General features: G+C 43.5%; 6 protein-coding genes and 2 non-coding genes across 12 annotated transcripts; 1 reads left to right on the top strand and 7 right to left on the bottom strand.

The window, feature by feature from the left end:
- Positions 1-15273: 15273 nt before the first annotated feature.
- Positions 15274-23834, bottom strand: asb13a.2 (ankyrin repeat and SOCS box containing 13a, tandem duplicate 2). 3 transcript variants are annotated; one of them, XM_021577274.2, is made up of 6 exons: positions 23666-23834; positions 23192-23379; positions 22823-22979; positions 22619-22753; positions 22260-22451; positions 15274-15360 (listed from the first exon to the last, which is right to left on the bottom strand). In XM_021577274.2, exons 1-6 carry the CDS (start codon positions 23709-23711, stop codon positions 15308-15310), a joined length of 771 nt encoding a protein of 256 aa, XP_021432949.2. In that variant the 5' UTR covers positions 23712-23834; the 3' UTR covers positions 15274-15307. The 3 variants fall into 3 exon arrangements, with proteins under 3 accessions (XP_021432949.2, XP_021432950.2, XP_021432948.2); XM_021577275.2 differs by having other exon boundaries at positions 15330-15389; XM_021577273.2 differs by lacking the exon at positions 15274-15360 and adding an exon at positions 18382-20362.
- An 80-nt stretch (positions 23835-23914) lies between these two features.
- On the bottom strand, positions 23915-28295 carry asb13a.1 (ankyrin repeat and SOCS box containing 13a, tandem duplicate 1). Its single transcript, XM_021577272.2, has 6 exons — positions 27815-28295; positions 27419-27606; positions 25328-25484; positions 24828-24962; positions 24410-24601; positions 23915-24318 (listed from the first exon to the last, which is right to left on the bottom strand). The coding sequence occupies exons 1-6, from the start codon at positions 27873-27875 to the stop codon at positions 24185-24187; spliced, it is 867 nt and encodes a 288-aa protein (XP_021432947.1). The 5' UTR covers positions 27876-28295; the 3' UTR covers positions 23915-24184.
- Positions 28296-28442: 147 nt separating this feature from the next.
- LOC110500103 (rab GDP dissociation inhibitor beta) lies at positions 28443-40141 on the bottom strand. Its single transcript, XM_021577270.2, has 11 exons — positions 39983-40141; positions 33062-33169; positions 32647-32746; positions 32132-32266; positions 31655-31853; positions 31193-31324; positions 30806-30905; positions 30526-30697; positions 29993-30137; positions 29852-29906; positions 28443-29726 (listed from the first exon to the last, which is right to left on the bottom strand). Exons 1-11 carry the CDS (start codon positions 40025-40027, stop codon positions 29571-29573), a joined length of 1347 nt encoding a protein of 448 aa, XP_021432945.1. The 5' UTR covers positions 40028-40141; the 3' UTR covers positions 28443-29570.
- Positions 40142-44671: 4530 nt separating this feature from the next.
- LOC110500102 (ankyrin repeat domain-containing protein 16-like) lies at positions 44672-46012 on the bottom strand. The gene is made up of 5 exons (XM_021577269.2): positions 45803-46012; positions 45600-45642; positions 45309-45417; positions 44952-45113; positions 44672-44850 (listed from the first exon to the last, which is right to left on the bottom strand). The coding sequence occupies exons 1-5, from the start codon at positions 46008-46010 to the stop codon at positions 44785-44787; spliced, it is 588 nt and encodes a 195-aa protein (XP_021432944.2). The 5' UTR covers positions 46011-46012; the 3' UTR covers positions 44672-44784.
- Positions 46013-46217: 205 nt separating this feature from the next.
- trnay-gua lies at positions 46218-46305 on the bottom strand. The gene is given in 2 exon segments: positions 46218-46253; positions 46269-46305. It is a non-coding gene; the product is annotated as a tRNA-Tyr (tRNA).
- A 523-nt stretch (positions 46306-46828) lies between these two features.
- trnay-gua lies at positions 46829-46916 on the bottom strand. The gene is given in 2 exon segments: positions 46829-46864; positions 46880-46916. It is a non-coding gene; the product is annotated as a tRNA-Tyr (tRNA).
- A 1087-nt stretch (positions 46917-48003) lies between these two features.
- On the top strand, positions 48004-54431 carry LOC110500100 (glycosyltransferase 8 domain-containing protein 2). The gene is made up of 10 exons (XM_021577267.2): positions 48004-48154; positions 50584-50626; positions 51611-51709; positions 52159-52360; positions 52550-52667; positions 52756-52840; positions 52939-53051; positions 53293-53459; positions 53661-53773; positions 53938-54431. The coding sequence occupies exons 2-10, from the start codon at positions 50608-50610 to the stop codon at positions 54114-54116; spliced, it is 1095 nt and encodes a 364-aa protein (XP_021432942.1). The 5' UTR covers positions 48004-48154; positions 50584-50607; the 3' UTR covers positions 54117-54431.
- A 58-nt stretch (positions 54432-54489) lies between these two features.
- On the bottom strand, positions 54490-62626 carry LOC110500099 (endoplasmin). 3 transcript variants are annotated; one of them, XM_021577266.2, is made up of 17 exons: positions 62405-62626; positions 60931-61033; positions 60370-60511; positions 59855-59971; positions 59119-59450; positions 58401-58623; positions 58155-58271; positions 57760-57897; positions 57572-57649; positions 57023-57088; positions 56646-56915; positions 56022-56267; positions 55752-55888; positions 55520-55598; positions 55246-55401; positions 54901-54966; positions 54490-54783 (listed from the first exon to the last, which is right to left on the bottom strand). In XM_021577266.2, exons 1-17 carry the CDS (start codon positions 62451-62453, stop codon positions 54757-54759), a joined length of 2346 nt encoding a protein of 781 aa, XP_021432941.2. In that variant the 5' UTR covers positions 62454-62626; the 3' UTR covers positions 54490-54756. The 3 variants fall into 3 exon arrangements, with proteins under 3 accessions (XP_021432941.2, XP_036813284.1, XP_036813282.1); XM_036957389.1 differs by having other exon boundaries at positions 54901-54978; positions 62405-62625; XM_036957387.1 differs by having other exon boundaries at positions 54901-54990; positions 62405-62624.
- Between the last annotated feature and the right edge of the window lie 6374 nt (positions 62627-69000).

Raw genomic sequence — 69000 nt, 5'->3', positions numbered from 1 at the left:
AAGGTGTAGGCTAGATGACTTACCAGATAAGACAGAGCTTCATTTCCCCATAGTCTCTCCTATTCTCTCTCTCTCTCTCCTTCTCATCGTGGGCAGTAAACCAAGCAATCAACTGAACTTTAAATCCTCTCTTTGTGTATATGAACCAGGGCAGCCAAAGACACAATTTGTCTGTCCTCGGTTGGAGAGATAGGAACCTGCCAAAAGTACCTCTGTGCCTCTCTGCAACAATGGCCTTCAGACTGGGACTGAACTGGAGGGAAAAGTCTATAGATTAGACATGGTGTCTCAGTTACAGGGGTATGTACTGTATGAGGGGTGCAGGCCAGGTGGATTGGAGAAAGAAACCCCATGTACCTGCCCTACAGTACACCAGAGTTCCTAGTTCCTACTGCAGCTCCAACTCCCCATCTCCCCTCCTTCCTCCCGTTTCATTCCAAACCCCCCAGCTCACCTGAGGAGTGTAGGTAGAGGTACCCTCTAAATCCCTCTTCTTGGCCATGTGTCCCACCCGAACCCCTCATCTAACCCTGTCCCACATCTTTTCGATCCATCTTAATGCAGGTAGTCCACTCCAACCTCCCTGATCCATTACAAAGCCTTTAGTAGTCCTGCAGTCCTTGCCACACTGCACTGGGCTGCGCTGTTAGTGAGGCCTGGCACTCAGACAGACAGACAGACCTCATGGAAGAAAGAACAATGGCTGGCGTCCGTCCGCCACTCCCTGACTGCTGCCTCGCGTTGATCAGCCGTAATCACTGGATGGAGTGATCCCCAGAGAGGGTTACGCAGAGTGTGTGTGTCTGTGTGTGTGTACTCACTATACACGTGTGTATGCATGTGTATGGTTGTGTGCATGTGTATGGTTATGTGCTATGTGTGCGTTGGCATGTAAAAATGCTTGGGTGTTTGATTACTGTATCCCCTCTGTTGCGTTTGACTGCTGCTGCTCTGGCAGCTTGAGGTCAACGTGTGTCGTGAATGCGAACAACCGCACAAATGACCTCGCTGGCCTGTCTCCCCTGTCCACGAGCTTGTCTAACAGTATTCGTTAATAACAGCAGAAGAGATTGGAGTCTGGGTGTTTGTTTAAGTGCACTCTAGTGTGTTAGAGTGGAAACAGAAAACCCAGGGTTTGGTTATTATACGAGTGGATGCTGAGCGTGCTGAACATGCCATTCAAACAAGAAGACGCCGACCCTCATTACATTAATAATTTGTACCTGTTGGACAGCCAATTTTTATCTCTCCGTCTTTTCCGTCTGCGTCACCCTCTCTCTCATTACTTACCTTCATCTTTTTTGTTGCCTCTCTTACTCTCTCTCTCTCTCTCTCTCTCTCTCACATACACATACAGACACACACACACACACACAAACTCACAAACTCACAAAAAAATCTCACACCTTTTCCATTATCTTTCCTGTTTATCAGCTCATCAGCCCATTCCTCATCTATCAGCTCATCCTGCCTTTACAAATGAAGGATCCACATAGTTTTGATCATTCTTTTGTTGCTGAGAATTTTCCTGCAGATGACCTTCGTGATTTACGTAAATTCACTGAAAACGTACACAAATGTATATTAAATGGATACCTCATGACAGCCTACCGGGGAACAGTGGGTTAACTGCCTTGTTCAGGGGCAGAAGGACGGATTTTTACCTTGTCAGCTCGGGGATTTGATCTAGCAACCTTTTGGTTACTGGCCCAACGCTCTAACCACAAGGCCACCTGCCGCCCCAAATGAAGCTATTTATCTACTTCTCCAGCGTCAGATGAACTTGGGATACCATTTGTATCTCTCTGCGTGCAGTTTGAAGGAAGTTCCTAGATGGGTCATTCCTACGGCCCGGTGCCTTCTGGACCTCATAACAAAGCAACAACAACAAAAAGGACATTGTTGACTTTCAGAACAACATATTGGTCAAACTCAGGCAGCTACAAAAACTATACAATTCACCACTGTTAGGCGCATAATCCTAACAGGGTGGAACCTAATTAGCCATAGCTCTGTGGGTGATTGAGATTGAGCTAGCATAAAGATTGACACTTGAAAAGGATTTTAACTTCTATATAAAACGTATTTTGAAATGTGATTCATTTTCTCTATAATTTAGCCTAACAGGTTGGTTACAAACAGACCAACAGCATGAAACATGGGAAAATAGATACAACCGAGTGTTTACATTTATTCAGATTTGCACCGTTTTCCCACCCCAAAAATTATGACACTTGCTGAATGTGATGTAATTGTGGGAAGGGGCTTTTTTTTTTCTTTTTTTTAAAAAGGAGAATTACAGGGTGGAGAAGTAACAGGGTGGAGAATTACAGGGTGGAGAAGTAACAGGGTGGAGAATTACAGGGTGGAGAATTACAGGGTGGAGAAGTAACAGGGTGGAGAATTACAGGGTGGAGAAGTAACAGGGTGGAGAAGTAACAGGGTGGAGAATTACAGGGTGGAGAAGTAACAGGGTGGAGAATTACAGGGTGGAGAATTAACAGGGTGGAGAAGTAACAGGGTGGAGAATTACAGGGTGGAGAAGTAACAGGGTGGAGAATTACAGGGTGGAGAAGTAACAGGGTGGAGAAGTAACAGGGTGGAGAATTACAGGGTGGAGAAGTAACAGGGTGGAGAATTACAGGGTGGAGAATTAACAGGGTGGAGAAGTAACAGGGTGGAGAAGTAACAGGGTGGAGAAGTAACAGGGTGGAGAAGTAACAGGGTGGAGAATTACAGGGTGGAGAAGTAACAGGGTGGAGAATTACAGGGTGGAGAATTAACAGGGTGGAGAAGTAACAGGGTGGAGAAGTAACAGGGTGGAGAATTACAGGGTGGAGAAGTAACAGGGTGGAGAATTACAGGGTGGAGAAGTAACAGGGTGGAGAAGTAACAGGGTGGAGAATTACAGGGTGGAGAAGTAACAGGGTGGAGAATTACAGGGTGGAGAATTAACAGGGTGGAGAAGTAACAGGGTGGAGAAGTAACAGGGTGGAGAATTACAGGGTGGAGAAGTAACAGGGTGGAGAATTACAGGGTGGAGAAGTAACAGGGTGGAGAATTACAGGGTGGAGAAGTAACAGGGTGGAGAAGTAACAGGGTGGAGAATTACAGGGTGGAGAAGTAACAGGGTGGAGAAGTAACAGGGTGGAGAATTACAGGGTGGAGAAGTAACAGGGTGGAGAATTACAGGGTGGAGAAGTGACAGGGTGGAAACCGAAATCAGGAAACACAGAAAATTATAAACACATTAATAATACAATAATCATGAACAAAACGTTTTGATGAGAGATTTTAACTAGGACTATAAAATAATAAAGAAACATTTTAAATATGTTATTATTTTATGGCATACATTTCTCGGAGAAGTTGATGAATAACACCCATGTCACGGTTTTCCTCCTCTTCTGAGGAGGAGTAGCGTGGTAAGTCTCCATGTTTTAATGAAATATAACTGAAGACAGAATACAAAAGAACAAGAGAAATAAATGAAAACCGAAACAGGTCTGTATGGTAAAACACAGATACAGAAAACAAAACCTAGAATACACAACATAGAATGCCCACCCCAACTCACGCCCTGACCAAACTAAAACAGAGACATAAAAAAGGAACTAAGGTCAGGACGTGACAGTACCCCCCTCCCCAAAGGTGCGGACTCCGGCCGCAAAACCTAAACCCATAGGGGAGGGTCTGGGTGGGCATCTGTCCGCGGTGGCAGCTCTGCCACGGGACGTGGACCCCACTCCACCATAGACTTGGCCCACTTAAGTGGCGCCTTTGGAGCAGCGACCCTCATCGCCGACCTCGGACTGGGGACCCTTGCATTGGGCTCCGAATAGACGGGAGATTCCGGCAGCGCCGGACAGGCGGGAGACTCTGGCAGCTCCGGACAGACGGGAGAACTTGGAGGGAGGAGACGGAGAGACAGCCTAGTGCGTGGGGCTGCCACAGGACCTGGGGAGACCTACAGGAGGCCTGGTGCGTGGAGGAGGCACCGGATGGACCGGGCTGTGGGGGAGCACTGGAGCTATGGTGCGCAGCCTTGGCACCACTCCTCCAGGCTGGACGACCACTTTAGCTCGGACCCTCCAGAGTGCAGGCACAGGTTGAACCGGGCTGTGGGTGAGCACTGGCAATCTGGTGCATACCACTCGCACCTCTCCCTTAGGCTCAATGCCCACATTCGCCCGGCACGGGCGGAGCGCAGGCATAGGGCGCACTGCACCCTCCCAGCGCCCCGGAGACACAGCACGCAGAGCCGGCGCAGGATACCCTGGGTCGAAACGGCGTACCGGAGACCAAACACGCTGAGCCGGCACAATATGCCCTGGCTGGATGCCCACTCTCGCATGGCACTTGCGGGGGGCTGGCCTATAGCGCACCGGGCTATGAGCGCGTACTGGCGACACCGTGCGCTTGACCACATAACATGGTGCCTGACCAGTACTGCGCTTCTTCCGGTAAGCACGGGGATTTGGCTCAGGTCTATCGCCTGACTCGCCAATCTCCCCGTGGGCCCCCCCAAACAAACATTTTGTCTCTCGTGCCTGTTGCACTGCCTTACCTCATATCCCCGCCGCTCAGCTTTAGTTGCCTCCAGTTCTTCCTTGGGGCGGCGATATTCCCCAGCCTGTGCCATGGGTCCCTTGCCTTCCAGTATCTCCTCCAAGTCCAGGAGTCCAGAACCCTCTGCTCCAGGTTACCACGCTGCTTGGTCCTTTTTTGGTGGGTAGTTCTGTATGGTAAAACACAGACACAGAAAACAAAACCTAGAATACACAACATAGAATGCCCACCCCAACTCACGCCCTGACCAAACTAAAACAGAGACATAAAAAAGGAACTAAGGTCAGGATGTGACAAACCGGGGACATGGCAAAATGCCTACATCCACTGAAAAAAAGTGGTCAAAATACATACAATTCCCTTTCAAGACCAATAATTTTGTGTTTTTAAGGTAAATAACACCTGACCTTATGTTTATAGCCTTTTGGAGTCCACATTGGAACCTTTTTTTGTACTAAATAAGAAATTATATTTGCTGGGGACAGAAAAGGTACCGCAGAGTAGGAATGAGCCAACTAGCGTTAGCGTTATTGCTAACTTGAGTTAGAGCAATGACTGGAAGTCTATGGTATCTGCTATGTCCATATTTGATATGTCCAGGTATCTGCTACGTCATACTAGCATGCTAGTAGATACCATAGATTTCCAGGCATTGCGCTAACGCTAGCTAGCATTGGCTCACAAAACAACCACTTGCTTCCATCATACTGGATGATGCAGAGACATAAAAAAGGTATCCAGGAGTTCATCTAACTCTGGGGAAGTAGATAAAGGGCTTCACTGCCAAAATCCTAAAGTATCCCTTTAACAGTATTGCACTTTTCACGTAGCCTACTTGTGGCCAGCTCATAGCCTAACCACCGATCCACCAACATTATGGACTAACCGTTAAAATCCTGTTGCTGCAGGATAATTTTTCTGTGACAATATACAGTACCAGTCAAAAGTTTGGACACACCTACTCATTCAAGTGTTTTTCTTTATTTTTACTATCTTCTACATTGTAGAATAATAGTGAAGACATCAACATGATGAAATAACACATATGGAATCATGTAGTAACCAAAAAAGTGTTAAACAAATCAAAATATGTTTTATATTTGAGATTCTTCATAGTAACCACTCTTTGCCTTGATGACAGATTTGCACTCTTGGCATTCTCTCAACCAGCTTTTCTAACAGTCTTGAAGGAGTTTCAACATATGCTGAGCACTTGTTGGCTGCTTTTCCTTCACTTTGTGGTCATCCCAACTCATCCAAAACCATCTCAATTGGGTTGAGGTCGGAGGGTGGGGGCCACACATGCGGAGATCATCCATTCACCTACTCTCACAAAGACACGGCAGTTGGAACCAAAAATCTCAAATTTGGACTCATCAGACCAAAGGACAGATTTCCACTGTCTTTTGGCCCAAGCAAGTCTCTTCTTATTATTTGTGTCCTTTAGTAGTGGTTTCTTTGCAGCAATTCGACCATGAAGGCCTGATTCACGCAGTCTCCTCTGAACAGTTGTTGTAACGTGTCTGTTACTTCTGTGAAACATTTATTTGGGCTGCAATCTGAAGTGCGGTTAACGCTAATGAACTTGTCCTCTGCAGCACAGATAACTCTGGGTCTTCCTTTCCTGTGGCGGTCCTCATGAGAGCCAGTTTCATCATAGCGCTTGATGGTTTTTGCGACTGCACTTTAAGAAAATGTCAAAGTTCTGACCTTCATTGACTGACATTCATGTCTTTAAGTAATGATGGACTGTCGTTTCTCTTTGCTTATTTGAGCTGTTCTTGCCATAATATGTGTGTGTGTGTGTGTGTGTTGCTGATCAGTGCACTTTTTTCACAGACCTGGCTATTTTTCTTTCTCTCTAGTGCTCCCTATACAAACACAGTTTTTCTAATAAGGCAGACACTGCCCAGTTTAATTGGGCCTCATTTCCTAAAGTGCGCACACACACACACACACACACACACACACACACACACACACACACACACACACACACACACACACACACACACACACACACACACACACACACACACACACACACACACACACACACACACACCCCCCCCCTCTAATAGCGGGTCTAGCAGGAGAGGGGTGGGGTGGCAGAGGGGTTACCTGGCCCAGTTCCAAATGCATACAGCAGACATGTTAAAAAGCTCTGGCTGTTCCACATGGTAAAGGAGTTATGGCAGACATTAAAAGGTTTTCTGGGTGCTCGGTTTCCCTCCCTCCAAACGCTGCATTAGTACAGCTAATGGGCCCAGGGTTCTGGCAGTTCAAACACACCGGCCAGCTCAATCCCTGCCGTCCTAGTTGGTGATGACTTTCCTTTCCCTTTCTTTCCACCCCATGTCCTTTCTGCCCTCTTACTCTCCCCTCCTCCATGTCTTCCTCCCCTGTCCTTTCTGCCCTCTTACTCTCCCCTCCTCCATGTCTTCCTCCCCTGTCCTTTCTGCCCTCTTACTCTCCCCTCCTCCATGTCTTCCTCCCCTGTCCTTTCTGCCCTCTTACTCTCCCCTCCTCCATGTCTTCCTCCCCTGTCCTTTCTGCCCTCTTACTCTCCCCTCCTCCATGTCTTCCTCCCCTGTCCTTTCTGCCCTCTTACTCTCCCCTCCTCCATGTCTTCCTCCCCTGTCCTTTCTGCCCTCTTTCTCTCCCTCCTTCCTTTCTTCCTCCCCCTTTCCTTCATGCCCTCTTTCTCTCCCCTCCTCCCTTCTTCCGCCCCCTGTCAGTTCTGCCCTCTTTCTCTCCCCTCCTCCCTTCTTCCTCCCCCGGTCAGTTCTGCCCTCTTTCTCTCCCCTCCTCCCTCTCTTCATATTCCATCCTTTTCTCTCACCTATTACATTTCTCTCTCTTTGGTTTGTTGGTACTCTTAGAAAAAAAGGTGCTATCTAGAACCTTAAAGGGTTCTTCGGCTGCCCCATAGGAGAACCCTTTGAAGAATCCCTAAATCTCTCGCCCTTTCCCAGAAGCATTTAGCCCAGGACGTCTGACCCCAGCCTGTCTGTCCCTTTGAGCCCCACAGATGTTCTGGCCCACTGAGTCTCACGTGTCCCAGCAATAAGGTGTGTCCACTCCATGAAATCAGTTAAACCGTGCAGGGCATTTTCCTCACGCGATGCCAATCTGTAATGAAAATGTGTTTTACTCAACTGGAATGCTCATTTCGCACTTGATTTGTTTGACGTTGTACTTACCCAATCTATTTCTCATAAGAATATCTAATAAGAGAAGTCATTGTTTTGCATCCAAAAGTCTTTATAAAAGTGAATGTTTGTCTTTATGGCCATTGTAGAAGTACAACAGAACAGTAGCAGTCAGTAGTACTTGTGTTCAGCACTGGTGATGAATAGATGGTCTTGTCACTGGAGAGTCACGGATGGTCACAACTTCTCCAGATCCACTCCTTCAGCAGCAACCTGAACCAGCAGGAACTAAGGAAGGGCTCTCATTAGTTCCTCTGAGAGGGTTTACTGTCATCCTGCTCTGGTGTTCATTTACTTCCCAAGCAGGTGTCAGGTCCCCTTTCAAAGCCAATGTAGTCTAAAGTAGGTGACTCACCTCTTAGAGGGAAGCAACAGTGCAGCTGTTTGAGTGAAGGAGGACTAGTCCCAATATAATAAGAAATGTCTCATGTAAAAAAAACTAAATACATTTTGATCATGTGTTTCATCTTTTGTCCAGATCTCGTGCTTCAATTGTATGTGTGCGTTTTCCCCTGTTTTCAATACTCTCCCCATATACCCTACACGTTAACCAGCAATGAAGTAGAGATGACCTGGCTGGTATTGGGAAGGAGAGGCTGATGTTTTGTATGAAAAGGCTCTTTGTCTGGTAGTGCTGGACCCTGTTGAGCATTCAGTTCTAATGCCTTTGTCTGTATGTGTGTCTGGAGTGCCTGAGTGTACGAGTATGACGTAACAGGGGAAATTACACGTCTAGCCAGCAAAGCAGATGTGAGACAGAGGTTGGAGGGACAGGGAGAGGGTGGTTGGGTGGAGGTGGACGTCTGCCTGGAAGAAGTAAAGGACTGGGAACGTACAATGTCAATGTATGGTGGGTGCTGGGAGGCCTGGGATAGAGTTGGTCCAGGCGTCAGATCAAAAGCTCCAGGAGAACAGTAGTGGGTATATGTGTGTTGGTGGCACTGTTTCCATCAAGACAGTACGGTCCATAAACTAGCAACAGGTGTAGCCACAGACAAGGGAGTCTTCCAAAGGAGATTGGATTGGAAAGACCCATGGGTTGGGCAGATGTTTTCCATTTGAATTCTAAGGAAAGGGTGATGAAGAGAGAGAGAGAGAGAGAGAGAGAGAGAGAGAGAGAGAGAGAGAGAGAGAGAGAGAGAGAGAGAGAGAGAGAGAGAGAGAGAGAGAGAGAGAGAGAGAGAGAGAGAGAGAGAGACATAGGGGTAGACTAGTCCCCTACATCTCTTTTGTTTAACCCTTTTCCAGACAAGAGAAGACCTTGGAGAGTGTGTGTGTCAGAGGAGGCTGATGGGAGGAGCTTGGAGGACTGGCTCATTGTAATGGCTGGAATGGAATATATTGAACGGAGTCAGACATATGGGTTTGATACTGTTCCATTTATTCCTTTCCATCCATTACAACGAGCCAGATCTCCTAGCTCCTCCCACCACAAACTCTCTCTCTCTCTCCAAGGTCTTCTCTTTCGGAAACCATTGGAGAGTTGCTTCATCTGATTGCCTGGAAAAGGGTTATATAACCACAGTAACAAAAGAGATGTTGGAGGGAAAAAGCAACGTGTGTCATTCCAAGATCTGGCATAAACTGATAGCAGCACTTCTAAAAAACATGATGGACTAACTACAGGGAAGGAGACCTCTTACTGTGAATCTTATCTGTGGTCGTTTCCTTTTGTGGTTGTCGTCATATGTAAAACAGTCCAATAACAACCAGAGGTTTTTCCATCATTTATGTCAAATTCATAGTCTCATGAAGTGATATGTTACCTAAAGATAGTTGAAAAAGTCAAGAAATATTGTTGAGAACCAAAAAGCACTTTCAATCAGCACTATATTTTCAGACACATTACCTTCTGAGGGAGTTTTAAGCAGGTAGTGTTGAACAATCCATGTTATTGATAGTCTTGTTTTAAGTCCTTTGGCACAAACCACTCGACTTGCATGATCAATGAAAAAGTACCATGTTTGTAGTTCTTGGACAAAATGTTGAAACTAACTGCCACTGACTCCCTTTTTAAGAATTTAACCTTTGACCTTTCGTTTGTTGGGTTCAAGGTCTGAAAACCCACACCTGCCCTTCTAAGAGCCCTGGCCCCTACACCTCAACATGGCACACCCATACACACTCCAGAACATCTCTCAACAGTTTGTGTTTGTGTGTGTGTGTCTGTCTGTGTGAATTGGTGAATGTGTGCGTGGTCGTGTGTGTGTGTGTGCATGTGTCCGGCGTCAAACTCACTCTGCTATGACCATTGTGATATGTCTGAAGTATTTTAATTAACTGTCTTTTAAAATATTCCTAGTGGGTTTTCCTCCCGAAAACTGAGACTGAGCAATAAAATCACAATAACATTTAGGACTGCCAGCTGGCCGTGCTGAAACGTTAAAATGATCACACACACAAACACACTTACAGCAGTCTCTTATTTCACTTGCCTGGTGTTGGAGCTTTCAGACACCCACAGTAGACATTAGGCAAGTTGCCTTTAACGGAAAACTGTGGACGGTTAAGTTATTATTTAATGTTTTTGGTGGCTAGGATTCCAATATCTCTCATAGCCAAGACTATTGCCTTACCAGACTGAGACAACCTGTGGCTGCATTTTTTTCTAGTCAACCACCATGTAAGGAATCCAGACATTACCCAATACCCTGTATGGTTCCTGGGGACTACATGTTGTAGACTAGCAGACATGTCGATACTCTGTGTGAGTCCGACAGGTCTACGCTCTTAGACAAAAGGGTTCCAAAAGGGTTATTCAGCTGTCTCCATAGGAGAACCCTTTTAGGTTCTAGATAAACCTTTTTTCTCTTAGAGTGTAGGTTGTAGGGGGAGTTCTTATCGATCCTACACGTGTGATGTAGCAGACAGACTTTTGTCAATACTTGTGTGAGGAAGGTATAGTTTCGCTCTGATACTTGTGTGCGTGTGGGGTTGTGGTATAAACGTGATGTCAGCTTCTCATGGTCCAAGGTTGCCTGTAGTGTGTAGGAATGAAGAAGCACAATAAACTAGAGCTGGGAATTGCTAGAGACATTACAATACGATATGATCACAATACTTAGGCGCTGATACAATATTTATTGAGATTCTCACAATGTATTGCATTTCGTGTGTGTGTGTGTGTGTGTGTGTACACACACAGTAGTGGAAAAAGTACCCAATTGTCATACTTGAGTAAAAGTAAAGATGCCTTAATAGAAAAGTGAAAGTCTAAAAGTATTTGGTTTTAAATATACTTATACATCAAGAGTAAAAGTATAAATTATTTAAAATTCCTTATTTTAAGCAAACCAGATGGCACCATTTTCTTGTATTTATAGCCACAGGCATACTCTAACACTCAGACTTCATTTACAAACGAAGCATGTGTGTTTAGTGAGTCCACTAGATCAGAGGCAGTAGGCGTGACCAGGGAGGTTCTCTTGAAGTGCCTGAATTTTACAATGTTGCTGTCCTGCTAAGCATTCAAAATGTAACAAGTACTTTTGGGTGTCAGGGAAATGTAAGGAGTAAAAAGTACATTATTTTCTTCAGGAATGTAGTGAAGTAAAAGTAAGAAATATAAATAGTTAAGTAAAGATACCCCAAAAAACGACTTAGCTAGTATTTTTTACCTAAGTACTTTACACCACTGTGTGTGTGTGTGTGTGTGTGTGTGTATCGGAATGTGAGGCATGCGGCAGATGTCCCATTGGGCCGTCCTGGACCCAACTGATGACTACAGCAGCTGGGTGACCCTCTTCCTCAGTCCGCCTCACACGGCAGGCACCGCCTACTGACCCCTCACAGCTCTTCTGGGGGTCATAAGGATGGTCCTGTGGCATAAATGGGGCTAGGGTCTGGGGGGAGGGGGGGGCAGAGTCAGTTCCAGGAATCAGCCCCTCACCTATTCTCATCAGCACCACTTTTCCAGTTGTAAGAGAGGTTATGAGGTAAACTTTCCGAATGGAAAATGGGAAAACGGGGCATCTTCAACTGATTTTTTCAACTGTCTCTAGTATGGGCAACAAGTGTGAGTCAGAGAGAAAGGGGACACACACACACACAGATGGAGTAGAGATGAGGTAAAGGTTGTCCTGTCTTGGGGGTCATGGTTGAGCAGTGCCAGGGTAGAGGATCTGAGCTGGTCTCTGTGGTCTCCAGGTCAAAGGTCAGGGCTCTGAGGACTCAACACAAGACCCACGCCATAAAACTCATAGTTAGGAGGATGTATGGTGCAGTTAGCCTGTGGGAGGCATCCTGTTAAATCAGACAGTTAACAAGGACACACGCACATATGCCATTTTCCTCCTATCACCCTTGATGTAAGCCACATGCCACTGAACCAGCTAGGGAAAGAGAGCTGAGAGGAGAGATATGTGCCTGAAGAACGTCAGGAATTCCAATCCCTGAGCACTAACCAACACAATCACCTCAAAATAAACAGGCCAGACCCTGAATGAAGTGGCAGCACCAGTCACGGCACTAAGCCCAAAATAGAAGAACTATGTGATACCACTATACTGAGACACAAACTCAGTCACAGGTGTAAATATTTCCCCTCAGCACCTTTCAGACTGTTACTTAGTGGCTAATCTTATCTCCATATAAACAAGCCTTAAAAAGCAACAGCCGTGAATTAAGGCCACTGAAAAATGCTGTGTTGAATCAAACCTTGAATTTGTCTTTAACGTCGTCGCCACGCAATAGACAAAAACAAACCAGACGTGTAATCACTTACTCAACTCAACTTTCTTATGCTTGTCCTTGGTCACTAAGGTCTTTAGTTAGGTCAGTGAAGAAGAGCAGGGTAATATAGTACCTGTCCTGATGCACATACATTGAGCAAGACATTTTCCCCCGAAAACTATTTTTTATCATCTGCATTAATCAGCAGGTAATAAACAAGGCCTTACAAGATAACATAACGGTCTACACAATGTCTGACTGTGCAGTCTCTTCTACAGCCAAAAAGACACATCTCCCTCCTCCCGTTCCCCCCACTAACATACTTATTACACCTGTACCGAGAACAACCTGTCTAGTTGACACTGCTTTCCTAGTCGAAATAAGGTCAAACCGAAATAAGGTCAAACCGGAGCATGCAGTAAAAGGGTTTCATAACGTAAAAAGCTAAAACAGTAAATCCAGGTTGGGCAGCCTGTCACACGTTGTCATTACGGTGGGCGATAAAATGTCAAATTGATGGTTGTGAGAAAGAGAAGAGGCCTATTAGCAACAGGGAAACAAGCTGGAGTACATTCTGTTCTGGATCACATTGTTTCTCTGGCCAGCTCCACCAACCATCGGCGGAGAAGGTAGCTTCAGGACCTTATTCTACAGCCATACAACCAGGCCCATCGTTTCCCTTCTAAAGGCTGATGTAAAAAGGGCTTTATAAATACATTTGATTGATTGATTGATTGATTGATACAGGGATATTTGGGTTATATACAACAATGTGAGCCAGCATTTTTATCCTTCACCCAAATATGTGTTCGACTGCTCACAAAAAAAAACATTGTGCACCACAAGAAAAGGAACAAAGGAAATCAGACCAGTTTAAATACTTTACTTCTGAGAATGTGTGGATATTTAATGTGCTTTTGTGAGAAAGGGGTAGTTGTGGGGTATGTGTGTGTGTTTGCATATATGTCGGGTGTGCACGTGAATTTTGCCACTAAGGTGTCAAATACCCATAACCAATAGCTTTGACAAAAGGCACCATGTGAATGCAACTGCAGATGTAGATGAAGGCCTCTAAGGAGGGAAATAACCGCTTCCACATTTGCCGCTTTGTCTTCTTGAAAAAGCCCACAGCTCTTTCTTAAATGTCTGTTGTACTGTGGTTGCCAAAGGACCCCAAGGTCTCAAACCAATTCAATCAGCATTTAGCTTTTCTTCTTTATCTTTCAATCGAGTGCAGGCTTGAAGCACGAGACGCTGAGACTTGCTTACAAAGAAAAATTGGATATTGGAGAGACGGGACAGACTCATACACAATCAGTCTGTGAAAGACTAACTGTGTATGAAAGTGTGCTTCATGTGTTCATGTATGTGTGCTTTTTTCCCTGCATTTCTAGTCATAGTGCCAGTCTGGGCCCTCCTGTGCTCCCTGGGCTAGCCCATGACAGTCTGTCCGTCTGGGCCCTCATGTGCTCCCTGGGCTAGTCTAGGACAGTCTGTCTGGGCCCTCCTGTGCTCCCTGGGCTAGCCCAGGACAGTCTGTCTGTCTGGGCCCTCCTGTGCTCCCTGGGCTAGCCCAGGACAGTCTGTCCGTCTGGGCCCTCCTGTGCTCCCTGGGCTAGCCCAGGACAGTCTGTCCGTCTGGGCCCTCCTGTGCTAGCCCAGGACAGTCTGTCCGTCTGGGCCCTCCTGTGCTAGCCCAGGACAGTCTGTCCGTCTGGGCCCTCCTGTGCTCCCTGGTGTATGTGTCATTGGAGAGAAAAGGAAAAATACTTTGTCTGGGAAGAAGAAACTGCTGACTTCACCCCCACTGACTGAACTAGAGTAGTACTGTGTATGGTTAGGAAGCAGGGTGGGGTAGAACTGGCCTTGGGACTCCCTATAGAAAATATAACCAGATGGTTGGGTCATCTGGCCGCTCACTGTGCTTCTGGGACGTGTGTGTGTGTCTGTCCGTCGGTGTGGCTGACTCGACAGATGTGCATATTTTCTCCGGCTGGAGGAGACGAGACTGTTTTACAGTAAGTCTGGATGAAGACGCCCAGCCGTAGGCCTTTTAGATAAATTCTCTGGAATACTGACTTGTTGACTTTTAATTTCTGACGTGTTAGGTGGTGTTACGCACGCCTCTATGAAGAGGGAACGCAACACCCTGCTACAACTAAACTCTCTGTGAAGTGAAAAAAGGTATGGACTGTAGGTGTGAGTAAGAATGACAACAGACAGAATGTGGTACCGTTTACAAGGACTTTATTCCTTTACACGGTAATATGGGCAAAAGGGGCTGGACGGAACCAAAGCAAAGAAAGTAAATCTCAAAGCCCCCCCTCTCCTTATCTTACCTGCCTAACCACTTTTACGTAATTTAGCACCAACTGGTGCCCTAACCAAAATACAGGGGGTGGTCCGCCCAGGTCTTACCCAGTGTGCCTAGACAGTGAATATACTACGGGTATATGTATGCCCGCGGGCCTCTTGCCTAAGCACTCCCAAGGTGCCTTCCCCTTTCCCCCTGGGAACAAATGAAACAGAATATTAAACAATTTCACAAACAAACTAAGAAACAAAGTACATCAAATAAGCTCTATCTGAGCAACAAACTCACAAAACATACCAACTTCCCAGCAATGAACTCCCATCAAAATCAACCTCTAGCAAAATCTCTCTGCAATGAACTCCAAGCAAATCTCTCTATCACAAACAATCGCTTTGCAATGACCTCCCAGCAAATCTCTCTCAGTAATCCCTACCTCCAAAATCTCTCTCTCCTGAACAGAACACTGGCTTTTATATAGCTTCAGAATGAATGTAACTGGAGACAGCTGTGTCTTGACGAGGGGGCGGGGTCAGCTCTCCAATTAGCCCTGGAGTCGACCAATCAGCTGCTTGAGGGATTTCAGGAAGCCATTTCCTGAAATAAAACACATGCAAATACACAAACTACAACACATAAACTGGGGAACGTAACAGGTGGACTTGCTAGATGGTGCTTGTACTTCAGGCTAAAAAGGTATTAAAGCTAAAGACTTGATCATTCTAACCATGTTGAGTACCAATCTGTTGTAGCTATACTGCAGTGAACTGCTGAAGAGGTCCCACGTGACTTCTGAGCTGTGGTTTCAGACAAGGCCATAAACAGGTGTGCCTCTGTGTTTGATGATCTTTTCAGTCAAATACACTTTCAGTCAGAATCACTTCAAAGAAGAGCTGCTTTCAAGCCAGTATTCTCCTCCCATTCGCCGTGCTTTATTTACCAGTGCAGTGGAATAACTCAATTCCACCAGTCACCCTTAAAGCAGATTTAGGAGACACACACACCCAAAATGGTGTCTCACAGCCTCTTACTCTAACAAGCAGACAGAGTAGACGGTCTGGGCTATGTGTGCTGTGTGTTGTAGTGCCTGACCAGTTCTGAGTTATGGTGTGGTAGAGATTTTCCTTAATATGAACGTTTAACCCATTGTTATAATTGTATGGGAGTGGAGAAGCAATAATTACACCAAGCATTTAATAACTGGTCCGGGGCCAGTTTTGTTGTTAGTCCCATTATGGTTAAGGTGAAGACTAAGTACAGGACAGGCTGGTCCTAAATCAGTTGCTCATAGCTGAAAGTAACTATCAGAGTCCCAGCTTGACACAAACACTGTCTCACATCTGCTCCTCGTTGAGTGGAGGAAGGATTCCTAACTAGAAGTGAAGAGCTCACCCAGTGAAGCCTAGCAGACCATCACAGCATCAAGTATCTCTCCTCTAAAACACACTGAGCCTCTCAGATTCCCGCCTGATCTATCTACATCCATCCTTAATCCCCCCCCCCCCAAGGAAGTTTACAAACTTGTCTACAAAGAGGTGAAGTCTCTCATTGTTAACAAAGATGTGAGGGTAATACACATTGGCTTATCTACTGAGAGGTTGGAGTTCAAAGGTTGAAAGCTAACTAGACTAACTCCATTCCACTGATAAACCTTGGTATATCTCCGCGATAGAACAGACAGATGTCATCTAGGAAAGCACATCAACGTGGTTTTTGTGTTAGGTGAGCAACAGAGGAAGTACAGGGAAATACAGTAGTCCCATCCATCTCAATCTTTAGCCTTTTGTTCTGTAATCTAAAGAGGGTGGGTGAGTGTATTCTCACCTCACTCACGAATGAGCACGTTTTAAGCCTTTTATTTATTTAGTCTCAAAGTCTCAAATTTAGTCTCAAATTTAGTCTCCTTTTATTTAGTCTCAAATGCTAGTCTATAGATCCATTTCTTCAAATGGATAGTTCCAAGGTTCACTATATCTCCATATCAGCTCAGACAATTCAGGAAAACAGATGTAGACAAGAGGCTGTGAGTACTAGTGTTGGAGCAAATGTTTTCCTTTTCTCATAGACGCAACATGGCCTGATGCTCTGGCAGTGCAGATGCTTTGTAACTTGACGAATGAGCGAGAAGATTGATTGTTGTTAAACAAATTCCTAACCTATGGCACATCCTAGTGGACACTGGACAAAATTATGGCGGGAGATCCATCTTGTTGCTCATTTCAATTTCTGTTCATCATGATATTGGCCTACTCTATAACAGTTGACCCAATTTAGATGAATGAATCAAGCTTATCGTAATAAAATCCAAAAGGCAGTGAGCATATGCAACAATGTCGTTCTTAAACACACAATGTCAGTCTTACAGTATACAGAGCAACACAGTCATTTATACATACATTTCCGGGGAGGATATATTCACACAATACTTCACACAATAGTATTTGACTCTGACAGACTTAAACAGGAACACAAACATGTATCATAATAAATAGATATTTGTAGCATTCTTAATACCCAATAGGGATTCACGAATATACTTTATCAAGTGTGGGCAGCATGCTAGATCCATTCAACTTTGATGTTATATATTGCTTGATTGAAAAATAACCTCTGTTGGCTGCACAGCACCAAATACCTGATGTTTGAAATCCCTGTGCAGATACCTTTGACTGGTTTTGCCTTATCTGAACAGCCAGAGAAAGTGCCTTTGAAACAGGTGTATCATTCCTTTTAATAAAAGGCTGATCCAAAATCCCCAAATTGCACTTTTTATTTGTTCAAATATGTTTTAACTGAACATTCTTCTCATGCCTGTTGTCGTCTCCTCCGTCTGCTTCATCTTAATGTTAAGACGGAGAGAAATGCTTTCAAACCATCTACGTGGTCAGCCTATTTTAAGACTTAGCAGTAGCAGATCCCTTCTGGACCGGGTCCAGTTATTTTAACAAGCTTCTTTTTTTTTTTTAAAAGAGGGTATTTATACTCATTCCTTCATGTGAACAGGGAGGGCTCCAGCTATTTCTGCTCCTGAGCGTATTTATGGATGTGTTCTGGATGGTTGAAACGGTAATGGATGATGCCGCGTTGTTTCCACGGAAAACAGTTCCAAATAGGTTCCTGTCGTGGTAGAAAAAAAAGAAGCTCTCGAATGCCGCAAGCGATGATCTAGCAGCCTTAACACTTGACACACATGTCATTTACTCAATAGACCAGCAGACATGCTGTCCAAGTATACAGATTTGATGATATTCTTGCTGAACAATGGAATATGAATGCGAATGTCTCCTTCACGATTTGCCCAAATGTACCTAGGGACTTCACACTAAAAGTCTTGTTGTTCACCAATTTTTCAAATAATCCATCTGAAACTTTGCACATACACTGCTGCCATCTTGTGGACACCATCAGAATTACAACCAGAGTGATGGCTATAACTACGACCTTTCTCTTGCATTTCAAAGATGGTGGTAGAAAAAGAGAGGTTGTTTTTTTCTTTATATTTTCTTCTACCAGATCTATTGTGTTATATTCCCCTACATTCATTTCACATTTCCACAAACTTCAAAGTGTTTCCTTTCAAATGGTACCAAGAATATGCATATCCTTGCTTCAGGGCCTGAGCTACAGGCAGTTAGATTTGGGTATGTCATTTAGGCGAAAATTGGAAAAAAAAAAAAGGGGGCTATCCCTAAGAAGTTGCTTTTCGAGTGCATATTTTGCTTTTCAAGCGCATTCAAAAACTTGACAGTTCACAAAAGGGGTTAAACAGATGCATTATCTGAGAGGATAGTCACTCCCGCTGGACTTTTAATCATTTTTTTCAACATAATTTGTCAACATTGTGACGTGGAATCTATATGGAAAACACATTTGTTTTTGGTTGAGATGGAGATGTGAATCCAACATAGCAATAATTAATTTGAAGACAAACTGGAATTAAAGCCAGACTAAGTCAGTGGGCCAGATGGAACTATCCAAGCTGAAGATAAATCTCCTTTAAAATGTTGATATTTGGTTGCGTTGTCAACAAAACACAATTCAATATTACTTTTGTAATACAGTAAAACGCCTTAACTTTAGACTATCTTAAAAAAACGAATGTAACATTCAAACTTGAAAAGTGAGTAACACATCCATGACCACATTTTGAGGTTACTGTAACCATATAAAGCGTGTATGTGCAAGAAAGCGTACATAGATCACAGGTCTGTGGAGATCTTCACAACTTCTGTAATAATCTGCACAGAATCTCAAATGGCATCGATCTCTTGCACCTGTGTAGTTTTGATGTCATCTCAACTGAAATCCAGGTTATATGGTCCTGCTATTAGATTAAGCACAGTGATTTATCAATAGCTGACATTGTATTCCCATTTGAGCTTTGTTGTGCTTTAAAAATGTTGGAATTTAATTTGAGTGGGTTAATATAGGTTGTAATCTCATTGATTAACATCTCAACCAAATATTACCCACACTGAAATGAGGTCGTGTGGCCAGTGGGGAAATATTAAATAGGTCATAATATTTTAGAAACACACTTTGTGATTAATGCACGTTGCCTTACATAGACATCATGTTGATAAGACATATTCCTCTGTTCCCATTATTAAGACGGGTTATGTCAAATAATAACAGTATCAATACAGTGACCAGAGACATTGTGCAACTCTGAGGAATCCACACACACTCATTACACACCCCAAAAACAGACACCATATTCAGGCCTGGGCCGTCTCAGCTATAGTGGATGCAACAGATCAGAGGCACCAACAGTAAAAAAGCAGGATCGTTTCCCATGGTGTTTCTCTGCTGCCTGGATTCCACGTCCGCCTCAAACACATCCCGTTGTCAGGTGTGGTTTCCGTTCCGATGTCAGGGAGGAATCTGGGATACACACTGACATCTGGAGAGTGTCAACGGGAACGCCGCTCATCCTCCTGCTGCAACATCGTTTCTCATCCCTGAGGATGTACCGGAGATCTGGGATGTGTTGCTAACGGTTGTGTTGTTGCCGCGTTGTCATGGCGTCTAAGATGCTGGTGTAGTGTCCACAGACGGTGTTGCAGAGTGGACAGGATCAGCTGCCAAAATCACTTCCTCTCCTCCATTTATTTTCTCCTCTCCCCCCTCTCCCTTGTTTTCCCTGAGGGCCTCCATTTGTCTTTTATGTAGGTTTACAAGATATGGGAGTTCAAGGAATAAACTGCATGTAAAAAGTCCCCATTAAAACCTCCTTATGCTCCTGTTCTTTAAATATGTATCTAATGTGATGATATGGCACAAAAGTGCTCCGCTTAAAAATACTGCTTGTTTGGAAACCTGTGCCTTGCTGTATGCATATTATTTTTATGAATCTAATCTAGTGGCATCTAAGGTTCAGACTGTAGCATTTTGATAATTGTGATTATTTTTTTTAAGGTTTCAGTCTCTGAGCTTCCTTCCTTCACCTTAGTAAGATAATGGTATCAGGGTCAGTGGTAACATAGGAAGCGAATGATTTGCTTTGGTATGTCCAGTTGAACTACGACCTCCAGAGCTCTGCTACCCAGCATCGCCCTCAGGGTCACTCTGCTCAGCTGCTGCAGACTCAATGGAGTACCTACAGGCAGACAACCACAAAGGTTTATGGGAGATTTAGTCTATCCACAACACTGGGATAGTATTTAAGAGTCAATACACAGTCAGAGATATATGTCCCATTTAGTATATTTAAAGACTGGAGCTTTTGAGCAGGGATATTATGTTGATGTTTGCTTGCATAACCCAACAATAGGACTCAATAAAACATGAGTTGAGCAAGTTTTTAAAAATGTATGTCACAATGTCCTTGCACTTCATGAAATAAAGTTTTTATTTTTCCTTACAAGAGGTGTCTGTGTCTGATGCCTAGGATACTGTTGCTGTGTGGCTTCTCACACAGACCTGGTCTCACATTCCACGAGTGGCTCTGAGGCAGAGGAATCTGTCTGGGTCTCATCGTCAGTTACTGACCCGTAACTAAACTGAATGTTATAGTACTAATTGATCAGCTTCAGGGAACATGAGTAGGATAGACATTAACTTGAGGGACAGGACAGATGGACTTAGTCTATGTTCAAAATACTGGAGAAATATCTTTCTGACGTAGGACTGAGTATTGTCAGAGGTTAAAGTCAGCTGGTGTGGTTTGGTATTGCATCCTAAAAAAATAAATATGCTTCTGTAAATAGATATTTATCATAACCACATGTCAGCCGCATGAAAAATGGACTTGAAATTGGGAGGCATATTATAGACGCTCCAAAATGCGGCGTAGTTCGAGGAGAACACTGATATTTTTCCAAGGCAAGGATGACTGGCAAAGACTGACGCGCGCGTACATCAATTCAGGCTACAAGTAGACACATCAATTCAGGCTACAAGTAGACACATCAATTCAGGCTACAAGTAGACACATCAATTCAGGCTACAAGTAGACACATCAATTCAGGCTACAAGTAGACACATCAATTCAGGCTACAAGTAGACACATCAATTCAGGCTACAAGTAGACACATCAATTCAGGCTACAAGTAGACACATCAATTCAGGCTACAAGTAGACATCAATTCAGGCTACAAGTAGACACATCAATTCAGGCTACAAGTAGACACATCAATTCAGGCTACAAGTAGACACATCAATTCAGGCTACAAGTAGACACATCAATTCAGGCTACAAGTAGACACATCAATTCAGGCTACAAGTAGACACATCAATTCAGGCTACAAGTAGACATCAATTCAGGCTACAAGTAGACACATCAATTCAGGCTACAAGTAGACACATCAATTCAGGCTACAAGTAGACACATCAATTCAGGCTACAAGTAGACATCAATTCAGGCTACAAGTAGACACACCAATTCAGGCTACAAGTAGACACACCAATTCAGGCTACAAGTGTAGGCAGAATGACAATCGCAGAACGTCATTAGACTTTCTGGTGTTTTAACAGGTGTTTCTTTCCATTCATCAAATGGTTGGGGCAGAGCACTGTTTGGCTGTTGGAATTCATTTGTGAGTGGACAAACATGCAAGTGTAGCCTACATGATGAAAACATCATGACTGGTTGTGTTCATGCCACATTAAGTTAAATGACAAATCGTTATTACTAGAACCACAGAGATCCTATTAAATTAATATGGATTCTACTTTATATGTCATTCTATAATTAGGCCCATAAAAAAAAACAGGAAGAAATTAAATCTACCTTGACCTGAGTATTGTGTACCAATTAAGAAGTGTTCAAACAGCTGTTTTTGATGGGTTCAACATCATCAAGTTCTTATTTTTTTATACATTTATTTTACTTTTCCACTACCTGTAACTTTCTGATCCTGAAAAATTAGCAGTGGGCGCCACCTACTGGTGACACTGTGACATTGCTTAGAAATCCACAAAAACATACCGGTACAGCACATCTATTGCTTATAACTGGTAACTGTAGTATAAAACCCTCTCTCACACTGACTTACTTTCATAAAACTCTAAGCAGAGTGCAGCGGGAGAACCGGGATCGATGTAGTCAATGGGCTTCTTATCGTTTTTGTCTTTGGCGTAGATGTTCGCCCCAAACTCCACCAGCACGTCGATCATGTCAACACTCTTCACTTTAGCAGCACGGTGCAGGGCCGTCTTGTGCAGCCGAGCATAATTCACTTTGGCACCTGAGGAAGCAAATGACACACAAAAGAGGTTATTACTAAAGGTGCACTCCAGAGTTGAGAACTCAAACCCAGGGTTTTATTCTCTATTCAGGTCTTTATTCATTGTGTTGTTCTTCTTCACAATCAGATAATTAGTTGTTAGAGAGTGTTATTCTCAAAATGCTCACCTGCGTTGAGTAGCGCCTTGACACAGGCCGTGTGGTCGTTGGCACACGCCACATGCAATGGGGTCCCATAGTACAGGTCATATGCCTCCAGACTGGCACCTTTAGCGATCATGATCTTCACAACGTCAGCATTACCTGGGACACAAGAACAGACTGTCACAAGTTCTCAAACCATCTTGATGCACGCTCATCCTACACACTTACCCCCCATGCAAGCTTTGTGTAGGGGTGAGGTGGTCCGGGAAGAGAGGGTGGGGTTCACATTGGCCCCATGCTCCAGCAGCATCCTCACACAGTCAAAGCTCCCAACCGAGCAGGCATCACACAGAGGGGTGCTACCGTCCGTGTTACGGGCATCCACCTACAAGACAACACAGCCATCATATGTCCTAATTAACTATAAAGAACACATTACTTTCTCTTGATCTTTAACCTGCGTTGAATCTGGGTCCCACCCTTCTATATCTATGACTAGATATATCCTTTATTATTTTAATTATTCTATGGCGAACCTACCTCATTTATTGCCGATATTTCTCTTATCTCTCTCCCTCAACTTAGTGACAGTCTCACCTGTGCTCCAGCATCCAGTAGCAGCCTGACACATTGGGTCTGCCCCCTTTCACATGCCTCATGGAGGGGGGTGATGGAGTCCACAGCCACTATGTTGACAGAGGCTCCTCTCTGGATGAGTTGCTGCAGCTGGGCAGCATGTCCCTCGGAGGCCGCCTCGTGCACCTCGGTCCTCTCTGACCAGCAGCCTGGGGTAAAGCCACACAGTCATCAGCCAGAGAGCAAACAACAAGAGAATACCTATTGCTACATAATCAACCGGTGCGAAGTGAGTGCATGCTAGATCATCTCTGGTTGACAACACATTTTGCCATCGTAAACCTTTACTTGACAATCTATATGGGCTAAAACACAACATGGCACATATGTAGCTGATTTACGTTGCTGTTATATCATGAACACATGCTTGCTAGCTATGACATAGAGTAACCAAATGGATGCTAGCATACAAAACCGAAATACTTTCATACGCACCTATGTCTCCAAAGAAATACGGTCTGGCAGTTTCAACCTCCATCATTTGGTCAAATCCCGTTTTATGTAGAAAAACGGTAAATTACGTCCCAAGAGAAGTAAACAACCACATTTGAGCTGTGTTTACATGCGGCACTGACACATCACGTGACTGATTTTGACATGACCTTTGATGGATTTGAGCGCATGCTGGGAGTTGTAGTAGAAATGTTTTGTCAAAATGTTCATATTACTGCAAAAGTAGAGGACTGACATTGTTTGGCTTTATTTTCCCTAACCATGCTAAAACAAGCTTTCATCTCTATAGAATAGAACAATTGCAGCAGGCCTTCTTGAAATGTATTTTACAATGTGTTACCGCTTATAACACAGTAATAAATCACATCAATTTGTATGTGTGTCCCACAGTAAACAAACCATATGAAGATGATGAGATGTGTCCTAGCTTAGTATTCAAGCATTCTCCTTTTTCTGATATTCCTTTGGGAATCCATCCACGAGTCAGTTCATAAGGCAGCATCAACACCCCTCACAGAGAATGTAGCTGATGGTACGTTGAGATATGTCCAGTTGACCTACTACCTCCAGAGCTCTGGTACCCAGCAACGTCCTCAGCGTCACTCTGCTAAGTTGCTGCAGACTCAGAGGAGTACCTAGAGATAATCAGACAGTCACAATGACTAACAAAAGTCACATAAGGGATGGAGAATCACAAATGGAAAATATTATTGCCTCTAGACTTACTTTCATAATACTGTAAGCATTGTTCAGTGGGAGAGCCAGGCTTGGTGTAGTCTATGGGCTTTTTGTTGTCGTTGTCTGTGACATACACGTTGCCGCCAAAGTCCACCAGTAACTCAATCATGTCCACCATCTCTACTCTGGCAGCATGGTGGAGAGCCGTCTCATGGAACTTAGCTGCATTCACCTTGGCACCTGAACAGAAAACACATTCTGTGTTTACAGTCGATACTTACATTTTCTCAGGAAAATGTGGCTTTGTGGCAGATTTGTGAATGAAATTCCACAGTGTCCGTCCAGCATAGCAAATACTTGTATGTAAAACATATTCATAAACACTGTATAGTCAGTCATACAGAGCCATTGATATGAATACAGCAGTCGCCTGAGACAATGTTTTCCTCTTTGTCCCCATCCTCACCTGCTTTGAGCAGCACCCTGGCACAGTCCACATGTTCCTTGGCACAGGCAGCATGTAGCGGGGTACCGAACTGGAGATCAAAGGCCTCTAGCAAGGCTCCATGCGCTATCATTAGCCTCGCTATATCTGCATTACCTACAGTATAGACAGATACGAAACGGTTTCATTAGATATGAAGTACTCACACATATCTATACACTTACGGTGCATCCTCCTCACACCCATCCCTTCTCTTGCACTCCTACCTCACTCGCCCTAGTGCTGCCCCTTATCTCCTTACCTCTTCCTCCAGTCCTCTTACCACTCCTTCTGCTTAAAACCTATTCCACCAGTCTCTTACCTCTCCTTGTCCTGCTTACCACCTATTCCACCAGTCGCTTCCCTCCTATCCTGGTCAGTCTTCCGTCACTTGTCCTGTTTTTTCCCTCCTCCAGTCCACCTGACCCTGCCTTATCACCATTTCCCCAGTCATATACCCCCTCATCATTCCCCAGTCTTACCCTTTATGCAGGCCTCATGCAGAGGAGAGGCAGTGAGTGCTGTGAGGGAGGGGTTGACTTTGGCTCCATGTTCCAGCAGCATCTTTGCACACTCCAGGCTCCCCGCAGCACAGGCGTTACAGAGAGGAGTGCTGCCATGGATGGTCCTCACGTCCACCTGGGGAAGAGGGGGTAAAGAGGAAGGGATGGAGAGATAGAGTGAGATGGACCACTACTGCTACACATGCTGTAGGTGTATTGGTGCATCCTGCTACCTAATATGAAATGTGTCATTATCTGTCTACAGCTCTATATACACTGCTCAAAAAAATAAAGGGAACACTTAAACAACACAATGTAACTCCAAGTCAATCACACTTCTGTGAAATCAAACTGTCCACTTAGGAAGCAACACTGATTGACAATAAATTTCACATGCTGTTGTGCAAATGGAATAGACAACAGGTGGAAATTATAGGCAATTAGCAAGACACCCCCAATAAAGGAGTGGTTCTGCAGGTGGTGACCACAGACCACTTCTCAGTTCCTATGCTTCCTGGCTGATGTTTTGGTCACTTTTGAATGCTGGCGGTGCTTTCACTCTAGTGGTAGAATGAGACGGAGTCTACAACCCACACAAGTGGCTCAGGTAGTGCAGCTCATCCAGGATGGCACATCAATGCGAGCTGTGGCAAGAAGGTTTGCTGTGTCTGTCAGCGTAGTGTCCAGAGCATGGAGGCGCTACCAGGAGACAGGCCAGTACATCAGGAGATGTGGAGGAGGCCATAGGAGGGCAACAACCCAGCAGCAGGACCGCTACCTCCGCCTTTGTGCAAGGAGGAGCAGGAGGAGCACTGCCAGAGCCCTGCTAAATTTTTTTTATTTTTTATTTTACCTTTATTTAACCAGGCAAGTCAGTTAAGAACAAATTCTTATTTTCAATGACGGCCTGGGAACAGTGGGTTAACTGCCTGTTCAGGGGCAGAACGACAGATTTGTACCTTGTCAGCTCGGGGGTTTGAACTCGCAACCTTCCGGTTACTAGTCCAACGCTCTAACCACTAGGCTACCCTGCCGCCCCAGCAGGCCACCAGCAGGCCACAAATGTGCATGTGTCTGCTCAAACGGTCAGAAACAGACTCCATGAGGGTGGTATGACGTCCACAGGTGGGGGTTGTGCTTACAGTCCAACACCGTGCAGGACGTTTGGCATTTGCCAGAGAACACCAAGATTGGCAAATTCGCCACTGGCGCCCTGTGCTCTTCACAGATGAAAACAGGTTCACGCTGAGCACGTGTGACAGACGTGACAGTGTCTGGAGACGCCGTGGAGAACGTTCTGCTGCCTGCAACATCCTCCAGTTTGGCGGTGGGTCAGTCATGGTGTGGGGTGGCATTTCTTTGGGGGGCCGCACAGCCCTCCATGTGCTCGCCAGAGGTAGCCTGACTGCCATTAGGTACCGAGATGAGATCCTCAGACCCCTTGTGAGACCATATGCTGGTGCGGTTGGCCCTGAGTTTCTAATGCAAGACAATGCTAGATCTCATGTGGCTGGAGTGTGTCAGCAGTTCCTGCAAGAGGAAGGCATTGATGCTATGGACTGGCCCGCCCGTTCCCCAGACCTGAATCCAATTGAGCACATCTGGGACATCATGTCTTGCTCCATCCACCAACGCCACGTTGCACCATAGACTGTCCAGGAGTTGGCGGATGCTTTAGTCCAGGTCTGGGAGATCCCTCAGGAGACCATCCGCCACCTCATCAGGAGCATGCCCTGGCGTTGTCGGGAGGTCATACAGGCACGTGGAGGCCACACACACTACTGAGCCTCATTTTGACTTGTTTTAAGGACATTACATCAAAGTTGGATCAGCCTGTAGTGTGGTTTTCCACTTTAATTTTGAGTGTGACTCCAAATCCAGACCTCCATGGGTTGATAAATTTGATTTCCATTGATCATTTGTGTGTGATTTTGTTGTCAGCACATTCAACTATGTAAAGAAAAAAGTATTTAATAAGAATATTTCATTCATTCAGATCTAGGATGTGTTATTTTAGTGTTCCCTTTATTTTTTTGAGCAGTGTATTTAGCCCTACTGTAGCTGCCTCACCTGAGCCCCTGCATCTAGTAGCAGTCGAACACAGTTTGGATGTCCCTGGATGCAGGCATCATGGAGCGGGGTGATATTGTCTACTGTCACCATGTTTACAGATGCTCCACCCTCAATCAGCTGTTTCACTTGAAGGGCCCTGCCTAAGGACGCGGCCTCATGCAACGCGGTTCGGTCTGCCCAAAACCCTAGTAGGAAAGGGAGAGGCTCTGGCTCAAACACAACCTGCTGTGTATTTACGCATTGGTCGCGCAATTATGCGTTAATCCAAAAAACATTGTTGGGCAGTGAATAAAAGCAAACATATTTACATTCACCACCTTTCCGTCCATAATTGGAATGTATGTAGTTCAGATTGAAAAGTTGATAGCCAGTTTGCCCAAATCGAACACTCACCAATATCTCCAAAGTTCGAACGCCGTGCCGCTGTCATTTCCATTATTGCAGGATTTTCCATTGGGAAATATTAGCGTGACATATAAACAAAATCAACATGAGTGCACTAGGTTTATTTTTGTTGAAACAGTGTCCATGTGACGATATTTGTTATGAGAGAAGCAGCAGAGACTTCTGGGAGTTGGAGTTCTAAGCGTGAGGATGACTTAGGACTTAAGTACGTATTTGCTCACCATGTTATAAGAGCTTTTTGATTTTGTAGACATGCCATGTTAACAGTGCATTTTACCATTACACTAACGGTTACAAATAGGTTGCCATATTAATACCAACCAGCCAACACAGGAATTCAGCAAATCCAGAGTAATTTTTGCATTTCATTAAAGGATGGTCTTTGTCAAACGAATCAGACTGTTGTCTGTTTTTAGTCTTGCATCAATGAATAACACAAATGGTCCGCTTCAGTGCAAAGTTCATAAATGCTTCAGCAGACAGTTTAGGTTGATGATATCATAAAATAGTATTAAAGAGGAAGTTTCAAAGGCAAAGCTCCCAATACTGAAATGACCACAAAAAAAAGCCCATCAGACAGCAATACTCCGACTCACTACTGAATAAGAACAAATACTTTTTTTTCCACAAGTAAATTTTTACTTTGCAGTACAGAAATCATTTGAGCACCATCTTTTTGTATTATTATATATATATATTTTTTTACATTGACATTTAAACAGGGCCCTTGTCATATCAATACTGCCATAGTAGACATTTGGTCATTTTAAAGCAATTAGTCAACTTCACCACAAATACCCAACCTGCTTCAGTCTGCTCGGGTCTGTTCATTTTCAATAGAATACTATTCTTTCCTTTCCTAAGACATTATGGTTTCTCAAGCTGCAAACAGGTCCAGGTAGTTTGCCTTCTTGCTGGACTATACTTGCTTGTTCAGTGGCTTGGCCTAGGTACAGTAAGATGCCTTGCCCGGGGCTGGCTACTAGAGGCTGGAGATGAGCCACTAGGACAAGAAGGCCGATAAATGAAAACAAAAAAAAACAACAACGCCCCCCAATCACAATCGATGGAGTATTTATATTAGCTGGTCACGGAAACAATTAAAAGCTTCCTCTCTCACACATGGTTATCGGTGGTCAAATGAAGCTTTGCTGGCCAAACCCTTTTTTGGTTATGGCCTATAGGAATAGTGCTTCCTTATAACTGGAACAAGCCACGCCATTCACATACCTTCCTCACAACAAAAACACCTGACAAGAAAAATACAACTGATCTGATCACATTTCATGATTCATTTCCCCAATACACTTATGTTTTTACATGTTTGCATTATTTATTTTTAGTTTTTGGACAAAATAAATTTGATCCTCCCACACCGTGGTACTGTTTTCTTTTGATTGATCAATTGATTTGGCATCTGTGGACTAAACGCCCTCATCCAGGAGAGAAAATGATCAGTTTACATTATGAAAAAGAATGTAGGGCGTATGTATACCAATGTTCAGTGCAACAGCTCTCTGAAAGTGATTATAAAAAGCATAACTCCCACCTGGCCCCCTTTTCCAGCGATGCTATATTATAACTTTATATATAGTATGAACTTCCATAATGGGCAAAACATACACTTGGATCATCAGCCAGCCCATTTATCTATATTTTGTATGGTTTTCCTTATTTTTGAAAGATTTCAGTAGTCGGCAGCAAACATCTGATATTCACGAGTGTTGCAGACTCTCTTGTTTCTCTACTGGTCAGCTGCGTCACCGAAGATGTCGTTCTTCTTGCGCTCCATCTCTGCAAAGTCAAATTCTGTACCCGTCATCCTCTTGTAGATGTCCTTGATGTCGTCGCAAGTGGTCTCGAAGTGGGTGGTAGCATCGTAGGTACGGGACATGAAGATCTACGCCAACAATAAGAAAACAATAGATGGTTAAAACACAGGCAAACAATAATAGTATTTTTGTTAACACAAGGTCACTGGATTTGACTGGGTTAAGAAGAAACAAACAGAAGTAATGGACCCACTTGGCTTTCAGCACCCATGTCAGTTGGTGCGTACTGGTCACTGATGCTCACAAACCTGCAGAGAGAAATGACAACGTCAACATGACCTTAGCAAAGACTAGTGGGAGACATCCAACAACAGTTTAGTGATGAGGCTCGTACTTCTGCTCGACAGGCTCCAGCAGGTCCATGGCTGGTTTGACCTCCATCTCAGGGTTGTCCGTCTCCACTGTGGTGCTGACGATGGCCACATACTTCCCCTGTGCTGCCACATTATGAGTATAGGAGATCATGCACACGTAGATATCTGCAAAAAAAAAATTAAAAAAAAGAGATCAGCAAATTCAATATTTCGCTCCTTGTCCGAGTTGGGTGCAATTTGGGGCAGTGATATGGTTACGTCCATACCACCCTTCAAATATTAATTTGATTCACCATCTCACCCTCAGCGGGGTCAGGGATACAGTATCGTTAACCTAGCTTACTTTTCCCCTTAAAATCAGATGTGGGGATCCCCCCTCAGGCGTTCCTTTTACGCCTGCTACGTGATGTTAGAATCATCTTAGTCTTAAGTAGAGTACTTCAAAACTTTTGGGTAGTGGAGTGTGAAGATGGTCTCATGTTCAATTTATAAATCTCATGCATTGTTTCCATAGGGGCCTTGCGTGGTGACCACTTCCTGCAGCAGGGCTCACCGTGCTTCCTGTTGACCTGGTTCTGGGGGATGATGATCTGGCAGGAGTTTGCGTCGCTGGTGTTCTTGATGGGGTGGCTCATGATGCAGATGACCCGGATCACCTGACCGACCTTGGTGCTGCGGTCCATTAGATAGCTGGGATCGCAGATCAGCTGCTTACAGCGGGCGATCTGAGGTGGGGGGGGGGTTAAATATTAGCGCTAAGATTACACATGCCTTCCTCTAGTCCTCAGAGTACGGCCTCTATATAAGCCGGGGAGAAATAACATGATTCTTACCTCTCCCTCAGACTTGACTCCCACTACTTTTCCATCCTCCATGACGATCTCCTCGATGGGCTTGTTCAGCATGTAGGTTCCTCCATAGATAGCACTTAGTCTACAGGAAGGAGATAGGGAACGAGAGGGAGAGATTTTAACTAGAAGCACACGGTTCAGAATTCTATTGTATACTTTCAAGAAATAGCACACTTTGAAAAGACCCATCTAAATTCGAACAGTCCAACAGAAAAACAAAAATAACCATTGCGCATTCTGCTGAACATTGTATTTGGATTCAAACGAGTCAAACCTTAATTTGCATAGTGAAATTCAACAAGCCAAAACACATAAAACAAAGACAGCAAGCCTGAAAATGATAGAGGTCAGAGTTGAGGTGGGCCTTACCTGGCGAACCCTTGGGGCAGCTCCCCCAAGCCGTAGAGGGGGTAGAGGTACGGACTCTTGCCATATCTGGCCAGAGACTCACTGTACAGCTTGATCCTGTTTAGCGAGTCCATGCAAGGCAGGTCCAGGTACCTGAGAGAGAGGGGAGAGACAAGTATGAATACAGTGCTTTCTTTGAATATATAACCAAGTTTCTTGAAAGACTGGAAAATAGAATGACTATCCTTGACACCCTGTGCTTGTGAGGCTACCATGTCATCTAAACGGTATATCATAACGGTGACATTCCAGGTCAGCTTTTTACACAGTCTCAGAATATTGCTATATCCTGAAATCTGATAATCAACGTAGTGCAACTGCAAACAGGATGACCTGGAACTCTTCATGCTTTTTAGTTAACCCAAAAATGTCCGAACACCTTCCATCTCTGGCTCAGCCAATAAGAAGATGCAGGTGACTCACTCGTCTGTCCGGTAGAGGGCGAGGGAGTGTCCTGTGAAGTCGATGACGTCCTGGCCCAGGTCAAACTTCTTGAACACGTCCCTCATCGTCGTCTTGTTGGGGTCCACGCCCTCCATGGTCTTGGGGTCGTTTTCGTCAAAGTTGGCCACGAAAACCAGGAACTTTCTGAAGCGCCGTTTTTCAAACAGCCCCATCAGACCTGTAGGGGAGAGAGTTGTGCTATTCAGGGGTAGCTAATTATCTACATGATTGAGAGCTGAAAAGCAAGACAATGTAGAACCAGGAAGAGTTAATTTGTGAGGAGCTGGGATGACAGTAAGACATTTTGACATGTCATCAATTCACTGTTTTAGACTGCTGTAAGCCGGATGGGTATTAGACTTGATTAAAAGTTAACTCTGCATACAGTAAACCTGAGCTTATCGGACATCAAAACCCAACCTCCTCTATTTCCCATAGTCCCCCTGTACCACTCACTTGATGCCAGGGCCTCGGTCTCGGTGGAGGGCACTTTGTAGATGCTGCCCTTCTTGTAGACGAAGCTGCCTTCAATCACCTTGAAGTCCAGGTAGCGCGTCACCTGTGTGATCAGCAGCATGCGGACCAACTGACCTGCACAGGTGAGACAGACAAATCAGTGTTACCTTTCCCAGACAGGTTAGGAGAATACAGTTCAATCCAATTCAAATCACTTTTACATATACAGCTTCATTCATCTTCAAATTGAAAGTGCTCTCTGTTGCCTCATCCTGTCAATCACATCCAATCATTGCTAGGCAACAGGATCAGTCGCACAGTCAAATACGGCCACGACACAACTACTGAATATTCCAGAATCACATTTTAGGTATTCATCCCTTCTTTGCCGCTGAGACCAAGGATGAATTGTTATATCTAAGGCCCTGAGTTTTTCCTGGTATTGTGACATGGTCAGGAAAACTCCTGGCCCTAGTTAATATAATACATAATAAAAAGTGGTGATTAGTGTTTACCGTTGGCCATGAGGAACTTCGGGATGAGGTCCACATTCCAGTCCCGGCCTTTTCCCATGGACTCCGGTGGGGCGCCTGGGAGACTGAAGCGTTTATACAGCTAAAAGAGAGAAAATATTTAGCCATTTTGTTGAAGCAGCAATTAAGCCAAGAGGAATACAGAGTGCATATGTGTCACCCATTTTTAAGGATATTAAGATTAGTATGACTAGTTCCTTGTTCTCTTCCTCATTCCTCGTTATTCGGATTCATACGGTTACAAACATTGCTGGGAAATGGGTGAGTAGGCATCTTGCCTGTTATCTTGTGTAAGAGAATGGTGCAGTCTTTGTTTACGTCATGTGTGGCCTGTTAAGGTTGGTCTTAGGGGTCAGCGCCTCAGAGGTCAAGCAGTAGAGGTCAGCGGTTGACTTACATCCTCCAGGGGAGTGATGGAGGCACTCTCTGCCCCGTAGTAGGAGTTCCGGTCCATGTGCAGGACCTTCTTCCCCTTCACCGACATGATCCCTGACAGTATGCATTCCTATTGGACGAGAAACAGGAAGGAGAGGGGTTTGAGCATCAGAAATCACTTACACCTGGATAGTGGCCAAAATCGCACAGATCAAACATTTGGAATGATAATTGAATCCTAGATATTGATTTTCATGTTTGAGATTGTATTCATACAACAATATTGCTCGTATCAGTATTTCCAGATACGATTGTTTCATAATGGCAGACGCAGTCACGGTCTCATTACGGCAGAAAATGCACTAAAAGCCTCAGATTTCAAACAGCCAAGATTCAACTAGACAAGGAAACACTTGAGGCTTTGTCGCAGAATGTAGTCAAAGTAATGAATGTGGTCCCTGTCTGGTTTGGCCTTGTCTTTTCAAGCTCTGATAACTGACTGCGTGGCCAGCAACAGTGGACCAGTCCAGCTGCAGGGTCTCTATAATGATAGCTTATGCTAGTGGTCTACCCATGCTTCCCCTCTGCTAGCTGTGTGTGTACTTAAAATGGATTAACACTGATTATATAGTGTAAGCAATCATTTAGCCTAATAAGCAGGAATTTCATAAAAAGATTGATATGACACAACAGACAAACATTAAATCCACTCATGAAACTTCTGGGAGAGTAGACTTAAGGCTGTGACTGAAGATGGCCTCTGGTGTGTGTGCGCGTTTGCCACTTCTGATAAGAGGGCAGTGGAGGAGAGAGGGGCGTGGGTGGGACCAATTCAGTAAGATCTCCAGCCTGGTTAACAGTAGGGAAGGATTCCAGAATGTAGAACACAGAACTCTATTTAACATTCTCTGTCATTCTGGAGTAGAGGCAGGCTGTAGTGGCAGTGTGACCACAAAATAAAGGGTTTCATTTCACACGCTCCATTTAAAAGACGGAATTTAGGCTAGATCAGACAACCAAGCTGCCGATCAGCAGCTTTCTGTTTCTCCCTTTGCAGTACTAGGCTGCAATTCGAGTTCCTCTGTGAAGGCAATAGTTTTCCAAATTGAGTCAAGAATCACGGGCTGCCTGGTACGGCATTCCCAGGCCGGCCAGAGGAAAACGTACGTGGGTGACTGACTCTGGAATTCCACAGTTTTTCAAAGGCTTTAAGATTACGACAGCTGGTTTGTAGAAGCAGCAAACCACTCTGCATCATGTGGTTCCGTGGACTTTATTCAAAAAAAAAGTTCAACTGAAATGCCTCCCGATCCAGAACACTGCTGATAGAGGGATAGCTTCTGCCTACATATTGAATCCGCAATATTTGATCTTACTGTAACAAATCACCCTTGATAAGACCGTGGAATGACTCAGATTGAATATAATGGGGGGAAAAGGTTGTTGTTTGAGGGAGAGGCATATTTTTTAGGCTACATTGTGTTGACAATGACTAATGACACGACAAGCAGGACACCACAGCACAGTGTCATGATTCCACACTCCTGGTGTACACTGCTGCCAGGTCCTACAGAATGCCTTATGTCACAGGAAGTGACACTGCACTGGTGTTGCTATTGCTTTAGTTTCCATCTCCCTAGAGTCAGCCCCACTCAGATCAGGGCAACTTAGGACAGGGCTCCGGTGTACAAAAACAGCACCCCACCCTGTTGTTACCATCATCGTGGGGATACAGTGTCCCTGCCCCATGCTAGCCCTAACCAACCCCTCATCTGGGGCTGGGCAAGTTTAAAGTAAGGACAGTACCATTTTCTCACCACTGCATTTTCAGACCACAGGCCTTAACGTTAGACAAACAGGGACTTTTACTGAGCTAAATGTTTTATTTATATATTTTTTTTTAAAGCACTGACCAGTCAGGTCTCTCAGGGAAAGAAAAATCAATGTCCACTCTCAGAGAGAAGCCTTGATGTCACTCAACGTGAGAATAAAGTGACGCAGGACTGCCTGTGCTGAACATCCGCAGCGGAAGCACGTGCTCATCTCACTGACTGGTAGTCTACCACAAGCACATGAGGAACGTCTGTTTCATAAAAGGCATCTTAGAAAAAGGTTCAGGTAATGCCTTTGATGTTCCATCCATAATGACCAAATTAGCATTTTAGTACCAATTATTACCAAGTATTTACAGATGTATTTATTTTGTGGGAAAGGGGAACCATAAAACATGCCTTGAGGATTTCTGATGAGAGAAAAATACCTCGGCAAATGTCTAAGCAGTTCATATTTTCCTATTCATTTAGGAAGACAATCAATTTGGTTGCATGGTGTAAATTGTCCTCGTTTCTCATCACAGTTCTGTAAATCCATTAAATATACATAGAGGGTGGCAGGTAGCCAAGTGGTTAGAGTGTTAGGCCAGTAAGGGGAAAGGTTGCTGGTTTGATTACCCGAGCCCCCAAGGTGAAAAACCTGTCGATGTGTCAAGGCAGTTAAGCCCAATTTGCTCCAGGGGCGCCGTTCTACTATGGTTGACACTGTTAAACGATACATTTCACTATCCGGGGTGTGACAAAACATTTTTAAGGTGCTGTAACTTCCTGAATAATATATGGCAGTAAATGGATGCCTCCCAGACAAAATTTTGAGTGGCATGGGACTCAGGCAGCCCTGCTGTCTGTAGGCTCTGACATTCTGCTGAGGGTAGCCTAGTCATCACAACCTCAGGCTGAAAGAGAGATCGAAGAGACCAACCCTCAATTCAGGAAGGAAGAATCAAACAAGCAACAAAACACATTGAAGCGAGGGGGGAAACGTCACAGTTAATCTTTAACACAGCGGCCCTATAAAAAGCAGGTGGATTTTTATGATGAGTGACTGAGGCTCACTCTGAAGATGGTCAAGTGTTGGGCGGCTCTCTGAAGTTCAAAAGGCCACAGTGTGTGTCACGCTGGGAACAAGAGTGACTGTGTGCCAGTGCCACCCTGGCTGACATTTCCCCACAACTCCTTCATGTGTGGCTCCAAAAGGTTGGGATCCAATATCTGGACTGCAAGAAGAGTGCATCTGTAATGTCATTGCACACTCTCAGGATCCACACACATTACTAGAACCATCACATCATCTTCCCTAGCTCTAATTGAATGACGCTCAAGGTTGTTAACTAAATCTAATGCCCCCATGTTTCATCTACTACTGCGGCCCTCTATCCTTTTATCAGGAAAAGGGTTAGCTTGGCCAGGACTCAAATTTCATCACATGAATGACATCACATGACAACCAAAAGTATCAAGTGGTGGTGTAAAAGAGGGGCTACAATATTGATGACCATGCCCTCCTGACCCTCATCATTTTAGTAAGGGGACAGATGGACTGCAAGCTGCAGAGGAAGAAGAATACATACAATAAAAGCATATCCCAGAACAGCCAGTTCTCCTTTCCCCACCATGTCTTTCTCAACCACAAAGAGGAACCACATAGACCACAATCAATGTGAGATGCTTAAATAAATGCCAAACAGAACTGGATACTTGTGTTGGGTTATGAGAATATGAAACATACTTATTCATGTCACTGAGGGAGAGAAGGTAATGTATAATATTTACATTATGTTAGAATATGTTATTGTTAGCCATCAGGGATCCCTCTGGGAGGAGAAGAGACCCAGTCTGGTACCAGTCATCATGAAAGCTGTGAGTTGGGGAGGAGTGAGCACTTTGGGCCAGAGGTTAGATCAGATGAAGTGAGGAAGAACAGATATCACAAAGATTCTGGCTAGCAACAGATGCATTGGCAGTTCAGATGTGTAGGGGGAGACTTAGCATAGGAGAAAGGGTTAAATATCAGTGCTTGTGTGAATATGTTTTTGTCTGTTCAGCTGTTCGATCTTTTGGAAAGAATAAACTTGGTTTAAGCCTTCATAGTGTCAGTCGAGTTCTTACTCTGATAATTAGAACCTAACACTTGCTAGGTTTGACCTGCATCAGCTGGACCAATGCCTACCGCTCATATCATATCACTATCATAGTATATGGCGCCAGTTAGGTCTACGTGATGCCTCAGAGCTCTCGTACAACGGTCTGTCTGGATTTTGCAGAACTTAAACTTACCCTGTACTCTCAGTTCCTTTGTGACTGAACCACAAGCATCTGCAGTCTAAAACAACACAGGAGTCACCAACCCAAAAGCCAACACTCTTAGCCAGACTGCCTACCCCTACCACTGACAAACCAAATGCATTCCTGACTGCCACATCCTGTTGGAGTGGACTACACAAAACGTGGCTGCACAGGATTCTGAACGATTTCACAAGATTCCTGGATGGAATATGTTGTGTAATTAGTTTTGTAAACATGGAATGTGACAGTCAGTGTGACTAACAGCAAAGGAACTAGCTGGAACTTTATCAGTGAAAGTATTGCTTTCAAACATTGGCAATGGATTGTTTCCCATGAAACAGTATGATTTTGTCTTCTTGTGTGTGTTCTATTGCTGAACTGTTATTTTTAACAAAACACTCCCCCACGTGAGTCTGACATGCGAGACAGACAGGAAACTGTCAATAGATAATCTGAATGAGGCCTCAGAGTACAGAAAATTCTATCACAAGTCTTTCCTGTCATGCATCAACCGAGTGTTTTACGGCTGAGTAAAGCAGTGGCAACAACATATCGGTCATTTTGGTTCTCTCAATGTTGGCTAGTTAGCTGGCTAGTGGACACAAAGTAATTAGCTAGTACTGCTGAATCAACTTGAGAAAATAGCTGACACAAATCAGGGTTTCCCAAACTCTGTCCTTGGGCTCCCCCTGGGTGCACATTTGGTTTTTGCTATGATTACTTGAGTCAGCTGTGTATTGCAGTTGTGGCTGTTGTTCACTACCCATTCAATTTACAAACACTGAATTAGCTAGCTATTTATACTGAACAAAAATATAAAATGCAACATGAGTGTTAGTCCCTTATTTCATGAGCTGAAATAAAAGATCCCAGAAATGTTCCATACGCATAGCATAAAAAGCTTGTCATATTTTGAGCACATCCTTTTTAGTGAGCATTTCTCCTTTCCCAACATAATCCATTCACCTGACAGGTGTGGCATATCAAGAAGCTGATTAAACAGCATGATCATTACACAGGTGCACCTTGTGCCGGGGACAATAAAAGGCCATTAAAATGTGCAGTTGTCACATAACACAATGCCACAGATGTCTCAAGTTGAGGGAGCGTACTATTGGCATGCTGACTGCAGGAATGTCCACCAGAACTGTTGCAAGATCATTTCTCTACCCTAAGCCACCTCCAATGCCGTTTTAGAGAATTTGGCAGTATGTCCAACCGGCCACCACAGATCTTCCACATCCAGCTTCTTCACCTGCGGGGTTGTCCAAGACCAGCCACCTGTACAACTGATGCAACTAGGGTTTTGCACAAACAAAGAATTTCAGCACTAACTGTCAGAATCCATCTCAGGGAAGCTCATCTGCGTGCTCGTTGTCTTGACCTGACTACAGTTTGGCTTCGGCGGGCAAATGCTCACCTTCGAATGGCTACTGGCACGCTGGAGAAGTGTGCTCTTCAGATGAATCCCGGTGTCAACTGTACCGGGAAGAGGGCAGACGTCAGACAACGTGTATGGCGTCGTGTGGGTGCGCGGTTTGCTGATGTCAACATTGTGAACAGAGTGTCCCATGATGGCGGTGGGGTTATGGTAGGCAGGCATAAGCTACGGCCTATGAACACTATTTAATTTGATCAATGGCAATTTGAGTGCACAACGATACTGTGACGAGATCCTGAGGCGCCTTCATCCACCGCCATCACCTCATGTTTCAGCACAATGCACAGCCGCATTTCGCAAGGATCTGTACACAATTCCTGGAAGCTGAAAATGTCCCAGTTTTCCCATGGCCTGCATACTCACCAGACATCTCACCCATTCCGCATGTTTGGGATGCTCTGGGTCGATGTGTAGGACATGTTCTAGTTGCCGCCAAGATCCAAAAACTTTGCGCAGCCATTGAAGAGTGGGACAACTTTCCACAGGCCACAATTAACAGCATGATCAACTCTATGTGAAGGAGATGTGTCACGCTGCATGAGGCAAATGGTGGTCAAACTAACAGATGCATATCTGTGCTCCCGGTCATGTGAAATCAATAGATTAGGGCCTACTTTATTTATTTCAATTGACTGATTTCCTGTATGAACTATTACTCAGTAAAATCTTTGAAAATGTTGCGTTTATATTTCTGTCCAGTGTACTAACCAACCCATCATAGGTACACCAGTTAGATTAGCGAACTAGTTACACGTTGGCTAGCTAAACTGATACTCGCGGGGAGAATCTCCTCCCCAAAACCATTGCATGTTAAAGATAAATCCAAGCACTCATAAATAAAGCTTCATCCCATGGTGATGTTAACGTTACATAAATTGGTATCCAACTCGAAAATTACACTAGCTTTGTATCACACTCAACATGAGAGCACAGGCACACTTTTTCAAACTAAAAAGGACAATACACTGTCAAACTGGGACACGTTAGCCTAAACAAAGCTGTCATCAGCTACAGTAGCTAGCCAGCTGTCATGCTAGCCATTAGCTACCAATGCCAGCTAGATTTTTCAATTTGATTGATAAACAGCATGCATGAATATGAGACTGAGGCACCACCTTAAAATGACAAACGTATTAGTAGTTACCTAGCTAACTACCGAACGTTAAGTTCATTGAGGAAAAATACTTGTGAATGCAAACATTGTCAGACGTGACCACTGACAGTAGTTAGTTAGCTAGCTAGCTTATTAGGCCCAGCCGATAGTTGAACTACGCTAGCTAGCGCCGTAGCAAAGCTCGACTAAGTGGAATTGAAGGAACATATTCCCTCTGAGCATCGCTAAGATTATTCAAGGAACGAACTGGCATGGTACAATTATTCTTACCGTCAGTCCGGTACCCAGCACGATAACGTCGTATTCTTCATTCATTTTCCCAATAATTTTCTCCTCTTTTCCTGAATAGTGGCCCGAAGAAAATGGAGATCTGCAAAACTGGAGACGAAAGGGGCTGCGGTTCAACGTCAAGCGATTCTGCTTCACTGTAGGGGAGGAGCCTATAATCTGTCAGTAACGGGAACATTTCTCCAATTGCTGGGTATTGATAATGAATCGATTATGTATTTATCAATGGCCATTTCCCTTAATATATTTTTCATAAGAATCGTGATTTTATTAATCTTGTCATTTGTAAAAGTCTACTGTAGCTACCGTACTTCACCACCTGCCTATGCTGAGCATTTTTTTTGTCGGAAGTGTCCTCTTTGTGACATTGTCCTTAGCCACATTATACGGAGTATGTATGTTCTCTCCCGTGTGTGTGTGCTATGCATAGTTCACCTTAGTTCACTAAGTAAGTCTTTTCTGGATGGACTGGATCCAGTCCACGTTGCATCCTCAGTTTGCTTTGGTGAGTCAGTAGGTCAGGTGACAAACCCACACAATCATAACAACATATACTCCCCTAATCCTTTATTTAATCCTTCATATTCCATGCTGCCACGTGGTATTATGTATAACAACATATGCAGTGCCTTCAGAAAATATTCACACTCCTTAACTTTTTCCACATTTTGTTGTGTTGCAGCCTGAATTTAAAGTGGATTAAATTTATATTTTTTTGTCACTGGCCTACACACTACCGAACATTTTACTAATTAATACAAAATAAAACAATTAAATGTCTTGAGTCAATAAGTATTCAACCCCTTTGTTATGGCAAGTCTAAATTATTTCAGGAGTAAAAATGCCCTGAACAAGTCACATAATGAGTTGCAAGGACTCACTCTGTGTGCAATAATATTGTTTCACAAGATTTTTGAATGACTACTTCATCTCTGTCCCTCAGTCAAGCAGTGAATTTCAAACACAGATTCAACCACAAAGACCAGGGATGTTTTCCAATGTCTCGCAAAGGACACCTATTGGTAGGAGAACAATAAAATAAAATAGACATAGAATTTCCCTTTGAGCATGGTGAAGTTATTAATTAAACTGTGGATGGTGTATCAGTACACCCAGTCATTACAAAGAGCCAGCAGCATATCACCCTGCATCCCACTGCTGGCTTGCCTCTGAAGTTAACCAGGCTTGCCTCTGAAGTTAACCAGGCTTAGTCCTGGTCAGTTCCTGGATGGGAGACCAGATGCTGTAGAAGTGGTGTAGTCAGGAGGCACTAAAGTAAAAGTTTGTGATGGAACATTTTATGTTTGTGCTTTTCTAATAACCAATTTCTGTGTTCATGCAAGTGACTGATTGAACGAATCCTCACTATCAGTATCTGCAATTTGGCAGCATGCCCTGAACCTTGTTTTGAGAAAGGGATATCTCAGTTTTAAGGTCTCAGCTTTGAGAAAAGATTCCTCACGAGGTACTGGTCTGTCACATACATGACCCAGTATTGGTCGGTCATATGAATGAAGCAAACGTTAATGATAAATGAATTATGAATGATGAATAAGCTAAATCATGCAAATATAACTTGACTTTGAGTGTCCCTGTAAAGAATTTCCACAACAAAAGTAATTCACTTTTTGTCCTGAATAAAAAAGTGTTATGTTTGGGGCAAATCCAACACAACATATCACTTACTACCACTCTTCATATTTTCAAGCATGGTGGTGGTTGCATCATGTTAAAATAAACAGAATAGAGCTAAGCACAGGAAAAAACCTGGTCCAGTCTGCTTTCCAACAGACACTTGGAGACAAATTCGCCTTTCAGCTGGACAATAACCTAACACACAAGGCCAAATATACATTGGAGTTGCTTACCAAGACAACATTTAATGTTCCTGAGTGGCCTTGTTACAGTTTTGACAGAAATCAGCATGGAAATCTATGGCAAGACTTGAAAATGGCTGTCTAGCAATGATCAATAATTTAAATCTCACGTTTTAACACGACAAAATGTGGAAAAAGTAAAAGAGTGTGAATACTTTCTGAAGGCACTGTATTGGTTTCATCCCCATCAACAAAATCCACACATAAAGAAATGATATAAAGTTATTATTCTGCCATCCAGAATACCATTAATGTCTATCATTTATTGATTCTCCATTCAGACAGTAGTTGATGTCAAATCACATTCAAACACTCTGAGCACGTCTGGTTTTTTGGCAAGCTGTTGAGCAGTAGTGCCCGAGGCATCCACCACGTCTACTAGCCCCAGCTGTAGGAGTGTCCTGACCGCTTCTGCATGCTGTCCTGTACACGCCATATGAAGAGCTGGGGACTCACAGAGAGATACAGGCAGTAGATTCATTAATCAATGTCAGATACTTGCTGGCGCAGAGATCTGCACAGTGCACACACAGGGTAGAGGTCTTCACGGGTCCAACAGACCCAAAATTCCGAGATCCGACCAAGATCTGAGACAAAAATTTGGGTCCTGGGTTGGACCTCTGAATTTTGGGTCTGTCAGGACCCACATTTTTGTCTCCGATCTGGGTCGGATCTGATATAATTTCCACAGGTCTCAGATATGTGCAATTTAAATTGATTTACTGACTAGATCCGTCCTCTGTTAATTTAATGTGTGTGAGGTGATGAAAACTGAACGAGCTTGTAGTTTAGGTTCCAGCTGAAACTGATTACGGCTGCTCCCCTCACATGCGCGAAAGGAGTGAAAGGAGCCTTGGACTAGGCTACTGTTGATTGCTAAGATGGAGAACTTTTCATTAAAGTAAAATGAAAGTTAGAGGAGAAATAGTATAGTGAAAAGAAGGCAACAACAGGAACAAGGGACAAGTTTTAATATTGTAGTGGAGAAAGATGAGAAGAAAGTTGGCTTGGCTAAATGGACTGAGTGCAATTCGCTATTCAGGTTTGGTGCAATTTTTTAACTTGTATTTATTTATTTCGTATTAATTATCATTTGCTTTAGAATTATTAATATTATTGTATATCATTATTTTTGTAGGCCTGTAAAATAATCTAAACCAGTTCTTTAAATATGCAAAAAGTGTTTTGTTTCATTATGTTGAGACATTTTTGTTGGCTAAATTAAGTTAACTGTCTTTTTAAACTTTGTACTCCGTATTTAGTTCAATATAGGTTAAAAGTAGGCCTGTTGTAAAATAAATAGCTTTAGCCTATTGCTGTCATTTGATGGGTAGTTGCTACAATATAGGCCTAGTCTGTTCAAAACGTTTGTAAAGGTTTAAACCAGTTCTTTAAATATGACACAAGTGTTGTTTTTTTGCCAAATGAAGTTCCATCTGACGAGTATAAAGAAATGCATGTCAGTGTTTGGAACATGGCGACAGCATACCTCTATCTTTCTCTCTTGGGCTAGGCCCAAGCTTTTCTTCCTGTATATATCTTTTCATAATATCATACAGTGGACATCTAGGCCTGTATGCATGCAATGCCCTGACACATTTAGCGCTCAAATCTCCAACAGCTAAACGGTGACGTGGACGGTTAATATTTGAGGTCGGTAAAAAACAATTAAAAAAAAATAGGCTTTTAAGTTTTGAATATGCTACCCATCGAAACACAACAAATAGTTTTTTTTGTAATTTGTTATAGGCACTTTTTAAGGACACGTAGGGCCTAACTGTGGATCATTTCGCCAATATCACTATTTTATTGATGGAGCTGGCAGCGCCCAGTCTGAAGTTTCTTTCTCTCTCTCTACTCTCTGATCTGAACAGTTTTTTTGAAAATTACTTTATGCATATCGGATTGGGTGGGAAAGCCCCAGATGCATTTTGGAACGGGGCCAATTTTCTGGACCTGTGATTACCCCTAACACAGGGTGCCCGAGGACAGGATTCAATAACCTGCATTCAAGATCAACTGTACCTGTGACTACAGAGTGTTTTGATTGGTTTGTGGTTTGAGAATTGGATCTAGTGCCAGAACTACTTGCATACGCTAGACAGAAGTTATGTAATTAGAACACATCCTGTTCTCTGTATTATGTCAACTTACATTTCCTGTTTTTCTTGTTGCACAAATTCAGATTTGGCCTCCAAGCAGTTGTTTTGATTAAAGTGTATTGCTACAAGCAAAGTGCAATTATCATAATGTATGATTATATAGCATTTAGCTACAGCTGGGGTTCCCTAACTTTTTCACTCTTCCAGCATTGGGAAACATCCCGCGCCTCCCCTGTGTGCACACGCCATGTCTATTTCTGTGGACACAAGCACTGTTTATGATACAAACTGTTCACACCCCTCTTGTTGGTATAGAGAATTTGGCATGTTTGAAGCTTATTTCGTGCAATTCTACACATGTTGTCAAGGGGCGCAAAGAAAACTTAAAGCTAAAGGTCTTAAAGCTAATTTTCTTGCAATTCTATACATTTTCCCATGTCTAATATGTATTCATGTGATATTTCAGTGAATAAAAATTACAAAAATATCTATGGGCTAAAAAAACGAAATAAAAAAACATGAGCTGACATGGGCTAGTTGATCTGAACATTTCTGACAAGTTATAAATAGCTCTCTAAGGTATGCGAAGACTAACATGACAAGAGGAACTGATGATGCACTACCCAATTTCGAAATTACATCTTGTTCATTCTACTATTACAACTTTCAGTTTAAAGCCAGATTGAGCTCCTTTAAAAATGTTTAAAAATAATAATAATATACTTTTTTGGGGGGGGAGCATGTCTGTTTTTTGGGGGGGAGCATGCCTGCCGACCCCTCACCCCACAGTTTGGGAACCACTTCTCTACAGTACCTGTTCAGTACCTGCTCCTAATGTGAGGAGTGCTTTGATTGTGCCTGTGTGGCCCTCCTGAAAATATAAAATATCAGGCATGATATAATATTATGCACACAATTTGCCTTTATGTACAGCATAGGCCTGATAACAGCCGTTTACAGAATTGAGCTAACCTTGGCAGCGTAGTGCAGGGATGTGAGCTGCATGTCAGTGGCTGTCTGGTTCACGTCCACTCCGAGATCCCTCACTAGGAACTCTAGCGCCTCCTCTTGGGCTGTGACAGCAACATGGTGCACCGACTGGGCCCCCGGGATGTCTGCTGCAGTCGGAGAGGCCTGTGTGACACACGAGAATGCAAGTATATACTGGTCAGTATCTTATCCAATGTCCAGGGGTACTGGAGTGGTTGAGGTGGATTAATTTTCCCAAGGGGACTATGGTGGAATTAAGTGAGATACAGACTAGTTGATTTATCTCAGATATGTTTTGATAGATGGAAATGTTATTTTCCCCCAGAGTCTCCAGTATACCTGATGCTTCTCCAGCAGTAGTTTGGCAACAAATATGTGTCCGTTCCTCACTGCGTCCATAAAGAGAGTGACCCCACAGCTGTCCCTGCCATCCGGAACATAACCACACCTGCAAACAGAGAAGTGAGGGTCAGTTAGCACTACACCCACACACACTTACACATGATCCCATTAACACACAGAGCCTCAACACTGACACTCGAACATGACTTCTCACAAGTACGCAAATCCTCTGAGATATATCCTAATTCATACCTCCTCTCACACACACACAAACATAGACAAACACACCTCTGTACCAAGATGCTGACCACTTCTTCACAGCCGTGCATTGCTGTAGGAACAGAGAATAGACAGAGAAGGGGTAATGAACCAGAAAAAAATGGATATTTTATGCATATTGTTCAAAATACCTGGGAATATGTTTAGACCTGTGACATGTCTGATTTGTTAGCACAGAGATTACATGTCTGATTTGTTAGCACAGAGATTACCTGCAGTGTGCAGAGGAGTCCTCAGCGTTTTACTCTCTGTCCTCCAGACTTCCGGGTTGGCCAGTAGGAGGTGCTGTATGACCGCTGGGTCTCCCTTCCTGCAGGCGATGTGGAAGGAGTTCCAGCCGTCCTTGTTCTTCAGCATATGGGCAGCCTCATGGGACAGTAGTTCCTGGATCATACCCAGGTTCCTCCGGGTGCAGGCCATCATCAGAGGGGTCCTGAAAGTAGAGGTGGGCTACAATGGTGGATCATTTGCACATAATTGTTTTTATTGTGCAATACAATAAATATATATATATTTTTTTGACTCACCGTCCCACGCCAATTTTGTGCAGTATTTAATGATTAGTTATGTGTTGATAATGGTATACAATGCAGGCACGGTGATATTACATGGAACTATTAAAATAATTCCTTCGAGCCGGATTTGAACCAGCGACCTAAGGATCTCAGCAGTCAGCCTCTACAGTCCTCCGCTCTACCAACTGAGCTATCGAAGGGACACGAAAGCTTTAAGAAAAAGCAGGCCGCTAATTCGTTCGGAAACAAGGTAGCAAAACGTTTAGTAGCAAAAAAAGAAGCCTCTCTTATTCGACAAATTCTGGTGGTCCTTCCCCGTTTCGGCCGTTTGCTTCCATTTGCTCTCTAATGAATATGACTCTGGTCATTCAATTCATAAATATGATAAATTGAAAACAGAACTTTAATTGAATCTTAGAACAACTTATTTGTTATTTATGACAAACACACACACACACACAAGGTCACCACTGCTGTTACTATTTAGTGTTACTATATACTTAACTGTTACTATTTATTATTACTATATACTTGAGCTGCTAAACCAAGTTACTTCTCACTTTGTTTATTATATAGTGTACATCTCACAACGAGTTTTATAACTTTTGTCTCTTCTTTTTGTTATTTTTGGACATGGCATTTGATTCTTAATTGATACTGTACTGCATTGTTTAAGGGGAGTTTGCGATTCAGCGTTTATGCATAATGACGACGAAAAAGATTTCCTTCGAGCCGGATTTGAACCAGCGACCTAAGGATTTCAGCATTTAGCCTCTACAGTCCTCCGCTCTACCAACTGAGCTATCGAAGGGGGTTAAATCACTTTGGAAAAAACGTGCTTTTCAATACATGTTATCCTAATAGACTCGAAAATCTATTTAAAAAAAAATATATATAAGGAATAATGTTGTCTTAATGTTTGCACATGGCATGCGTGTTGATGTATGTCTCACCAATCAGCCTTTTTTAAGCAGTCTACTTTGGCTATTTCAGTGAGCAGATACCTCAAACACCCCTGTCCCATGGACGCAGCTTCATATGCAGAGCTCTTTTGTTGTCGGTATTGTACAGCTCTATGTCCATCCCAATCTCTTTTACTAAAATTGCATGTCCAAGTGGCCATGACAGGCAGCATAATGCAACAATGTATCACCCGAAAAGTTTTTTGTTGACAAATTGTGCAACAATGTTGCCACCAAGTTATTTTTTTAAGCGTGCACAATTCGCAATTCTGGGTAAGCTTGATTAAATAGTCAACTAAAATAGCTTGATGCTGTATCTGATCAGAAGCTAGGGATTGCATGGTGACAAGTTGGTTAAATTGTTGGTCGACCAAAAGCCTACATATTTCAATTGAGTTCTACGCTACTTTTTACGTTAAAAACGCCAAAGATAGAAAATCTGAACTTAATACCGGACATTAATACGTAAAATAAATGCACAACACTGTTCTACCATAGGCTATGGGTTAAAACAGCTTGTAGCATGTTCAGCAAGAAATGAGGTAATACTCTGATCGTCCAGTAGGCTGTAGCAGAATTGTGCACTGGGGCTTGTAGTTTTTGATAGTCATTACTCTCAAAATAACTTATATTGAATGATAATGCATAGGTTGGGTTTATTACATTTTATTGATTTAGACTTTGTAAATAATAACTTCTTCTTCAAATTCTATAGGCGTATATAGTAAAGTTATTCAGTTGTAGGCTTATAGATCTACTTTTCTTTTTACAATAGGCTAAAACATGTAAAGGTAAAATATATATTTTTAAAACATGCATCCTATGAGAAATAATTTAGGAAACACAGTTGTTATTGTGGAGTGTAATGCAATCTCTGTAATTATCTACAAGAAGGCATGTGGACCCCGCGGAGCTTTCCATGGGTGAACAAGATGAGGCACATCTGGAAAGAACTTCCTGAATATTTTTTATTTTTTTTGTAAAATTGAGTGGGTGAAGGAGCTTCTCTTTGTAGCAGTTATTCAAGACCATGTGCAGAGACCGGTGGATACTTAACCGGTGAGAATAATTGTGGCACTTTTTCCTGGTAAGTTAATTAATTTTATTACACATTGTTGAATGAAGAGTTTTGCTTTGACAGTGTGCATTGTTGTGCATAGCTTGCATTGCTCTAAAGCTAGAATAGGAGACACACCCCTTTTTAAGAAGGAAATATTCATAAATGTTTTAAAAATCATTATCATAATCTATGTGTGATGCATTGAGTAGATTGCTATAGGTTCATCTGAAATGTTTATTTATTTCATTTGTGCAATTGTTACATAAACCAATGTAAGGCTACTGTGTTTCCTAGGTTGGATATCCCAAATGTAGTTGCCCATAATGAAAAAAAACAAACATATGATTTCCATGTAAAAGGTGTGCCACATGGCAGCAACTAGACTACTTAGGAGCCTACTTGGTGTTCCATTATCATAGTTCAGGTAGCCTGTGTGGTTATGAAGCCAGACTATGGTTGTATGGTTTTCATTATGTGGCGGTAGCAGAGGCTGAGTGTAAAAATAACAGTTGGCACGGACTTCTTTGACACCTTGAATGACGGTTCACTTTTGTGAAGAACTTTTGTCTAATGAGGATTCCCTAGTTCTTCTATATGTTTTAAATCTCACATACAGTAGGCTACTAAGAACAAAGTAATCTTGTAAACTCCTGATTAAGCCATATCTGACTATCCATCTGTGTACATTTCATTCTTTTTTAGATTAGTTTGGATTAATTTAGAGAAAGTTGTCTCAAAGAGCATTAAAATGTGTGTGTATAACACTGAAAAGAGTCTGGAACCTCTAAAAGAAATGAACACAATCCAAACTCTGTCACCATTTTTATGTTAATGTTGTATGAGAGAGGAAATTGGACAAGGACGCAAAACACTTCACCTAATGGGTATTTTATAAACACTAAAAAACATTCCCAAGTCATTTATACTGGCTCAGTCTTGGATAGTGATGCTTTCTACAGAGGATAACTTGCCCAGAAAATCTGTCTGCACCATATGTGAAAAGTCTGAACTCATACAGATACTAGTATTGCCATCTGGCATCAATGGATTGGCAGTATTTTCTCTGAAAATGGGCAGAAGAGTACAGTACAAAACTAGCTGAACTCGTTTTTGGTTGATTATCCAGCGCCAAACAGAACACAGCTTGTGATGTCACTTTTATTGATTGCTTATAGAGTAGTTTACATCTCAACTCTCTACTGTTTACTTACACATTACATCTAAAAGAGACAGAGGGTGAGGGAGATGGAGAAACATCAGTGTCGAGAGAGTTAGAATTTAAGCAAAATAAATAGTGGGATAGAAAGATAGCCTCTAGGGAGAGACAGGCAAAAGCTTACTGAAAAATGCCACTAGGAAGGAAGCACCAAGAGTCTTTCCAAAACCAGATCCACATGTGTGCTGAGCCATGTATGTCACAGAGAGAAACAGTACAGTATGAACTGTATACTACATTAGATATAACTGAATTAGCCAACACCTTGGCTAATGGTATACCTTGGTATACATTTACCATACTTATAAAGTGATATAGAGAGTGACCAGTTACAAAAGTCACGACATACAATGATCATGTCTGTACTGTTCTGCAGTTGCAGTGTGTGGACTATCATACCGTGTAGTGTATGTGATCATCATGACATAAACATGATAACGTTGCAGGATCTTTATTTGCATCAGCAAATGTTTCAGTGGAAACAGGCTAGGGTGCAGGTAGGCTAGCGATTAGAGCATTGAGCCTGAGCCAGTAAACAAAAGGTTGCTAGTTCAAATCCCTGAGCCGACAAGGTGAAAAATTGGTCCATGTGCCGTTGAGCAAGGCACTTAACCCTAATTGCTCCAATGGTGACCCTGGCTGTGACCCCACTCTTCAAGGGTGGCTCAGGGGGCGTTGGGATATGCCAAAAAAACAATTCACATGTGTTTAAAACACACTTCTACATGTGTGAAATAGGACATTTTATATTATAAACCAGTTGGTCTCAACATTTATTTTTCTGAACTGTACCCCTAATCACATTTCACTCTGCCCGAAGTACTCCGTCTTTTGCCTCCTCATCTGCAACCAATCATTAGGCCTATGTTCTTATGACTCTTCCTAAGTACCTCCTGTGGATAGGCGAGGTACCCTGAGGGGTAATGGTAAACAACTCAGGCTCATGTGAAGCCCAATATTAAACTATTAATCTTGATTTGGAGGTATGTTTGTCAGAGGGGTTTTCCTGTTTTTAACAGCTGTGGTGAGGACTGTGTCTATCTGAGAGGACTGCCAGATCTTGTTCGGGAGCACCTCTGGGAAGGATTTATGTCTGTGAAGACACCCTTCTGGATCCTCAACTGTGCACCAATGCCAAGGAATACGGCAGTCCCTCCCCCTCGCTTACTCTTTGTCTATTTGTCTTCGTGTCTGTCTGCCTTTGAATCTCACTGCTTTCTGCTTCTCTCTGTCTTTTCAGATGTGGCTGGAAGAAACATGAACAATGGCTCTTTTGAGGAAAAGTGAGTGACCACAGGATGTTGTAATACACGTTTTGACATCATTCCTTTTTTCATATATATTAAATGAGTAATAAAACATTGTTGCATGTAAATAATGGGCTTTGCTCCACACTTGTAATCGTGGTGGCTGTAAGCAGGGATCAGTGTAGCCATGGTAAAGCACAACCCCCCCAGATTCCTCTGGAGAATACTTTGCCTCAGCTGAGATGGAACGCTTCCAACACCTCCATAAATTATGTTTGAGACTCTCTCTCTGTGTGTGTGTGTGTGTTGCCAATCCCAAACTGTTCCTCAACACTGATGAGGTAACCAGGAAAGTGAGCCCGTAAAAGAGTCCCATTTCATCATCTCAGTCCTCTGTTGTTCACATTCAATACATGATGCAACCATTAAAGGATGTTAAATTAGTGTGCACAACAGTTGTGCCTTGTTCTACACCCTTATTTTCTACAGTCTATACTTTACTTATACAGTTAACAGATGCCTTTACTCAAACAACACAAACAGTTGATATTTGGGACAGAGTTCAGCTGGCAGCCTGGTTCTTTACATTTTCCAGAAGTGAAGCAATATTTTAATTACTATTTAGTTGTTATTTTTGAGGCAGACAGTTTAGGTCATCCAGGGGTGAATGTGTCAGCACATGATTGATGACACTCAAGTTGACTACAGCTGACACATGGTTGAGGTGTGTGGATAGGAAGAGAAGGACAAGTGTAACTATTTTATTAGCTAGAATTAGTCGTACCACCTAGAGGATAAGTCGTAAAAAATGTGAGGTTTTGATAGGGTACAGATGAGAGCCATGTTTGAGTATCTCAGTACTATGTGATCTGCCATGATTGGATACGAGGTGACAGGATTCTAGTTAAAACTGTGCTTAAGTTGAACTGATCCAGTTTGGAAGGACTTCTGCTTCAGTTCCCTTGCATCTGACTTTATTGAATGGTCCCTTTCTCTCCCTCTCTCTCTGTTGTGTCACAGTAAACCATATCCTGCTCATGATGCTGGTTCTCATAGTGTGTCTACTCCTGCACAGTAAACTGTTCAGAGGCCCGTCTCGGCCCAAACTCAAACGCACAGGTAATTCCCCCCAGCTTCTTTAACAGGTCCCACTCTAAAGGCACGCGGACCTGAGAGCCAGGTGCATGCCACGGCAAGACAAGGAAACTAGGACTTGGCAGGACTGCCAAGAATAACAGTTGGCACGAGGCTATGAAGGCCTGTTGATTGAAAAATAAGCATTTCCTTTGCCGCTTGCGGTATAGCTTTTAGGGGGCAAATTACTTTGAAATTTAAATAGTTGAATAGATTTAAAAAATAGATTACTAATTTTGGTATTTTATTAGGATCCCCATTAGCTGTTACAAAAGCAGCAGCTAGTCTTCCTTGGGTCCACACAAAACATGAAACACAATACAGAACATCATTAGACAAGAACAGAACTACATCGTTTTTTTAAAGGCACACATAGCCTTTAACTATCTAGGTCAAACTTGACCAAGCTCAAACTGGTTGAACTTCCCTCACAGAAACGAGGAAGGACCCAGAGCGTGCGCCCAAAGTTCCTGTAGAGAAGGCAGCGGAGGGAGGGGATGACATCCCAGTGGTCATCTGTGCTGCGGAGGAACGAATGGGCGGTGCCATGGCAACCATCAACAGCATCTATAGCAACACAGATGCCAGCGTGTTCTTCTATATTGTCACTCTTCGTGATGCCATCAAGCTGACAAGGTGTTTCACACTAATCCCCCCCCCCCTTCCACTGTGTCACTGCTTGATATGTAGCAATTTCAGTTCCTAGTTCCAACCCAGGATGTTTTAATTGATTATCTGAATTGTTTCAATAAAGGCTTAGAAAAGAATAACTGAGAAATAACTTTGAGTGAGTTGAACAGTCATTATATTCCTTTGTCTTCATAGACAGTACATAGAGAAGACCAAGCTGAAGGGAATCAAGTATAAGATTCTAGAGTTCAACCCCATGGTCCTGAAAGGGAAGGTGAAACCAGACTCCTCCCGACCAGACCTGCTGCATCCAGTGAGTACACACAAGCACCCATGTAGGAACTAATTAGAACCCAACCACAGTCACTGTCCCTAAAGTCCCGGTTTTGATTGTTTTGCAGCTGAACTTTGTACGCTTTTACTTGCCGCTCCTTGATATCAGCCACCAGAGGGTGATCTACTTAGACGACGATGTCATTGTGCAAGGTACAGAAATGTGTCCTTTGCCATTCAGTCCAGTTTTGAGCTGGAGTTGAGATAAAATGGGTGCCTGGATTTTCAGTATTTACATTCACTAATGACAGGTGACATCAAGGACTTGTACCATACCAAGCTGGAGAAAGGCCATGCTGCTGCCTTCGCCACAGACTGTGACCTGCCCTCCACCCACGAGATGGTGCGCAGCGTGGGCATGCAGGTCAGTGTCATTGTTTTGCCATGAGGGTATGGTTTGCCAAAATAAGAGCAGAGGCACCTCTGTTACAATCAATCCTGGTAAAGGACAGTATATTTTACCCTACACCTAGCCTAGAAGATACTCTAATGCGCTTCTGAAATAACAACTTGACAAGCGGTCTCATAGATCTCAATGCTGAGTAAACTTTCCGTTTGTCTCCGATTCTGAATCCAAATCCTTCCCCATTGACCCTGTCTCCCAGACAACGTACATGGGCTTCCTGGACTACAGGAAACAGGAAGTGAGAGACCTGGGGATCAACCCCAGCGACTGCTCCTTCAACCCTGGGGTGTTTGTGGCCGACATTGGAGAGTGGAAGAAACAGAAGATCACCAAACAGCTGGAGAACTGGATGCAGGAGAACTTAAAGTGAGTAGAGAAGAATGTTTGACCTGTGATCAGATCTTCCCACATAACCCCTAAACCCAGAAAAAATTAACCCTGCTGTCTATTATAATAATAAATAGATATGCCTATGAAAGCTTACTATTACTATTTCATTTGAATATCATGATTAGAGAAATTCAATAAAAATGTTCTACTTTGCGATTCTCTCCTCTCTTCCACTAGGAAAAACATATACAGCAGTGCCATGGCAGGGGGCGTGGCGACTCCTCCTATGCTGATCGTGTTCCATGACAAATACACAATCATCGATCCTCTGTGGCACGTCCGACACCTGGGTGAGATCACCTCATCTTGATGACATCACCACACCTCGTATATAGCACAGCAGAACCATGTATTGAGCTGTATGGCTCTGGTACACAGGCCTAGGTGTCATAATGTAGGATAGAGCCACTTCTGGAGGCTGATTTACTGTGTATTCCGTTTTCCTTTCCTACAGGCTGGAGCCCAGACGCCCGCTACCCTGAGACCTTCCTCCAGGGGGCACACCTGCTGCACTGGAACGGGCGCTTCAAGCCCTGGGACTACCCCTGTGTCCACCTGGACCTGTGGGAGAAGTGGTTCATCCCAGATCCCACCGGGAAATTCTTGTTGGTACGGCCCGAAGGCAAAATCTGAGGGGTGTTTAACAGATGGTTGTGTAGGGGGATGTCTGGCATTTCAGACTGTGACTGGAGGCTGTGAACAGTAAATATTGTGGAGGACTCTTTGATAATAAGTCCTATTGCTGTTCTCACAGCTTTTGAGATGGTGTTTCTTTGAAGGTTCCTATCAAAACATCTTCAAGAACGCCAAGCCAGACATGTACAGAAACAAGCTGTATCAAAAATGTATGTGGTTGTTGTGAGACGAGTGGGCAAATTGTATTGATTGTTTTGAAACGCAACAATGATCTTTTAAAGCTTTTTCCCGAATAAAAAGCTGGAGATTTGACTGTGGAAAGTCTGAATTGGCTGACTACTGGCTAATAAAGAACAGAAATGATGACAGGTTTAAACAAGACACCACAGGTGCCTTTCCGGCAACATTTAATGTTCTCGTGACAGGAAGACAGCACTCCATAACCGGCTCGGTTAAATATTAACACAGTTACAATCATGTAGGAATGTAGAAAATAAACAAAAACAATCAGAAGATTCTAAAATCCAAACACCCACCCGCTCCTTTTCAGCAGAGAAGATGGACCTAGTTCCAGTCAAAGCTCTGCCCCCCAGTTCACTCCCTCACCCTTCCCTCCCACCCCCTCACTCAGGCCGTCTCACAGCTCATCTCTTCCTGTGGCTCCCTGGAAAGAGCAAAGTGAAAACACATCCGTACATGAAGCAAAAAGGCTCATCACTATCCATTGTCTTACTAACATTAACACCATTTTCCCCAGTTCTGTGCTCGACTCCCATCTTACCGAATCTTCATCTTCCTCATCTGCTTTAACCTCCTCCTCTGGCTCCTCCTCTGGCTCCTCCTCTGGCTCCTCCTCTGGCTCCTCCTCTGGCTGTGACAGGTAAGGAAGTTAAGATAAGCGAAGATATACCGGAAAAAGACGCAGATATACCTTAGCATCTCTGTGCCCATTCGCCTCATCCCAAAATCTGCTCTGCTATGTTAACTAGTAAATTCTTATATACAGAATCCAGCCATAATGTACTGCATTATAACACTTTGCATTGTCAGTGTTTATTATATTGGTAAAGTAGCAGTAAGTATTCAGATCCTGTTTGCACGTGGGTGATAGTTCTATTGAGCGTACCTCTTCATTGAGGTCCACATTCATGCTGAGTCGGAGCATGCGTTCTATTCTGTCTCCATAAGCTTTGGTGTCAGCCAGCTGGTAGCCTGACCGTAGTGTGGCCGTCTCAAACAGCACTACAGCCAGGTCCGAGGCAGTCTGGTCCTCTGCATTATCCTGAGGTCAGGAGGAGAATTTGATATGGTTCGGAACCTATGATTCATTTGCGAAAATTTGAAATGGAAGGGCGTATGCCCGGTAAAGTAATTTGTGTTGAATTCTAAATGGTACTCACATTTATTCTCTTCAACATTTCTTTAATCAGAGGGTGTTTGGGGTTGATCTCGAGTGTTTTCTTCTGGCTTGCATAATAACTGGACAACAGAAATAAAAGGGGTCAAACCATGGTAATAAGCAGAAACTATGTCAACACCCTCTAGGACTTGAGCCACTACGAGTTCTTGGGAGTGTCTTATTCCACAGAACATATACTGTACATTAGGTTAAAATGGTTTCACATGGCTCACTTTGTGGATATGTCTTTTCCGGTCTGGTAGGCCTGTGCCTTCATGATCCTTTCCATGTTACCGGACCAGCCGTACTGGCTGGCTACCAGGGCACAGGGAGAGTTGGTCAGCCTCTGGGACAGCACAGCCTTCTCGATCTACAGACAGATCAAAGATTCAGCTTTTCAAAGCTTTTTTGACACATGAGCAAACATTTTCAAACACAGGAGATGCCATCTGACTATTGTCTATCTAATAACAATGCACATTCCCATTGAGGAGACCCCTAACCTTGTCCTTCAGGGCGCTGTCCTTCATCCAGGTGGTGAGAGGTTCATACTCCTTCTCCAGGCCCTCCCGCTTCTCCTTGGTCTTGTCACTCTCGTCAAACTTGACGCCCTCCTTGGCCACGTTCTGGAAGCGCTTGCCATCAAACTCCGGTAGGGCCTGGATACAGTACTCATCCACGGGCTCTGTCAGGTAGATGACCTCATAACCCCTTTTCAACAGCTTCTCCACGAAGGGAGACGACTCGGCCTGACGGAAAAGATGGAGGGGAAATTAAGCTCAGGGCACGATACAGCAAACATTCGATGTAGGAAGGAGGCTATTATAATATTTTACAGATCCTGACTCTTCATTACAAGGTTTATAACTTTTGGGGCGGCAGGTAGCCTAGTGGTTAGAGCGTTGGGCCAGTAACAGAAAGGTTGCTGGATCGAATCCCCGAGCTGACGAGGTAGGCCGTCATTGTAAATAAGAACTTGTTCTTAACTGACTTGCCTAGTTAAATAAAAGGTTAAATTAAAAATAAAAACAAACTCTGCTATTATGCTCTACATTTACAAACATACTCATTCTACTCAAAGGTCACCATTTTCGATCACAAAGCAGTGCTCTCATCCAGGCCCTCACCTCTTGTCTGCTGGTCCCGGCCATGAAGTAGATCTTGTCCTGCTTCTCCTTCATCCTCTCCACGTACTGTTCCAGGCTGGCCAGCACCGTGTCGCTGTTGGAGGTCTGGAAACGCAGCAGCTTGGCCAGACGGGTCCGGTTGGAGTGGTCCTCGATCACACCCAGCTTGATGTTGGTGCCAAACTCCTTCCAGAACTTCTCGTTGTACTGCTCCTCTGCGATCTTCTTGATCATGTCCAGGGTCTTGCGTACCAGCTTCTTGCGAATGACCTGGCCGAAGAGGTATGTTTAAGTATGCTGTTAGCAGAGTGGTTGAGTGAAGAGTGTTGACCCAGGTGGGTTTCCTTGTTTGATAGTGAATTGAAAGCAAGCCTCACCTTGAGAAGTTTGTGCTGCTGGAGAGTTTCTCTTGAGACATTCAGAGGAAGGTCATCGGAGTCAACCTGATGGAACAGAAGAAATTTAAAGATGCAAAAATCGCTTTGTCATTTCCTGGTTGCTAAAATTCTAAATATTGTGTAGAGAATTAAAGTACCATGTAAACTTCTGAGAAATATATTTCCATAGAGAAATATATTTTCCATAACCAAAAATATTGTAATTTCAGCTGTTTGAAGCTGGTATACAAAACCGAAAGACGTAAAAACATAGAAATAGCACACAAACCAGATCTACTGCTTCTTACACTTGATTTCAATGATAATTATAGATCTATACCTCAATTTTCTATGTGAATTTGTACAAATTGCAGCTTTAACATTCAATCAATCCTCAGTGGGTGCACTTAAATAGCCTGGGTACCAGTCTGATTAGCTAACATTTTACTCCTTTTACCCCCAGTCATATGCCAATGTTTAGCATAACAGGAGTGGAATGATGGCTAAACATACTGGTATCCAGACTTAACCCTAAGGAATAATACTTACCATTCCTTTCACAAAGTTCAAGTACTTAGGCATCATGTCATGGAAGTCATCAGTGATGTAAACTCTACGCACAAAGAGCTGAGAGAGATGGAAGATTGTTACTGACAGAAAACTTACATCAATACTGCACTGAGAACTGATTGTATGCCAATCCATAGTTGCTTTGTAACCAATCATTGCTGTGGTACCTTAATGAAGTCGTTCTTCTTAGAACCGTACTCGTCGAAGAGTCCCCGGGGAGCTGCGGCAGGCACAAAGAGGATGGACTTGAAGGTGACCTCCCCCTCTGCTGTGAAGTGGATGTGGGAGATGGGCTCGTCTGTGTCCTGCAAGAACAGAATAGAGTGGGAGGTTATTTACATAGACAACCTCCATCTGTCATTAAACCAGTTGTGCAACTGAACCTTTGCCTGACAAGACAACTGCAGTTCATGTCCAGTCAGACGAGTCATATCTGACCTAAGATCACCCATTGAGAACCGGTGTCTGCTAAATCTAAGTGGAAATATAGACCGTGTGACCACTAAATGGATTAGTGTCTGCTAGGAGAGCGAGTCTGAATAAACTGTTGACAGACACCCACCCTGGAGAAGGTCTTGTAGAAGGCCTTGTACTCATCCTCCTCCACCTCCTTGGCAGGCCTCTGCCAGATGGGCTTGATGTCATTCATCAGCTCCCAGTCCCACACCGTCTTCTCCACCTAAGGTGGGGGGGAATTAAAGGAGAAAGGACAGTCTTTAAAACTAAAAGATGCACTTCCATTGAGATTTGCTTCGATGGGATCATTTGCTGCTACAGACAGTAGATTGTTTTAATGACTATGTTTTACCTTCTTCGTCTTTGGCTTGTCCTCCTCCTCTTCCTCCACCTCAACCTCATCGTGGTCTTCATCCTTCTTATCGGCGTCAGTCTCATCAATAGGCTCCTCTACAGTCTCAGTCTTGCTACTCCATACGTAGATGGGGAAGTTGATGAACTGGGAGTATTTCCTCACAAGGTTCTTGATGGTCTCCAGCTCCAAGTAGTCTGTTGCCTCCTCCTTCATCACCAAACTAGGGGAGAAAAAGAATGCACTGCAGTGAAGAGCCAGTCAGAGCTTAATGTTAGTCATTACAGTTGTGAACCTTTCAAACTAGCTAGATTCCTCTGGCTGCACCGCCTGAGCAAGACTACGGGCTTCTTCCTCTGGCACAGTAATGAAACAAATGTTCATTACAGTGAAATCCAAGTTGGAGCACTTATTAGTTCAGCTTTGGTTTGACATTTGTGTCTCTGCTTAATTTAGACAGTCTTTTGACTGAATTTTCCACAGCCAGTAATGCCAAAAAGGTCTGAACAAATGAGGCAATAACTACATCATAATATGTATTATTGTTACGAGGGTTTACGTTGCTAAACAACTAACCATATTCTACTTCATCATAGACTAACAGAGCTGTCCATATCCAGCCTAAATGTGCCATAGTAAGTACAAATCATCCACCTACACTAATGCTAGATTGACTCTGAATGGTTGCTACTTGCTGACAGTTGCCTTGCTGACTCACGTGATGGTGGTGCCCCTGCCGAGGGTGTCCCCGCGGGGGTCCTCGATGACGGAGAACTCGTTGGAGTCAGACTCCCATATGTGCTGCGTGCCGTTGTTGTGCTTCGTGGTTACGATCACCTTGTCAGCCACCAAGAACGCAGAGTAGAAGCCCACGCCAAACTGACCAATCAGCTCAGAGGTTGACTGGCCCTCGGTCTGCATCTCTGTCATCTTGTTGAGGAACTCGCTGGTGCCGGATTTGGCGATGGTGCCGAGGTTCCTGACCAGGTCTTCTTTGGTCATGCCAATGCCGGTGTCGGTAATGTGAAGCATGTTCTTCTCCTTGTCAGACTGGAGGTGAGAAACAAACAGTGAAATGTTATATTGGGTTTTGGATTACTTTCCATTGAACTTGACAGACTTTGTTTTATTACTATTAAAGTCTCAAACCATCTATGCACATTTAGAATAAAAGAAAAGCAAACCAAGTGTGTACAGTGTTTATTCATTTGCATGTACTCAAATAGAAAGTGCACAATGTCCTGCAGCAGGTGTTGAAATTCTTGATGTCCCTTTTTGCCATGCAAAAACGGAGATGTAAATTTAGAGATGTTATCCTAACAACTCTCTCGGTCTCAGGTTTCACTCTAGATAGCCCAGTGAAGGGTTGCTAATTAGCCTACAGTCGGAGGACATGAAAGGGTGGGTCACACAGAAAGCTAACGCTTTTTTTTTTTAAAGGTAACTTAACCTACCTTGATTTTCACTGTCAGCTCCTCGTTACCAGTAAGTGCCTCGTCATTGGTCAGGGACAGCAACCGGATCTTATCCAGAGCATCGGAAGCGTTGGAGATCAGTTCCCTCAGGAAGATCTGGACACAGACAAAAAGAAAATGATAAGATTTTATGTATTTTTATTAAAACAATACACGAATGGCCGCTCCCATCAGTGGGTGCTCTAGTCAGCGGGTGTGCTCGCCCCCACCCACCCCGAGACGCAGGCAGGGCGAAGCCCCATCCCCAAATTACATTCCTAACTGTCTCGACCCTTATTCAATTATTTTAAGTTACTTCACTGAACCTCTATCAGGTTTATATAATGATAGATAGCCAGAAGGACTCATTGTGAACTAATTTCTAATTAAACAAATGACTAAATATTGCTTAATGAGTGTAAAAAATCTAAATGTATTGTATTGCCCTATTATTTCTGTAAGTATAAAAGTTCCAAGCTCCATTGTCTACACAGAGCACTAGAGCAGACACTAACCTCTTTGTTCTTGTACAGGGAGTTGATGATGAGCTTCATCATTCTGTTCACCTCGGCCTTGAAGACATGCTTTTCTGATTTTTCCCGAATTTCCTTTATCTGCGCTGCGTTCAGGCCATCAAGCTGGATAGCCTCCTCTTCCCTTGAAAAACAGAAGAGTAGTCAGAGATCAGCACAAACAAGGTAGATGGACTCAAGATTTCCCCAAAGGGAATATTTATAGAGGCCTCATCTGTGTGACTGGTAATAGGGATGCTCTCTAATGAACTGAAGAATGATCAGGTGTACTTCTACAGGCTTAATAGGAACGGGTGTCAAGACAAAAATGAAATAGTATATCAACAAATCTTAATAGGGGTTTTTATCTTTGACTGAAAAAAACAGGCCGAAAGGAGAGGGGGTAAAAGTGGTTTCCATGGTTCATGTCAGTATAAAGGGTTGTGTTTTGGAAAAGAGGGAGGAAGTAGAAGTCTATAATGGGATTCTCTTGTCACTAGTTAGTCTCAAGACTTACTGCATGACAGAACACTCTTCTTTGCTGAAATATTTAAACACACTTACCTCTGGACGACCTCGTCATCTGTCCGGGAGCCGTCTCTACTTTTGCCCAAGTCCTCCTCCACTGTCCCATCAATGTCAACCTCATCCTCCGCTCTGACAGAACCTGTAGATAAAATTAAACATAGAGCTGAGGGTTTAAACAAGAACTTGTACCCAGTAAAAATACAACTCCTTAATATTAACTTAAATTGACCCATGTCATGTGACAGAGCAACCACTGGGCCCATAAATTCACTACGGAAGGTCTAAGTTCATCTGGTAGCTAGTCTTCCCTCTCTATCTGGAAGCATAACAGTCACACTACTACATCTCATTGACTCCTTCCATAGAGGTCATGACCCTTCTCTGTCTCAGAACAGACCGGTACTGTAATAAAACTGATAAGCTCCCAGAAAAAGTTCACCTTCACAGCTGATTAAGATTTGATACCTTTGCTGTTTCCATCTCTATACCCACATAGCAAACTGATTGCACTGTCCAAAGCAAACAGACTATTGTATGGGTAGTTGGCAGTGATGCAAAGTACTAAAGTAAAAATACTACTTAAGTCGTTTTTGGGGTAACTTCATACTTTTACTTCACTGCTTTCCTAAAGAAACTGTACTTTTTACTCCATACATTTTCCCTCTTGACCCAAAAGTACTAGTTACATTTTAGCACGAGAGGAAAAAGGTCTAATTCACACACATCCCTGATCATCCCTACTGCCTCTGATCTGGCGGACTCACTAAACACATGCTTCGTTTGTAAATTAGGGGTAGGATTGTTCCCCTGGAAAGCAATACATTTTAAAAAACAAACACGAAAATGGTGCCGTCTGGTTTGCTTAATATAAGGAATTTGAAATTGACACTTAAGTTTATTTAAAACCCAAATACTTTAACTTTTCCTCAAGTAGGATTTTACTGGGTGACGTTCACTTTTTCCTGAGTCATTTTCTATTAAGGTATCTTTACTTATACGCAAGTTGACAATTTTGTACTTTTTCCACCACTGGTAGTTAATTGTTGATAACTGGTACAATTGCAGTACAACTGTGTGGGATCGGGTGTTTAGAATCCTGCTTCTGTTTGGTCGGTGTGGTGGAAGCAGAGGTGTTAGGTATGACATTAGTGTCAAGATGGACAAAAATGTAAAGTAAAAATCTGAATAACGTGCTCATAAAGCAAAACAACCACAACATCCAGATATGATGAATAAAAAAAGAGAAGCATTAGACATATCAATGTTACAGTCTGGCTCCTCAGGATTCAGATGAGGGAAAAGTACCAGAAGCTGCAAATCAGTGCCGTCTTCTACAATGTTACCCCATTTGACACACTCATCGGTCAACAAAACAATGCACTGCAATCAAAAGATGGCATTTTAGCACATTTACTGCTGATTATACTGCAATCATAAGAAAACGTCATGAAATGTCAAGTAACAGCAAAGAAGTTGAAATTACATTATGCAATTTATAACTCATACTTACTGAAAGCTAGAAGAGCACAAAAGAGGCCTATTGTCCACATTCGGTTCATTTTAATAGAAAAAAAATATCACTATAGTCCTAGTCCCGTATTTCACTATATTGTACTTTATTCCTACACCCCGGCATAGGTTTGAAACGGTGTGCGTCCGTGGTTGTAGACTCCTTTATCTGATCCACCCTTTAGAGGCGGTGGATTGATGAAGTGGACCTATACCTGCTCCCCACGCACAACAATAACCAATGGCGGAAGCTTTCGCCGCTTCAATCTTCCAATCGTAGTATTACATGTCCGATTGTACATGTTCAAAGCGTGGCTAGTTTCCATTGGCCGATTTACACGTTAAACAATGATTTTGTTATCATAAAAAGCGATAAACTCATGTCGGATACATTACAACACGTCATTGAAAATAGATACATTCGTCAGCACTGTTGAAACATGGTTTTGTACATTTACAGTGTAACAATTTATGATAGGCTGATCCGGAAGCCCATACGGTCACCTTGGCTACCACTGTTGCTATGGCTTGTCATTCACAACTTCTCAGCGAAGTATCAGGCTTACATTGACGTCGAGGCTGTACTTAAACGATCTTGCCCCCAAGACTACCTAAAAATATGCTTTTAGTTTGCCAAATGCATATATTTAGCAAGGAAAAAAGTCAACGATACAGAGCCATTCAGATTTTATTTGTAACGTGTGCCATTTTAATCGGGATTTGGCAACCATCTCTGGGACAAACTCATGGCCACTAGTACAGGTATAAAAAATGTATGGAATTTTGTTTGTCAACTATTGTCCATTCGCACGTTGTGGCATACTGTTTGTGTGTGTGTGTGTGTCCGCAGGTGCTTGCGTGCGTGTGCATCTCTGCTATGATTTATGAAATTAGTCTATTTGGAATAGCTAATGTAATCATCTATTTCAAATGCCAGCATTCACTTGCTTGTGCAATTGTCACAGGTTGTAGACCTCAACACAACATATTTGGTGTGGAATAGACCCTCCCCTTTCTTTTTCATGTGATCAGAGTTTTTTCCCATTCCTCACATTGACTCAGTTGCAGACACTACCAACCCACCTCTCAACTGCTAACAACATTCAGCTGCTCATCTACATTCATTTCAACTCCTTCTCCCTCATCTTCAGTCTCACAATGATTGACAGTTTCAACTCCTCCACCTGTAACTCTTCCAACTTCAACTGCACCTCTGGAATCCCTGATTCCACCGACTGGCACCATGATCAGTGGAGTGGTCCTGGCTCTCTGCTATCTTCTGGGCATAGCATAGCTGTGATCAGCTGTTGGCATCTGTACAGATACAACTTGAGTATGAAACTGTTCTTGAGCCTGGTGTGTCAGATACTCTGAGCCTGCTAATATGCGTGCCGCTATTAGTCTTTGCAATACTCTTCAGCTGGGACTTGGGCAACAGTCCCTGCAAGCTCTTTGTGGTCGTTGCCTACTGCTGTACATTCTCCAGCCTGCTGACCATCCTGTTGATGAGTGGGGTGGGGTGGGGTTTTACATCCGCCGCTATAAAACAGTGAAACATTCTGCTTTCTTTTGAAAGTCCAGGATGACTAGACTTGTGACCAGCATCATCATGACTTTTGTCATCGGTTCAATGCCATTCCAAGTTGTTATCATCCTAAACATGTCAGGACATTTGGCCAAGTCTGAAAACCTGAAAAACTTCTCTACCAAGTTGTCTTTTGTTGTATTACTGACCTATGCCAACAGTTGCCTGATTCCATTTCTCTATGCCTTCGCTTCCGGTAACTTCTGCTGGAAGAATGGCCAGTCAGAAGACACCTTGATGCAGCTTCAAATGGGTCCTGTCAACAGTCCACCAAGCATGTAACACATCTGACACACTCAATTGTGGGGAAATATGCACTGTTCCCTGCATGTCATGAATTTGCTATTCATATTTACACCAATAATACCATGTACTTGCAAAACACTGTAGCTAGATATCTAGTTGATGATTATTCCTGATATGCTTGTTTTTCATTATTTTGTTCAGACAGGCACAGCAGGTCCCAGCTATGATGGCCTGAGATGGACCCACAAGAGGGAGGCCGGTCCACCGCCCCTCCTGCCACTGCTCCTCTCCAGCCCGTGCTGTGTTCCGTACTACCTGAGAACACAGGTGTTCCCTGTGCAACCTGTAAGGTTCTTCAGAACGCTGCAGGATCTGGGGGACCTAGTGAAGAGGGACTGGAGGGGCCTCATGGAACAGCTCTATGGGTCCCTGGACCAGCAGCCAACCTGTTCAGGTAAGTGAACCAGCTTTGAAAAGACAGCGAAGATGACTAACGTAGCTCAGTCCAGTTCATATTTATTGTGTTTTTCAGTGGTCTGCCTGATCTTTCAAGCCCTAAAGCAGTGCTTTCTCCCCTGCTCTTTAGGCCTCCTGGACTCCCTTGATAGATGTTATCACAAAAGTGTTGTCCAGGCTCTGTGTCGCTGGTTTGCCCTCTCCAACCAGACCGCTGCTGTCATGGAGGAACTCAACACGTTTACTGCCTGTCTCACTCATTCTGACATGTCTCAGAGTCTAGCAACCTCAAGGAATTCAACCATTAAGTTAACAGGGTAAGAACTTTGGTGACCACACTAAGCTGGAATCAGTGATGAATTACTGTGAGATTTACCATACTTAAAAGTAGATGCAGATAGATGGAGTTATGCATTCATAGTCTTCAGATATTGTTTTTGCAATGAAAAACATTTTTACTGTCCACCCTATTTCCTTTTGCCTTCAGTGACCATGACAAACGTGATTCCGAGGGGTCTATTTTGCTGCTCTGTGGTGAGAGGGGTTGCTTCAGGAGTTCCCGGAAGAAGAATCCTAGAATCCTGGCCATCCCTCACTTCTGTGGAATCAGCAGCTCTAGTGTGGATATCAGATCTGTACTGAGAGACATCACCACTGAGCAACGCCTGGCCCATTATGGTAAACACTCCAGAGTGTAATTGCCTATGTCTGAGAGGGTTAGAAATGACTACAATGACATCAACATATGACACTTCTGTCATCTAACCCATCAATTCCAAATGTAACCCATTATAGCACTGTTTTATACTTACATTCCCAATTTGACATTTTATTCAGAAATGTGTTTACACTCAATTACTTTTCCTGTGAATATAACCTTTACTGCTAGATAAGATGTATTTCTTTACTGACTTGAAAAATATATATATATGTATTTACTTTGCGAGAAACACAACACTGACCTGACCGAAGAAAGAAACAAGGTCCAACATTGTCATACCACTCGTCTGGTCTAGACTGGTGAGACAGACCGATGGTTCCCTCTCATCTCACTCTTCTAAGTAACTAGTGTGGTATTTAAAAAAATGTATATATACATTTGATTTATTCAGGGGAGCCTAATTTGAAACCAGGGTCTCATTCTCAATGGTGCCCTGAGAACAAACAATAAACAAATCGACATGATAATACAATGAAACAGCAAAAAAGAAAGTACAAGATACACCAACCATGTCATACATGTAGATGCATTGAGGTTCAGTGACACACATGGCCATGGCATAAAACAGACGGCCATAGACAAAGAGGCTAATAGTGCTTTTAGTATTGATTTTTAGTGCAGCCCAGGAGGAAAACTTTTTAAATGAAAATTCCAACAAAAAAAAACAATATTTTGGTATTCATTTCATTAGTGGACGCATCATACTGTGACACTTTCTATATTTTGAAAAGTTCTATATCTTGAAAACTTGATTGCTGACATGCAAAACATTTTGGGACTATATAAACAGTGGGCTAATGAAACAAATATCAAAATGTTGTTTTTGAGTGGTATTTCCCTTTAAGTCGTTGTTAAGGCTCCACATTTACTGTTATTGTGTCTCTGTACTAGGGCCCCAGGCTGAGTGGAGCGAGGGGTTGTTATTGTGTCTCTGTACTAGGGACCCAGGCTGAGTGGAGCGAGGGGTTGTTATTGTGTCTCTGTACTAGGGCCCCAGGCTGAGTGGAGCGAGGGGTTGTTATTGTGTCTCTGTACTAGGGCCCCAGGCTGAGTGGAGCGAGGGGTTGTTATTGTGTCTCTGTACTAGGGCCCCAGGCTGAGTGGAGCGAGGGGTTGTTATTGTGTCTCTGTACTAGGGCCCCAGGCTGAGTGGAGCGAGGGGTTGTTATTTTGTCTCTGTACTAGGGCCCCAGGCTGAGTGGAGTGAGGGGTTGTTATTGTGTCTCTGTACTAGGGCCCCAGGCTGAGTGGAGTGAGGGGTTGCAGCACCATGTAAAGCCCAGGTCATGTTTAGGTTCAGGCCTTCTCTGCTGCGGCTGCTCTGGGACTCTGTGTTCTGGTTCTGTACGGACTGGACAGATTGACCGGGACCCTCGGGCTCTCAATGCAGGTGGTAATGCCTTACTTTGCCCAGACCACTACCAGTGGGGGTTCTTGTACAGTATATTTTACATTGATAGCATTCAAATAAATCAAGATGAAAAACAAAGCATATTACTTGATATAGTGAACATGAATTCCTAATGTTTATTCATTCATTGTCAGGTGAAGGACCTACGCTGGCTCCCTGACCCTCCAACACCGTACCCTGCCCTGCCAGGAGCCGCACAGGACCCTGCTGCAATTCCTCTTGGGAACCACTACCAGGCTGGGAATGGACCGCCTGCCGCTGTTCCTGGCGGTGGTGGCTAGCGAGCTGCAGATGTGCGGCATCCTGAGGGGAACGGAGGAGGAGGAGGAGTTGATAGAAGAGTATGTAGAAGTGGATTCTATGGCAGAGCTATGAGCCAAGGTGATTCAGCGCTGGATCAATGACTATGGCGGAGTCATTGAGGGTACGGCCAGTCCAGCCAGCGCTGGATCAATGGCTATGGCGGAGTCATTGAGGGTACGGCCAGTCCAGCCAGCGCTGGATCAATGGCTATGGCGGAGTCATTGAGGGTATCAATGACTCCGCGGGGTCGGCCAGTCCAGCCGAAGGAACAGGAGGGCCTACCTCTCAGGTGTCCAACATAGGTGGGATCATCTTTACCCTCTCTAGTTATTCAGTTGCGATTTTTTTTTTTTTAAGTGCCATACAGCAAGAATAACCACTAATGTTTTCTCAATAAAGGTGAAGAATTAACATGGTTAGTTATGGCACTCTGATTAATTGTTGTATCTAACCTTTACTGCCTCCTTCTCTCCAGATCTCAGAGACTGGATATGGGACGCTCTCTGCCTCGTTCACCTCTCCCATGCTGGGCTGACTGAGGAGCAGGTCCTGGTCTTGCTGGAGGTTCTTGGTTACCCTGGGTACCTACGGGTTCTACCTCTGGAGTGGGCCCGGTTCCGCACTGCTGCTGGGCCCTGGGTACAGGAGAATCCCAATGGAACACTGAGCCTCACCCACCAATCACTGGGCCAAGCTATGGACCTCCTCCTGCTGAGTGAGTGAGTGGCAGACGGGAGTGGAAGTTACAAACATAGAAATAGAAAGCATAGAATGGACATTCTACAATGGCCTTCATTTGTTGGTCTTTCCAATATGGTGGTGCTTTTTACTTGGTTGATGATCTTTGTCTAACAATGAAAGTGGAGTATCTGCATGTAAGTGGAGCTCTTGGAGTCCAACTGACCAATCATTTAATTTCCACTTCTCCTTAGACTTCTATTTTTAGATCTGTGGGGCTCTGTCCCTGTAAAAGTTCAGGGGGCTTGAGGAGGACCAGACAGGGCTACCATCTCAGCCTGGCCCAGTTCTTCCAGAGGCAGGGCAGGGAGCTCTGTAGGTGGCCTCAGATCCTGGAGGAGCTCCCCTGGCACCTGAAGCAGAGTGAGGCCTGGAGGGAGCTACACACCTTCTTCATAGAGCCACAGTAAGAGCATGGATATACACTTCACACATAAGGACACTAGGGGCACACAGTTACTGTTGGGTAAAATAGTTTAGCCGCAGATGAACTGTCATCATATATTTAACCTAACACTTAAACTGGGTGAGCCTTTATATCGGTTTACAGATTCGCATGTTTAACCATCATTTGTTTACATAACGGTATCCACTTACTATCTGACCCGAGGACTGTAGAGCACCTGTCTATAACTTGGAGACAGTCTCCTCTGAGAATGGATGTTGTCAGGTACTGGACTCTCCTGATCCTCAGAGGTTATGACCCCTACACCTCGTACCAGAGCCTGCTGGGTAAGGGAATCCACCCTCGATCTCTCATCCAATCAGGGCGATGAGCATTCCCTCCTGATACATATACAGGTAAATGCATCATGGTTACACATCCCAACACGCATTCAGCGTTGAATGTCACAAAACTGTAGAGATAGCGTCCTTAAATAATGTAGCTATTATCTCCATTCAAACCAGAGCAGAGAGAGGTACACAACAACAGGGCCTTCATGACTGAGGCCCAAAGTGACAGCAATGGTTATTATTCTTCACTGATAACAAATTGACTGTTGGCGATGTCTTTAGTGATCTGTTACCAGTCAACATCAGTGATCCTATGTGACCAGTGATTATGACTGTTTTTGTTTTTTTGTTCCCCACCTGTAGAAGATGGTTGTCAGTGGGATCCAGGTGTGAAAGGGAGAG

The sequence above is a fragment of the Oncorhynchus mykiss genome, chromosome 21 (assembly GCF_013265735.2).
Source record: "Oncorhynchus mykiss isolate Arlee chromosome 21, USDA_OmykA_1.1, whole genome shotgun sequence".
NCBI classification, from domain to species: Eukaryota; Metazoa; Chordata; class Actinopteri; order Salmoniformes; family Salmonidae; genus Oncorhynchus; species Oncorhynchus mykiss.
Note: the sequence above shows the minus strand (reverse complement) of the source record. Positions and strands in the feature narration are given on the sequence as shown.

What these genes read in the sequence shown, in the direction of transcription:
- asb13a.1 (XM_021577272.2), bottom strand. Translation starts at nt 27,875, where the DNA reads ATGGAAAATCCTGCAATAATGGAAATGACAGCGGCACGGCGTTCGAAC. An exon ending in GCATGAGGCCTGCATAAAGG is followed by an intron (nt 24,963 to 25,327) that starts GTAAGACTGGGG and finishes TCTATACTGTAG; the next exon opens with GTAATGCAGATATAGCGAGG. An exon ending in ATGCTTACAGTATTATGAAA is followed by an intron (nt 24,319 to 24,409) that starts GTAAGTCTAGAG and finishes GATTATCTCTAG; the next exon opens with GTACTCCTCTGAGTCTGCAG.
- asb13a.2 (XM_021577273.2), bottom strand. Translation starts at nt 23,711, where the DNA reads ATGATGGAGGTTGAAACTGCCAGACCGTATTTCTTTGGAGACATAG. An exon ending in TACTGGATGCTGGAGCACAG is followed by an intron (nt 22,980 to 23,191) that starts GTGAGACTGTCA and finishes GTTGTCTTGTAG; the next exon opens with GTGGATGCCCGTAACACGGA. An exon ending in ACACAAAGCTTGCATGGGGG is followed by an intron (nt 22,754 to 22,822) that starts GTAAGTGTGTAG and finishes CTTGTGTCCCAG; the next exon opens with GTAATGCTGACGTTGTGAAG.
- LOC110500102 (XM_021577269.2), bottom strand. Translation starts at nt 46,010, where the DNA reads ATGGCCTGCACCCGGAGGAACCTGGGTATGATCCAGGAACTACTGTCC. An exon ending in GACTCCTCTGCACACTGCAG is followed by an intron (nt 45,643 to 45,802) that starts GTAATCTCTGTG and finishes CTGTTCCTACAG; the next exon opens with CAATGCACGGCTGTGAAGAA. An exon ending in CCCTGCACTACGCTGCCAAG is followed by an intron (nt 44,851 to 44,951) that starts GTTAGCTCAATT and finishes TTATATTTTCAG; the next exon opens with GAGGGCCACACAGGCACAAT.
- LOC110500100 (XM_021577267.2), top strand. An exon ending in GCCCAAACTCAAACGCACAG is followed by an intron (nt 51,710 to 52,158) that starts GTAATTCCCCCC and finishes CTTCCCTCACAG; the next exon opens with AAACGAGGAAGGACCCAGAG. An exon ending in TGGATGCAGGAGAACTTAAA is followed by an intron (nt 53,460 to 53,660) that starts GTGAGTAGAGAA and finishes CTCTTCCACTAG; the next exon opens with GAAAAACATATACAGCAGTG.
- LOC110500103 (XM_021577270.2), bottom strand. Translation starts at nt 40,027, where the DNA reads ATGAATGAAGAATACGACGTTATCGTGCTGGGTACCGGACTGACG. An exon ending in GAGTCAAGTCTGAGGGAGAG is followed by an intron (nt 30,698 to 30,805) that starts GTAAGAATCATG and finishes CCCCCACCTCAG; the next exon opens with ATCGCCCGCTGTAAGCAGCT. An exon ending in CTGGAGCCTGTCGAGCAGAA is followed by an intron (nt 29,907 to 29,992) that starts GTACGAGCCTCA and finishes TTCTCTCTGCAG; the next exon opens with GTTTGTGAGCATCAGTGACC.
- LOC110500099 (XM_036957387.1), bottom strand. Translation starts at nt 62,453, where the DNA reads ATGAACCGAATGTGGACAATAGGCCTCTTTTGTGCTCTTCTAGCTTTC. An exon ending in GATGACGAGGTCGTCCAGAG is followed by an intron (nt 60,512 to 60,930) that starts GTAAGTGTGTTT and finishes CTGTTTTTCAAG; the next exon opens with GGAAGAGGAGGCTATCCAGC. An exon ending in AGCTGACAGTGAAAATCAAG is followed by an intron (nt 59,451 to 59,854) that starts GTAGGTTAAGTT and finishes TCTCACCTCCAG; the next exon opens with TCTGACAAGGAGAAGAACAT.